At 41.0% G+C, this 72089-nt stretch overlaps 1 protein-coding gene across 4 annotated transcripts; it reads left to right on the top strand.

Annotated features, from left to right (window-relative positions):
• Window positions 1-36193: 36193 nt before the first annotated feature.
• LOC147609652 (uncharacterized) lies at window positions 36194-69573 on the top strand. Of its 4 annotated transcripts, none has more exons than XM_086787892.1 (5): window positions 36194-36658; window positions 36902-37035; window positions 63434-63531; window positions 68852-68959; window positions 69152-69573. In XM_086787892.1, the coding sequence occupies exons 1-5, from the start codon at window positions 36496-36498 to the stop codon at window positions 69333-69335; spliced, it is 687 nt and encodes a 228-aa protein (XP_086644018.1). In that variant the 5' UTR covers window positions 36194-36495; the 3' UTR covers window positions 69336-69573. The 4 variants fall into 4 exon arrangements, with proteins under 4 accessions (XP_086644018.1, XP_086644016.1, XP_086644017.1 ...); XM_086787890.1 differs by having other exon boundaries at window positions 36836-37035; XM_086787891.1 differs by having other exon boundaries at window positions 36196-36658; window positions 36899-37035.
• The last annotated feature ends 2516 nt before the right edge of the window (window positions 69574-72089 follow it).

Here is a 72089-nt window from a genome sequence, read left to right as displayed (position 1 = left end):
ATGCCTTCCACACTCCCCAACTTGTAGCCTTATGGTGAATACTATATTAATAATACAATTAAAATCCATGTGAGCATGAAGGCCCACTTTTATTTTCCACATCACTAGCCTATCTACCATACCAAAGCATACTTGTGGAATTTACAATGTGTGCATCCTAAATCAAGTAAAACCATTATATTTGAAGATAGAATGCTGTTATCAGGGTAGGTGCCAAGCCGCCGCATCACCACGCCGTTATTCCATTGTGGGCGCCGCAATCTTCTTGGAGGGGACAAGCTTCCACCTTATTACCATTAAGAAACCATCAAAATATGTACAAAATTAAAAATGAAAAATATCAATTTTTCGTGTCACGCTACCATTTCACACTATAGCTACATGCTATTGGATTGGAGTTATACCTCTTGATGGTATGGGACATCAAGGTAAAGGTATGATGTATTTCATTATATTTCATGTGTGCATCCCTTGGGCTCAGGGTGGTCGGGTAGATGAGTTTATGCCTGATTTATGCATGTTTATGCATAACAATCATCTAGAGAGATCTTAGGATTTTAATAGTGCTATCAAAGCAATCTCTACTTAATTGTTATTTTTTCTTTCATATTATAATTTTTAGCTTTTTTGAAGTAAATTTTAATACTTAATAAATAAAAATATTATTTTGTTGATTTGTGTTGATAATTTGCACGTGGATCATCGATATGGCAATTGGAATGCATGTTACTACTATTCAATGGACGAATCGATGTTGTAGGGAAATTTCGTGAGTTTAATGCTAGTTTTTTCTGTTTTTTGTGGTTTAAAATAAGCATCAATAGAAATTTTTATGAAACTACCACATATTTTATTGTGGGTATTTTTGGTAGAATGGATTCCTAAATTTCTAGTTTTTTAAAGGAAATTTTTTCTAATTTTTTAAAAATATTTTGAGCATTTTTATGGTTAAAAATATATTTTTAATGCATTTTTATGGATTTTCCATGGATATTCTATCCATTTTCTGCCAATTTTCTACTGAAATGTAGTAGGGGCAGCATGTTGATGCATGGAATGCTCTCCCGTGTGCATGGGATCCTCTTCGTCTCTCAAATCTGAATTTCTCTTCTATTTTTTTCTCGCCCGTGAGAACGCCTCTTAAGGCACAATTTTATTAAACACTAATCATAATTAATTTTTAATTATGATTAAGCTTTATCTAATTAAATTCTTTAATCTTTAATCCTCCTCTCTATTAATAGAGAAGGAGGGGGTGGAGAGAGAACTGAATGAAGAAGGAGAGGAGAGAGGAGAGAGCTACAAGCTCTCTCTCTCTCTTTTTTGGCGCACACACGGGCAGGGAGGGAGGGGGGGTTTCGCTGATGGGCAAAAATTGCCACCTCCCCCCCCAAAATCGTTTTTTAAAGGTTTTTAAAAACCTTACTTAAAAGCTTTTATTTAAATTTTATTTTTTAAAAGAGTATTATTAAAAAACCTTTTTAAAAGCTTTTGAAAGCTTTTAAAAAAAGCTTGGAAAAAAGCCAAAAAAAATAAAATTTGAGATGAAAATTCTCTGAAAGTTTTTCAATTTATTTTCTTGAAAACTCTTGGCTTTTCGCATTCCCGGAAAACCTTTTGGCTTTCTGAATTCCAGCAAATCTTTTGACCTTTCGGATTCCGGAAACTTTTGACCTTTCAAATTCTGTTTTTTTTGTCTTTTCATTTTCCCGAAACTGTTGGCTTTCCGTATTCTGGGAAGACCATTGGGATTCCAAAAATTTTTGACCGTTCGTATTCTAATGCATTTGGGGTAAATTAAATGAGAAAGAAACATTATAGAGCCAGGGCCTGTGACCATTCAAATTCCTTTAAAAATATATTTTTTGACTCAAAAAATTAGAAAATCCATTAAAATTGTAAATTTTCATTGGATTTGAGAATTGTCGGGCGAAATTCGAAATTTCATGAATGATGGGATTCTTAGGAGAAATTAGGAATATTCTAGAAATTATTTTTAGAAATCCTAGAAATTGGTATTTTTTAATATATCAATGGTATTTTAGCAAATTAAATTGTTAAATTTTTTTAGAAAAATATAGGTTTGGAATGCCAAAAGATAGGTTTGGTGGAATTCAAAATTATTGTATTTTGAGGCCCTATAAAATTAGAAAAAATTAAGAAAAAATCATGATAAATTTTTTTCTTGAGAATTTAATATTTTTGAGGGTTATTTAATGTTGAAGTACGTTTGTACCTTGTATTAGTGGTTATTTCTATTTGGATTAATTCTAAATGATGTTTTCATCTTGGAAGGTAGCATTTGCCTTCATTTTTTGCATGTAATTTTAGAATATATTTCTTACGCTCTTGTACATATTCCAACTTGGATACCTAGTTGCTTATGTATCTAGGTGAGTTATTTTTCTATGCCAACCTTAGTGTGTTTTTTGGGTAGTTATCATTAGAAAGGCACCAATAATTCAAATTCTTTTCTCATGAAGCACTCGAAAAGAGTTATTCCTTTATGTAGTCTCAGGAATATAGAGACAGGTTTTAGTATGTAAAAGTCTAGGATAAGGCCATCTTATTCCTTTTATACAAGATTTTATTCATATTTCCTAGACGGCATACTAGAGAGTTTCAAATTGGTAAGCTATGTATGGGTGGTATCATGGTGGTATGGGACGCTAGCGATCCCTCACAGATATTATCTTATAGGATAATTTGGGCTCAGGATTGTTGCTTTACTTACATCACTTAGCATGTTGACCTCAACATTCAAAGACAATCTCATTTTCTTAATTCATTTTAAGTTATTATGTGGGCATTCTCTAGATAAACTTCTTTTATCTATAGCCTGCATGTATTGATGAGTGTAATCTCATCGGCATTTTCACTTATTGAGATCTCTTTCTTTAGAGTTCAACGAGTTTATCTTGTTGTGTTCGGATTAAGGAAATTTGGCTTTTTCCTTTGTTGGCATTTCTTTCTCTAGTTCCGTCCTTTAGGTGATTTATACAGTCAACCTGATGGTTTACGGATGGACATATGTGATTCATTGAGACGTTGATGACTCTCTATGTTGATATGGGTAACTCGGGACACCGATAATTCCATGAGCAGATGTGGGATACATCGGGCTACCAATGGATACCTGGTTCTTGCTATTATAATGCCATGTTTTCCTACTTTATTTCGAATGGTTTATAATGAGGAAACTAAGTATGAATTCCTCTGATCATCCATGAGCAGATGTGGGATACATCGGGCTACCAATGGATACCTGGTTCCTGCTATTATAATGCCATGTTTTCCTACTTTATTTCGAATGGTTTATAATGAGCAAACTAAGTATGAATTTCTCTGATCATCCATAGTCTGATGGGTAAACAGAGCGTATGAATCAGATTGTAGCAGATATGCTTCCTGCATATGTCTCTAGAAAAGTATCAAATTGGAAAAAATATCTTCCAATGATGGAATTTGCCTATAATAGTTTTAAACATACGGACATCGAGCTTGATGCATTGAGGGATTTCTTGCTGTGTGATATGCAGGAAATGCTGACCAAAGCTCGGGGTTCTATCAGGAGTGCTTAGGATAGGGCACGGCTCTATGCTTATAGAGGACACTCAACTTGGTCTTTTGAACCAGGAGTGTTGGTTTATTTAAAAGTTCATAAAGATTCTCAGACTTTGTCACAAGGAAAATGGTCGAATTATCTCCTAGATATTGTGGTCCATTTCGATTTATACATCGGATTGGCATGGTTGCATATGAACTTAAACTACCTCCACATGTTAGAGTTCATCGAGTCTTTTATATCAATAGATTGAAAGGGAAACTGGGAGGTGAGGATAATACAGTTACTCCTCAAGAACTCGTTGAAGTCGAAGAATTATCCTATGTTCCACATCCCCAGAGCCAAAAACAGTGAATTTATTGATAATTCATTAGTTTTTGACCATTTTCTCTTCAAAAGAATTGGTGGCCACTCTTGTTGCAAACAAGAGTAGATCCCTCAAACCATCAAGCCAAAGGAAAGCTCACAAAAATTCATGTAAGCTAGAAATCCTACTTTTTCTTTATTCCATTTAATAGTTTTCTAATTTTTATTTTCTTTAAAATAAAAAATGATGTTATGCCTTGTTGTGGAAAGGCTTTCCCCCTCTCTTCATTCTTGAATTCAGCCTTTCTTTATCCTAGATATATAATCAAATTGTTAGATTAAACTTTTCATATTGTTTCTCTTTAAAAAGTGGAATTTAATTAGTTTAAAATGCTTTAATAATTTCTAAGTAACTTGAGAATGAAAAAAAAATAAAAAAAGTGGAATTTAATTAGTTTAGAATGCTTTAAACCATGTGGGATAATTTCTAAGTAACTTGAGAATGAAAAAAAATTTAAAAAATGGTCAGCCATACAAAGGAGTAATCCCCACCGTTTGTGTAATCCCCCCCACCGTTTGTGTATTCTAAAAGTGTTATTTTCATTCTAGGCATAGAAAAATGCATATTAAGAAATATTTTTATTATAAAAATATTATTTTTATTAGAATTAATTTCTATGCATAGAAAGATGCATATTACAATATTTTTATTATAAAAGCGTTATTTTCATTAGAATTAATTTCTATGCATAGAAAGATGCATATTGGATGTTTTTTATTATAAAAGTGTGATTTAATTGTAAAAGCGTTATTTTCAATAGAATTGACTTCTATGCATAGAAAGATGCATATTGGATATTTTTTTATTGTAAAAGTGTGATTTTTAGAATTAATTTCTATGCATAGAAAGATGCATATTGGAAATATTTTTATTGTAAAAGTGTTATTTTCATTAGAATTAATTTCTATGCATAGAAAGATGCATATTGGATATTTTTTTATTATAAAAGTGTGATTTCCATTAGAATTAATTTCTATGCATAGAAAGATGCATATTGGAAATATTTTTATTGTAAAAGCATTATTTTCATTAGAATTAACTTCTACGCATAGAAAGATGCATATTGGATATTTTTCTAATTATAAAAGTGTGATTTCTATTAGAATTAATTTCTATGCATAGAAAGATGCATATTGGAAATATTTTTATTGTAAAAGCGTTATTTTCATTAGAATTAATTTCTATGCATAGAAAGATGCATATTGGAAATATTTTTATTGTAAAAGCGTTATTTGCATTAGAATTAATTTCTATGCATCTTTCTATGCATAGAAAGATGCATATTGGATATTTTTATTATAAAAGTGTGATTTCCATTAGAATTAATTTCTATGCATAGAAAGATGCATATTGGAAATATTTTTATAATGTTATTTTCATTAGAATTAATTTGTATGCATAGAAAGATGCATATTGGAAATATTTTTATAATGTTATTTTCATTAGAATTAATTTGTATGCATAGAAAGATGCATATTGGAAATATTTTTATTGTAAAAGCGTTATTTTCATTAGAATTAATTTCTATGCATAGAAAGATGCATATTGGATTTTTTTTATTATAAAAGTGTGATTTTTATTAGAATTAATTTTTATGCATAGAAAGATGCATAAAGGAATTTATTTTTATTTCAAAAGAGTTATTCTCATTGATTTTGATTTTATGCATAAAACGATGCATAAAGGAATTTATTTTTAATTCAAAAGAGTTATTCTCATTGATTTTGATTTTATGCATAAAGGAATTTATTTTTATTTCAAAAGAGTTATTCTCATTGATTTTGATTTGATGCATAGAAAGATGCATAAAGAAATTTATTTTTATTTCGAAAGTATTATTTTCCTTAAAATTGAATTTATACATAAATAGATGTATAAAAGGATTTTTTTTAAAAGTGTTATTCCCACAGAAGTTGATTTTTATAAAAGAATGAATGGGATGGATAGGTGTGATGTGAACCAGATAAATGTGAATGAATGGATGGATGGATAGGTGTGATGTGAACCAGATAAATGTGAATGAATGGATGGATGGATGTGATGTGAATAGATGTGATGAGATGTCATGTAAATTAGGATGTGAATGAATGATATGGGATGGATGTGGATGTATGTATGTGAAAGGATTGATGTGGATGTATGTGAAAGGATAGATGTGGATGTGTATGTGTATGTGATAAGTATGAATGTGAATGTATGTGAAAGGATAGATGTGGATGTGTATGTGATAAGTATGGATGTGGATGTATGTGGAAGAATATATGTGGGGATGTGAATGTGATGGATATGAACGAGAATAGAGGCGATGAGATGTGATGTAAATTGGATAGATATAAATGATAAAGGATGTGAATTGGATAGATATAAATGATAAAGGATGTGAATGAATGATATGGGATGTGAATGAATATGTTAGCATGTGAATCAGGATGTGAATGAATGATAAGGGATGTGAATGAATGTGATAACCTGTGAATCGGGATGTGAATGAATGATAAGGGATATGAATGAATGTGATGGCATGTAAATTAGGATGAGAATAAATGGTATGGGATGTGAATGGACGTGATAAGATGCGATGTAAACTGATTAGATGTTAATGAATATGATGAGATGAGATGTATGGGTAAATAAGTGGATGAGATTAGATGTTAATGAATGTGATGAGATGAGATGTATGGGTAAATGCGAGTGGATGAGATCTGATGAGGTTAATTGAGAAAAGAAGTGTTAAGATGGAAAATGATGTGATGAGAATGGGAATGCTTATGAAATGAATGTGGATTAAGTAATGTAGATTGATGTGGAAAGACGAGAGATTCGTTATAGAAATTGTATGTACGACCTGTTTTTAAATGATTGTTTTATGTCAAGAATGCTGGGGAAGCATTTTGACCGTCTTGTGAATGAGGCCGTGGAGACCTAGCTGATAAAGTTGCAACAGTTGACGTAGAGTCAACGAAGGACGTCACACGTAGCAAGGTCAGTCGAGGTCTTGATCAACCTCGGTTCGATTTAAATGGTGAGCTTCCGGTACGGTGGCTATGAGTGAAGCATTAGGTCACCTGTCTACGAAGGATCCTAAAGGGTGCTGGCCATACGGTGCTCGGGCTCTAGGTCGTCAACGTACCCACACGTGCGTCGTGGAAGATATTAGAACAAGGAGTAAGAGTTGTTTTCTGAATTCAGGTAGTAGGCATCTAGTTGATTGACCCTGCTGGTCCTCAACGGATGAGTCCATGGCTCTTTTATATGGATCCGTTGGTTGATCTTGCTAATCTTCAACAGAGATTCCATTTTGTTATGTGAATATATTGCCGGTTACTCTATGAGCTAGGAACTATTGAAAAGGCCCCTGAGTGGACAGGTGGTGAGAGTTCTGGTTGCCAATAATGCCATAGGTACACCGATGAAGGAATGATTGGAAATAAGGATTCAACTAGGGTTTTTGACGATTATGATCAGTGACACAATGGTTTCATTAAAAGATTATTTTTAGAAGATGCTGATTTTAGTGAAAAAGGCAATTTCATATTGGGTGTGTAAGTGATGTGACTAGTTTTAAGTTTGCATGAATTTTCGGCTAGGGGGCCTGGGAACTCTTTTCCTTGGTACCCGGACAAAACCTAACCAATTTCCTAATTGGATCCCATCACTACAATGGTTGGGTGTGGTTGGCTAACCCATGGAACTGGATGGGGTTAGGCTGGACTGATGGATCCCTAAAATGAGACTAATTTCTATTGGTACGATAGATGAAGTAAATCCCGAATAAAAATTATTCTATGGAAAAGAATCAATAGCTATGCCTCTCAAAATGAGAAAAATAGCATTGGTCTCTATGATCCAAGTGCAATCTTTCCCTTGATCTGATTAGGGGACTTACGGGTTTGGTCAGATCAATTCAGTTAGTTAAGGCTTCTGACTACTTAGAGAAAAGTTATCTTGGAGGAATCGCCCGTGCTTTCCGGGCAAGGGAAATTTTTTTGAGTTCGGTTTTGGAAGAACCGATGGATTAGTCTCTTGTCTGGATATCTGTGGGTGAGGCCCTGAGTGTGGGACTTTGCCTTGCACAAGAAGTGCTACTTCCGCTGCTAGCACCCTAGAATTCGTTGCACAGTGGGGTCAGGGATCTTACACAACTGGTATCAAAGCCATTTGGCTAAAGTGGATCAGCCGAGAATCCAAGAATATCATAAATTTATGAAGTAGCAGTAAAAGGTTGGAATTGTGTGATGACACTCTTACAAATTGATTTTCATAATGAAATTCTTAATTTGATAATTGGGTCTTCAAATGAAGTACTGCAATTGTATGGAATCCTTGACTTGCTTGAGGCCTAGACATGATGGTATTTACCTTATAATTCCAAGGACCGTGACTACCTATATATACCGAGGGTATAACTATAGCTCTTTACTGGCAGTATATACGAGTAAATCTAAGATCTTGAAATTATAAGCTAAAATGCTATCCAAATGATGAATTTGAATGTGGTTGATATGATTTTAAAATACTGGTTGAGATTTGATGAGTTGAATTGGATTCTGATTGAAAAATGATGATTCTTGAATTTTTGGTTGAAAAGCGATAAACTGAGCAAAACCACAATGAGGATGAATGGGACCAGTCCCTGTGTTGATGTTTGTAACTGGAATGACGATAATGACTTCAGCAAATCACTATGAGATTAGTGGATTGTGCTGATAGATTGCTACTGTTAACTCTTGACCCAATGGATCAAGTTAAGGGATGACAAATTAAAAATCTATAAAATTGAAATCACCCCATGGAGGACTGTTCAAATGGAAATTATCCAAAAGATCAAAAGATCCTTATAAAACCATGGATAAAAGCATAGAAGCTCCTCAAATCCATGAAAACCATAGTCATCAAAAAATCAATGCATGCCATCTACCTAATGGTCATTAATCATGCCAAAAGAAGCATTAAAATTGGTGGCCAACTCATCAATCCGGAGTATATGAACGTGGTGTTGTTTAAACAAAACTCCAAGTGAAAAAGTGAAACACATGCATGTAGCACAAAAACAAAAACCCCTAGACACAAGTGATCTAGGCAGAACCTGATGAGTCATATAAAACTTGGAAAACATCCAATAAAATCCACCAAAACAAACCGATCAACTGACCCATGATAGAATTTATCTTAGGCTTAGAAAATTAAGCATAGACCACAATTAAATAAGTGCAAAATAAATTATTATGGAAAAGTGTCAAAGGTGAAACACACTTTGAACGCAGATTATAGCCATTAAAAAAATTTTAAGGAACATGTCCAAAAAGAATGGCTAAATAATGGTAAAAAGGTTTTTATTCCTAGAAGATGATTCCAACCTTCCTCCGCCTAAGAGATATCAGGGAAACCCAGGATATGGGAAGCTCTAGAATGGAAGAAATATCCTTTTTCCGAAACTCAATCCCCTGGATTTCAACTTCAGAAGTTCCACCCTTGAACAAGAGAGTGAAATGCTATATCTGTCAAGGATTTGGACATCGCAGCATGGATTGCCCATGGATTTTCCAACTTCTTTTGGATCAACGTTTTCAGGGCAGGAAAATCAAGGATCAAGATTCCAGACTCCAGCCCCTTCCATCCAGAGTAATCAGGGTTCTATCTGCCAAAATCAGGGAAATCCCAAAGGTAGACCCTCTATCCAACTTGCAGTTCAATCCAAAGTAATGCAGACCTCCACCTTAGAATAGAGGAAGTCAAAGAGAGTTGTTTCCAAATCGGCCGTCCACTTCCAAGGCAGTAACGCTGGAAGTGATTGAAGAAGAAGAAGAAGATGATGAAAGAGATCAAATGATTTGTATGCATAAAAGATATCTTTTATATTAAAAGTGTGATTTTCATCATAAATGATTTTTATGCATAAATGGATGCATAAAAGAAATTCTTTTATATTAAAAGAGTGATTTTCATCATAAATGATTTGTATGCATAAACATATGCATAAAAGATTTTTTTAATTAAAAGTGTGATTTTAATCATAAATGGATTTTATGCATAAATTAGATGCATAAGAGAAATTATTTTATTCTAAAAGTGTAATTCCTACTAAATTGGATTCATACTTGGAAAGATGCATAAAGAAATTATTTTAATTCGGAAGTGTTATTCTCATCAATTTTGATTTTATGCATAAAAAGATGCATAAAGAAATCTATTTTTATTTCAAAAGAGTTATTTTCATCAATTTTGATTTTATGCATAAATAAATGCATAAAGAATTTTATTTTTAATTCAAAAGAGTTATTTTCATCAATTTTGATTTTATGCATAGAAAGATGCATAAAGAAATCTATTTTTATTTCAAAAGAGTTATTTTCATCAATTTTTATTTTATGCATAAATAAATGCATAAAGAATTTTATTTTTAATTCAAAAGAGTTATTTTCATCAATTTTGATTTTATGCATAGAAAAATGCATAAAGAAATCTATTTCTATTTCAAAAGAGTTATTTTCATCAATTTTGATTTTATGCATATATAAATGCATAAAGAATTTGATTTTTAATTCAAAAGAGTTATTTTCATCAATTTAGATTTTGTGCATAGAAAGATGGATAAAGATTTATTTTTATTTCGAAAGTATTATTTTCATTGAAATTGAATTTATGCATAGATAGATGCATAAAAGATTTATTTTTATTTTGAAAGTGTTATTCTCATTAAAATGGAATTTATGCATAGTAAAATGCATAAAAGATTTTTTTTATTTTGAAAGTGTTATTCTCATTAAAATAGAATTTATGCATAGTAAAATGCATAAAAGGTTTATTTTTAATTCGAAAGTGTTATTTTTCTTAAAATTGAATTTATGCCTAAATAGATGCATAAAAGGATTTTTATTAAAGTGTTATTCCTACTAAAGTTGTCTTTATGCCTAATTAGATGCGCAAAGAATCTTTAGAATTCTCTTACATTCTATAAATGGATGTGATGAGATATGATAGGAATCAGATAGATGTAAACGGATGGATGGATGGAAGTGATATGAATTAGATAAATGAAAATGGATGAATGGATGTGATTAGAATTCTCTTACATTCTATAAATAGATGTGATGAGATATGATAGGAATCAGATAGATGTAAATGGATGAATGGATAGAAGTGATATGAATCAGATAAATGAAAATGGATGAATGGATGTGATGTCCTATGAATTAGGATGTGAATGAATGGTATAGGATGTGAAGGAATATGAATCGTGATATGAATGAATGATAAGGTATGTGAATGAATGACAGCATGTGAATCGGATGTGAATGGATGATGTGAGAATGATGTAGGTTAATGTAGATTGATGTATGGATGATGTGGTTTGATGTGTGAATGATGTAGGTTAATGTAGATTGATGTATGGATGTGAATGTGGATGTGGATGTGGATGTGAAAATGGATGTATGGATGTGGATGTGGATGTGGATGTGGATGTATGAATGTGAATGGAGATGTGTGCATGTATGAATGTAGATGTGGATATGGATGTATGAATGTGAATGGGGATGTGGATGTATGGATGTGGATGTGGATGTGGATGTAAAAATGGATGTATGGATGTGGATGTGGATGTGGATGTGGATGTGAAAATGGATGTATGGATGTGGATGTGGATGTATGGATGTGGATGTGGATATGGATGTATGAATGTGGATGTGAAAATGGATGTATGGATGTGGATGTGGATGTGGAAATAGATGTATGGATGTGGATGTGGATGTGGATGTATGAATGTGGATGTGGATGTGGATGTGGATGTGGATGTGGATGTATGAATATGGATGTATGAATATGGATGTGGTGTGGATGTGGATGTGGATGTATGAATATGGATGTGGATATGGATGTGTATGTATGAATGCGGATGTGGATGTGGATATGGATGTGTATGTATGAATGCGGATGTGGAAGTGGATATATGGATGTGGATGTGTATGTAGAATAATGAATGCGAATGTGTATGTGAAATGATGTGACGTCGATATGAGTGAATGGATGAGATGTGATGACATGTGAATTGGGATGTGAATAAATGATATGTGATGTAAATGAATCTGAGGTGATAAGACGGAAAATGATGTGATTGGATGACAATGAGTGCACATATGAATGGAATGTGGAATAAGTAATGTGGACTGATGAGGGATAATGTGGAAAGATGAGAGTTCATTATAGAAACTGTATTTGTGACCTGTTTGTAAATGACTGTTTTATGTCAAGAATGCTAGGGAAGCATTTTGACCGTCTTGTGATTAAGGTTGTGGAGACCTAACTCATAAAGTTGCAACAGCTGACGGAGAGTCAATGGAGGACGTCTCGCGTAGCATGGTCGGCCGAGGTCTTGACCAGCCTCGGTTCGATTTAAATGGTGAGCTTCCGGTACGGTGGATGAGGGACCAAGGAAGTGGCCTATGAGTGAAGCGCTAGGTGACCTGCGAAGGATCCTAAAGGGTGTTGACCAGACGGTGCTTAGGCTTTGGGTCGCCGAAGATACCCACTCGGGTGTTGTGGAAGATATTGAATCAAGGAGTAAGAGTTGTTTTCTGAAACCGGGCATGGATTTGGTTGATTGACCTTGCTAGTCCTCAACGGATGAGTCCATGACTCTTTTATATGGATCTGTTGGTTGATCTTGCTAATCTTCCACGGAGATTCTATTTTGTTATGTGAATATATTGCCGGTTACTATGAGCTAAGGGCCCCTGTGTGAACAAGTGGTGAGCGTTCTGGTTGCCAATGATGCCATAAGTACACTGATGAAGGAATGATTGGAAATAAGGATTCAACCAGAGATTTTGAGGATTGTGATCAGTGACACAATGGTTTCATTAAAGGATTGTTTTAAAGATAGCTGATGCTGAGAAAAAGGCAATTTCATATTGGGTATATAAGTGGTGTGACTAGTTTTATGTTTGCATGAACATCCGGCTAGGGGGCCTAGGAACTCTTTTCCCTGGTACCCGAGACAAAACCTAACCCAATTCCTAATTGGATCCCATCACTACAGTGGTTGGCTAACCCATGGGACTGGATGGGGTTAGGCTGGACTGATGGATCCATAAATCGAGACTCAATTTTTGTTTAATTCGATAGATGAAATAAATTCCGGACAAAAATTGTTCTATGGAAAAGAATCAATGGTTGTGCCTTTCAATAAGGAAAAAAGTGTTGGTCTCTATGATTCAAGTACAGTCTTTTTCCCTGATTTGACTATGGGACTTACGGGTTCGGTCAGATGAGCTCAGTTAGTTAAGGCTTTTGACTACGTTAGGGAAAAATTATCCTGGTGGAATCGCCCGTGCTTTCCGGGCAAAGGAAGTTTTTCCCGGTTCGGTTTTGGAAAAATCGATGGATTAGTCTCTTGTCCAGATATCCGTGGGGGGCGAGACCCCGAGTGTGGGACCCTGCCCCATGCAAGAAGTGCTACTTTTGCTGCTAGCACCCCTGAATTTGTTGCGCGGTGGGGATAGGGATCTTACAGTTAAGGCTTTTGACTACTTAGAGAAAAGTTATCATGGAGGAATCGCCCGTGCTTTCCGGGCAAGGGAAGTTTTTTTGAGTTCGGTTTTGGAAGAACCGATGGATTAGTCTCTTGTCTGGATATCCTTGGGCGAGGCCCCCAAGTGTGGGACCCTGTCCCATGCAAGAAGTGCTACTTCCGCTGCTAGCACCCCAGAATTCGTTGCGCAGTGGGGTCAGGGATCTTACAACTAGTAAGTCTTTTCAAACCCACCACTATGTTGAGTTATGTGTAGGCTTGCCTGGAATATAGCTTCCTATCCTTATCTGGTTTTCCTTGTCTCTTGCTTTTTGCCTATCTGTTTTGCTTTGTTACCCATGAAGCTTTGTTTATCTCATAGTATCCTTGAGCTTGAACTTGGGCCTTGGGAACCCACTGTTTTTTGCCTGGATACTTTTGTTGCCTTTGCTTTGGTTCTCTTAAAGAGGGAAGACCTTTCGATGTGGATGCTTTTTCTGTTAAGCCTTCTGTTTTTCATGGCATTGGAGATTCCATCTTGCATGTCATTGCCTATTTCCCTTTTTCAATGGACTCCATAATGGCATGGTGATGTGGTGTCTTTGCCATCATTGAGTTATACTTCTCGTTTTGCCCATTAGATGCGGTAGTTACTGGGCGCAAATCTAGGTTCGTCCAAGAAGCATTTCCTTTTCCATTATTTCTGCAGGAATTACAAACACCTTCCCAACCAAGGGATTATTTCTGATAGAGATGTTTACATTCAAAATCCCTATTATATGCGTAACAGATGGATGCACACTTTGAACCTTGGCATTAGTTGCCTCTAGGGAGGGTTTGTTTCAGGGTACCCGTGTCTCATAGGAAATCAAATTATGATGACTCCTTTTTGTAGAGACCTTTACACTGAGTCATGAAGGTTCAATATCTAAGTCATCCTTGTCAAGCAAGGTGAGTGAAGCCATGTTGACATGTAGTGTTTTCCCTTGGAGTCTTTGTTTTGCTTTGGCTTCCCTCGCCTTGGATTCCTCCTGAGCTTGTTTGATCTTTTCCTTGACTAGCTCCTCTTTTAAAAAAGGATATGCTCTTGTGTGAGCATTTCCTGGGTCAGGGGTCCATAATATTTCTTGAGTTTGCTTCTATTGATATGCCCTTCCATTTCTACCCCTTTGATAGTTTCAATGCGGACTGACCCTTGAGGGGTGATTTTAGACATTCTAAAAGGCCCCAACCCTCTGTATTTTAGTTTCTTTTTCTTAGTTCTTCTCACACCATACATGAGGACAAGGTCCCCCGTTTCCAATTCTTTATGTTTCAAGTTATGGTCAAACTAGTGTTTTCTCCGTAGTTTTTTGACCATAAGCTCATGCGAGGCAATCAGTTGGGTTTCATCAAGCTTTTCCAAGTCAACCAACCTTTTGGCTAATGCATTTTTAGAGATCCTATCTTGTACGACAATTCACAAGATGGGAACTAAAAATTCCATAGGCATTATTGCATCAATGCCATAAGCTACACAGAAGGGAGTGTATCCCATCACTACTTTATATGATATGCGATAGGCCCATAGTGTTGCAGTCAGCTTGTGTTCCCAATCCGTGCAACTAGCTTCCAAGGTTTTAGTCAAGATAGCACATAATATTTTGTTTGTGATCTCGTCTTATCCATTTGCTTGGGGGTAATAAGGTGATGATTTACGGTGTACTACAAGGAATCTTGTAAGTAATTGTTGAATCACCTCATTAATGAAATGTGAACCTCGATCACCATCACTGACTAATTCAAGTGGGCAGCCAAACTTGAAAATGATCTATTCATATAAGAACTTGGCCGTAGTTTGTTAGCCGTAGTTCGAGCATCAGCTCTTTTAGAGGCTCTCGCCATCTACCCACTTAGTGAAATAATATGTAGCCATGATCACATAACGGGCTTGTGATGGATGCGTTGCTGGACTAATGGATCCAACAAAATCAATACCCCATTCCTCAAAGGGTTGTCTCACAATCACAGGGGTGAGCAGCATCCTATCCTTTTGTTGTGAAATAGCAAATCATTTTGTTGTGGAATAGCAAATCGTTAACATTCCTCGCATCTCTTTACAAATTCTATGGCATCCCCAAATAACGTAGGCCACCACGATCCTGCCTGAAGTACTTTGCCGGCCGTAACTTCTCCTATAAAATGTCCTCCAGCTATTCCTACATGTGCTTCTTCTAAGATTGCAACAAACTCATCTTCTCGTACACATCTCCTAAGGATATCATTCTTGCCTATCTTATATAATTCTCCAACAATCAATTGATAAGGTGCGGCCAACTTAATAAGCCGACACATCTTATCTTTATTCAAGGGTTGTGGGAACCCATGAGCTAGATAGTCGGATATTTCCTCACTCCACTCAAGCACCATGTCAAGTTTGAATAAACAAGAATTTGGAAGGTCATCTCATCAATTCCTGTTACCGATTATCCATTAGAAGTTCTATACATATGGTCCGCCAAAACATGTTGTGTTCCTTTTCTCACCGCTCGTGACCGTAAAGTCGAATTCCAAGAGTAGAAGCAACCATCGCGTGATTCTTCTTGTGGTGCAAGGCTTGTTTACCACATATAATAGAGCCTAATGGTCCAAAAAGAATACAAATTTATTGGCCAGCATATAATGTCTGTATTTCTTTACACCATAAACCATGGCTAACCCTTCACGCTCCATGGTGGGGGTGGTGTAGTTTATCTTTGCATCATTCAGTTGACAACTAGCAAAGCAAGCTGGGTAATCCAATCTAAATTCCCCAGCTTGTGCCAATATGCATCCTATATATAGTGAAGTTTGATGCATGTGGAAGACAAGATCCTAGTTGGGTGGTCTCAGGATTGGTACACGAGCTAGTGCATTCTTCAACTTACTATATGTCTCTTGGCATTCCTTAGTCCATTCAAAGACAATGAGTAGTTTATACAATCGCCTAGTAATTTTAGCATAAAATATGATGAAGCATCAATAATACACAACATGGCTCATAAACCGTTGTACACCTTTGTAGTTGGTTGGTAGGGGCAATTCCAAGATCAATTTTACCTTTCTCTCATCAGTGGAAATGGCATTAATAGACACAATGTGCCCCAATATTACATCATGCTTGACCCAAAATTGACACTTTAAAGGGTTTAAGGATATACGATATAATAGACACCTTTCTGTTGAAAGAACGGTAGAGGGGGAGGAGACACACACACAAGAGCAAACCCTAATGTATATTGCAAACCCTAACCAAAGAGGGAAGCCATCTCCACTCTCACACAAAGCATAATGCCATAATCCATAATACACACAACACACTATGAGTTGTGTCCACACACATCTAACCCTAGCTAATGTCCACACACTATGACCAACTGGACACGCGGTCATTTATGTCTCACACATGCTGCTACCTAACATGCCAGCACATAGCATAGCTGGCTCACACTGACATCGAGCTTGAATCTCAACAGCCCCTCTCAAGCTCATGATGTACTGCCGATGAAGATGTAGATGAGCTTGGGATATCAAAGCTCTCAACACTCCCCCTCAAGCTCATCCCATGTACTCCCAGCATAGTACGAAAGTACTCAAACTTCTCCCTGCTAAGTGGCTTTGTAAAGATGTCTGCCACCTGCTCATCAGTCTTCACATACTGTAGATCAACTGTACCATCATCCAGTACCTTCTCTCTGACAAAATGATAATGGACCTCTATGTGTTTGGTCCTCGCATGAAACACTGGATTCTTTGCCAACTGTATACTGCTGATGTTGTCACAATGAATGACAACTTTGCCATCAAGAGGCTCACCCAAATCTGCCAAGAGATTCTTTAACCATACTGCCTCACAAGTAGCAATGGCTGCACCCCTATATTCAGCCTCTGTACTAGATAAAGCAACTGTAGGTTGCTTCTTGCTACTCCAACTCACAACGGCACTTCCAAGTGTAAAAGCATAACCACTAGTAGACCTCCTGTCATATGAGCTACCTGCCCAATCAGCATCTGTGTAGCCATGTATATCCAAGCTTTTACCACTCTCATAAAGTAGACCATAATGTACAGTGGTCTTCACATATCTCATAATGCGTCTCACTGCATCCAAATGAGGTTTCCTGGGGCTCTGCATAAACTGGCTTACTAGCCCCACAGCATAACTCAAATCCGAGCGTGTGATAGTCATGTAAATGAGACTACCAACCATCTTTCTGTACATAGATGGATCATCCAACTCCTCGCTATAATCAGCCCGCAACTTCACATTTTGCTTCAAAGGTGTACTCATAGGCTTACACCCTGTCACGCCATATTTTGCCAATATATCCAATGCATATTGGCGCTGTACTAACCATGTACCTGCATGATCTTTGACCACTTCAATTCCAAGAAAGTATCTCAACTCACCAAGGTCTTTCATATCAAATTGCCCACTCAAAGCTTTCTTGACATGCATCACATCTGCACCATGATCACCTGTGATAATCAAGTCATCCACATAGATGACGAGTAAAACAATCCCATGCTCTATCTTCTTCACATAGAGTGAAGAATCTGCTGTAGAAATCTGAAAACCAAGTGAGATAAGATATCTGCTCATCTTATCACTCCAAGCACGAGGTGCTTGCTTCAGACCATACAATGCCTTTTTCAATCTGCATACGTGAGTGGGATATCTTGGGTGTACATACCCTTCTGGCTGTGCCATATACACTTCCTCTTGTAGGTCTCCATTTAGAAATGCATTTTTGACATCCATTTGATGCATTTCCCAACCATTAGCTGCAGCCATAGCAATGATTGCTCTCACTGTGCCCATCTTAGCCACTGGACTAAAGGTTTCATCATAGTCCAAACCTTGGGTTTGTGCATAACCCTTTGCTACCAATCTTGCTTTATGTCTCTCAATAGAACCATCAGATTTGCACTTCACTTTGTAAACCCATTTACATCCAATAACATTCTTGTCCTTTGGTAATGCAACCAAGTCCCATGTGTCATTATGGACCAATGCGTCCATCTCAACATCCATTGCTTTCTCCCATACATGCTCTCCAATAGCCTCTGTATAGCATGTAGGTTCCACATGCTTCACCATAGATGTCATATATGCATAATGCATAGCAAAATCTCGATATATCAATCTGTCAACTGGATATCTGACTCTCTAGGATCTCCACAATGCATGCGGGTCACTCTGTACACCTGTAACTCTAGCATGTGGTGGCACATATCTGCCCTGCCTAGCACCAGGTGTGCGTAAAACAGGTATGCCAAGCTCCTCATCCAAACTCTCTGAACTAGATGACTCATAACCTGTAATTCCAATTCCTTCGACTTTCTTTTTGCCTTTATCCATAGCACTACTCCCAGTGCTCACACTCTCATGCCTCAAACGTCCTGACCATGGACGTACAGTACTACTCTCAGCCTCTGCCTGCTGGCCCAGACATAGAAGTAGAACTAGAACTTGCTTGTGGCAAGTTCACAGGCACATCAGTCTCAAGTGACTCAATGACACCCTCATCTTTTGTGCTTTGTACCAACTAGCAAGCTCATCAAACACCACATCTCGTGAGATGACCACTTGTCTAGTTTGTGGGTTGTAACATTTGTATGCCTTTCGATCCTGTGCATATCCAACAAATACACATTTCTTTGCCTTAGGATCCAACTTCCTTCTTCTTTCATCAGGCACATGTACATAAGCTATGCATCCAAAAACTTTGAGGTGTCCAATGTCTGGCCTATAACCTGTAAGCCGCATCTCTGGCGTGCTTCCATGAATGGCTGTTGTAGGTGTTTTGTTCAGTATATACACTGCAGTAGCACATGCTTCTGCCCAATAGTAATCTGGCATGCTCTTTTCATTGAACATCGCCCTAGCCACTTCATATATGACTCTATTCTTTCTCTCAGCCACACCATTCTGCTGAGGTGTATACCTGCAAGTCAATTGTCTTCTTATTCCATGCTTCCTCAAGAAATGCTCAAAAGCTTTTGAGGTGTACTCACCACCTCCATTTGTCCTCAAACATTTAATCCAACAGCCATATTGCTTTTCTGCAAAAGCTTTGAAATCCATGAACTTTTCTAACACTTCACTCTTCTCTCTGAGAAAGTATATCCATGTCATCCTGTTGAAATCATCTATGAATGTCACATAGTATAGACTGCTTTTGATAGATGGATTTTGTGCAGGACCCCATACATCACTGTGTACTATCTCAAGTGGCATGCTACTCATATTTCCTTCTCTAGGAAACTGCAACCTTGCCTGATTTCCAAACTGACAGGCTTCACAAACATGCATATGCCCATCATACTTAAATCTAGGCAATCCACTGACAATGCCTCTTGTCTGCATGTTCTTCAATCTTTGTATATTGACATGTCCAATCCTCTTTTGCCACATATCAATGTCCTGTACCACATTTCTGCTTTTAGAGAACATGGCTGATTTTAACTCAGGAATTCCACCATCCAGACTTAAATAATCTGCCTTCTTTCTTGCCTTTAGCAATGACTCTACATCCAGACTTAAACAATCTGCCTTCTTTCTTGCCTTTAGCAATGACTCTACATCCATGTTTGAAGTCCTCAATAAAGCAACCATGCTCGTTGAAACGAACCTGTAATCCATGTTCCACCATTTGACCAATTGAGGCCAAGCTCTTTGTGATAGAAGGCACGTACAATACATCTGACATAGATTTTGTTTGACCATTGTGCATCACCAATGGTACACTTTCAACATGTGTAATGACATGCTAGGTATCATCACATGTCTCCACATAGCCTTTCACATCCATAGGCTTCATATGCTCAAACCATTCACCATGACAAGTCATATGGTTTGATGCTCCTGAGTCCATATACCATGTGTTATCATTCTCAGCATTCGTCATCATCGATCCCACAACATGTTTCATGGCAAACAAATGATTTGCAGTGCCATCATTACTGCTTGATGCATAGTTTCCACCATGTTGTGCATAATTTCCACCATAATGACCACCACGCAGTGCCATCATTACTGCTTGATGCATAGTTTCCACCATGTTGTGCATAATTTCCACCATAATGACCACCACGTTGTGCTCTACCCCCTCTCAAATCATTCTGTTTGCGGAAACAATCTCTCGCCATATGACCAAATTTGCCACAGTAATGGCATTCATCTTGCATAGAATTTTGTTGGCCTTGCCAACGTCCTCTACCACGGGGGTTACCTCTGCCTCTCTGAGGTGCATATCCACGACCACCTCTAGCACCATATGAAGGCTGAAAATTCTGCTGTGGTGACCTGTCCTGCCATCCACGACCATTACCACTACGTCCATGTGATGCGAATCTCCCCCTGCCTCTAAAACCTCTCTGAGAATAGAAAGCCTGATTCCTGCCATTATCATCATGGCTAGTAGATGCATCCAGAAATGAATCACTGAGTTTGATTTCCTCAACAAGCAAGAGTGAAACCAACTCATCAAAATCTGGTAAACCTGTACTCCTCACTGAGATGGATGTATCAAAAGATTTATATTCCTTGCCAAGACCACGCAAGGTAATATCCACCAAATCATCATCAGGCATGGGGGCATTTATTGTTGCCAATGCATTTGCAAACTTCTTTATTTCTTGCACATAATCATGGATGCTCCTTTTATTCTGCTTCACATTATGTATCTGTTGTCGCAATTGAGACTTGCGAGCACTCGTGTCTGTATCAAACATCTTTACCAAAGTATCCCATGCATCTTTGGGATTCTCAACATCCTGTATGTGTATGAGCATAGCATCAGAAATACATATAGACAAATAATGCAGCACTTTGAATGCTCTCTCTGACCATTGCTTGTGAGCTATAACCTGCTGCTGCTGTGTAGGTTGTCGGGGTAGCTCAGGCTCTGGCTTAGCACTTGTAATGAGATTCCAAAATCCTTTTCCTTTCAAGAAACTTTTTATCCTGTACTTCCATGCCTAGAAGTTCTTCCTATTCAGCTTTTCACCAACAATCTGTACTGGATTAGCCGACATATTTGCTCAATGTGCACCTTCCGCACTCGTCCAAATTTGTAACCAAGTCTTCCTCAGCTCAACCACACTCCAATGAGTGTTCTAGGTACTCCAAAGTGGTCAACAAACTCCAAATTTGATGTAAAAAATCAACCTGTATGCATCCAAAATGAATTGGCTCACGCAGTCCGAGATACCCTGCTTTGATGCGCCTTCCAAGGCTCCAAATCACAATGTAGTGGTGCAATCAAGTATGGACAACTTGCATTGACACCTAAACAATCTCAATGTAGAGTATCAACACCATCTGACATGTGTACATATTAATTTTTGAAAACCCCTTTCTCTGTTTTGGGAAAAACCAGAAAAACCAGAAAAACTAGTAGTAAAATGGCTCTAATTTCTTCATTATTTGTCCAAATGGAGCAAAAAAGCATTCAATAGCTTAGCAATGATGTCCACTAACTCCATGTAAGAGGAATTTGTCCAATTGTTTAAGCCCAAAGATTAATTGCTCAATTAAAATTGCTCTATTTCTCTGCAACCAGTGGATAGCCTGTTTAATCAGCTCATTCCCAGCTCAATTAAGCATAATTGATCAAACCAACCATGTAGCCCTCTTCTCCAATGTGTATATCAACCAATTGCTAAAGCAATTGTGGAAGTTATCAACCAACCAAGTAGGAATTGATCTCCTCGTACCAAAATGATCAATTTTCTGCCCTGTTTCTCTGTTGGAGCTGCGCCGCCTGCTCTACAAGGATTTGTGAGTGTTTGAGTTGGTAATTGGTGAGGTAATTAAGTCCCCAACACACTTGGGTATGTGCACAACCAGTAAATGCTTGGATTTTTGCCAAAAACACGCTCCAAATGCATGAAATCTTCACCTCCTTTTCTCTGTTTTGTGAGAGCTCAAAAACCAGAAATTTCCATACATTCATATGCATCCAAATTGCTCCAAAATGAGTTTATTTCTTGCATAGGAGTTGCCAATACATTCCTCTTTGTCAAATACATGTGTCTTTTGCCAGAATCACTTCTATTTCACCATACATCAGTGTTTCCAAGCTTTAATGGAAAGCTTCCAAAAACCCAAAAATTTTCTTTGCTTTGATTTGCTCTAACTTGCTTTGTTTTTGCCTGAATCACCTGCAATCCGCTCAAGGATGTTTAGAAGACCTTACCCGGTAGGCCAAGCTCTCAGATCTGATAGTATTCGGTGTGCTCCAAGCTTCACAGCTCCAATGGCAAGCTTCACAGCTTCTTCTCCCTCTTCTCTCACTCACTCATAAACCCTAATAAACAGCACAAGGCTCTGATACCATGTTGAAAGAATGGTAGAGGGGGAGGAGACACACACACAAGAGCAAACCCTAATGTATATTGCAAACCCTAACCAAAGAGGGAAGCCATCTCCACTCTCACACAAAGCATAATGCCATAATCCATAATACACACAACACACTATGAGTTGTGTCCACACACATCTAACCCTAGCTAATGTCCACACACTATGACCAGCTGGACACGCGGTCATTTATGTCTCACACATGCTGCTACCTAACATGCCAGCACATAGCATAGCTGGCTCACACTGACATCGAGCTTGAATCTCAACACTTTCAAATACCTTCCTCAAGCAAGCCAAGTGCTCACTCCAGCATGAGTGTGGACACAGATTGTCAATGAATACTCTAGCCATTTTTGCAAGTAGTCCTTGTTGAAGGCCGTGCTACACATTAGTTGTTGGGGCATTGGTGAGGCTAAAAGGCATAACCTTATAAGCATATTTCCCCCACATCATATTAAAGGCCATCTTGTGTTGGTCTTCTTGTGCTATGGACACCTGATTATAGCTTGAAAAGCTGTCTAAGAAGTTGTAGGCTTCTTCACATGCTACACGTTGTAATACATGTTCTGTGTATGGCAGTGGGGGTAGTGGTCTTTCTTGGTGGTTGCATTGACCTTTTTCAATATAGACTCTTAATTTTCCATTTTTCTTTGGCATAGTAACGATTGGTGAAAGCTAATTTGTGTGCTTGATTTCATAGATGAAATCTGTAACAACAATGAGTTTATCAATTTCCTTCTTTACAATTGCCGCATATTTCAGATTCATCTGATACGGTTTTTGCCTACATGGTCTCAATCCTTCCATGATCAAAATAGTGTGTTGAACCATCTCGAGTGGTACACCCTTCATTTCCATGCATTTCCAAGCAAAATAGTCCTTGAATTCTTTTAAGAGAGCAATGAACTCTTCTTCTTCAACTGTAGTTAAGTCTTTCGAAATGTAGATAGGTTTGGTGTCCTCCCCTAGCTCTACAATATCAACCTCCTTAACTTCAATTGGACCGGTAAGACATGGATTGGCCATCTTCCTTTAATCTTTTAGCCGTCAATTGGACCACCTTTTGTTCATCAATGGCATATGTTTTGAAATGGTCCGACATCGAGAGCAGGTCTGACTTGTTGTCCTCCTCATCTTTTGTCCGAGCCATCGCCTTCTTTGCCTTATGCTCAGCTTTAGCCAGAGCTTTATTTCATTTTCTACATCCTACCTTAGTGAGTTTTAGCGTTTTCGGCTCTTGTGGCATAGCCTTTTTCTCTCATTTTCCTTCCAAGGTTATCTTAACTCCTCACCCCAATTCTTAGAAAACTCCTCGTGCACCTTAGTGACCTCGGATATCTTAGCCATTGGGAATTTGTGGGTTTACTTCGTAGTAGGGAATTTTGTCAAGCAATATACTTCTTTTGTTTATGCCATCTCTTGAGGCGTTGTGTGTTGTTGCGGCCTTGCAACCCAAACCCCTCTATGTTGGAGGCTTCATCCTTTGTTTCCTCTTCTATTGGTTGCACATCTACCATGTGCACTGAGGTGATAGGAATGTTCCCCTGATTCAACGTACTGGTTTCCTCTGGGGGGGCAACACATCTATAATGACAAGCATGTGCATCTAGCTTTTTCACTAAAATCCAGAGGTGGAAGCGACACATACATTTTGGCCTCTTCCTCTTCCCATGAATTCTCCTTAATTGGTTGGCAGACTAGTAAGGATGTGGTTTGCTCTGTGGTCACTGAATCATTTTCAAACAAGTGCCCTTCCATGGGGTGTGCCTTCCATGTATGTAGATCAATTTTCAAAATCTGCGAATCCTTTCGAACAGACACTTGATCTAACACCCAATCATGCACCAATTTGGCTTCCCTGATGAAGGGTATGCCCAAGATAATGTCATAGGATTCCAGTTGTTGGTGCAGAAAGTCCATTACAATAAATGTATGATGGTAGCGGAATGAAAAGACCTTAAGCCTAATGTTTTTCAATAGCCCCATTAATCTTGAGGATGTTCCATCTACCATCTTGGCGATTCAATCTTCTCTTTCCAATTGTGGTTTTCCCCAATTTTTCCACCATCGTTTGGTAAAAATTCTCACACCCACACCTCCATCTAGGATAGCCAGTGCTTAGTATCCGTTGTTGTGTATTGGAATTGTGGCATTCATATTAGCACTCTCATAATACCAACCCAATTGGTTGATAGGTATTTTGATGAATCTGGGTGTTCCTTCTTCCTCATGCACTAGGTTTTTCTCTGCCAGAGGTGGCTGGCTCCCCTCTGTAGTGGACATTGGGTCCAATTTTTCTTTTTTCCCAGTCCTTAACATCTTCCCACAATGTCGACGTATTGTTCTAACTACTTCAAATAATGGAACAATCACACTTTCAGATGTATTATATATGTACCAGCAGGGATCAAGAAGAACTTGTTATCTGTCTCTGCCATTACTAAGGTTGGTTTAGTGGTTCAGTTTGTGGATGATAGATGTATTGGTCATGCTCGCAGAGTGACATGAACACAATTGTTGTTTCTAGTAATTTATCTCTTGGAATTTATAGGCCAGATGTATATGAAAGATAAAGGCATGTTGTATGTACAATTTCTGCCACAAAGGCAATGGGGATGATGCTAAGTTGTGGCATGCACACTTTGGTCACTTGAACTTTGGCAATTTGCTACGTTTACATAATTATGACATGGTGTCTGAGCTACCACATCTTGAATCCCCTATAAAACATGTTTGTGAGGGCTGTATTCTTAAGAAAATGCAGCGGGAACCATTTTCCAAAGATGGTTCAGTTAGAGCTATCCAAAAATTGCAGCTTATACACAGTGATGTATGTGGTCCTATAAGGATACCATCTATTGGGGACTATCTCTATTTTGTCACATTTATTGATAATTATTCCAGACATACCTGGGTATATCCATTGAGACAAAAATCAGAGGTTTTTTATGTGCTTTAAGCACTTTACTGCTATGGTTGAAAATGCTTCTACATGTACGATTGGTACCCTGCGTACTGATCAAGGGGGGGAATATATGTCTAACGAGTTTCATGTACACATGGCTGATCATGGGATAAAACACCAATGTAGTGTGCCCTATACACCTCAGCAAAACGGTGTAGCTGAATGCAAAAACAAGTCTCATGGAGATGGCATGTTGTATCATCAAAAGTTAGGAGTTACCTCATGTTGTATCATCAAAAGTTAGGAGTTACCTCATGGTTTCTAGCTAGAAGCAGGCATGTGTGCAACATATTTTTGGAATAGGTGTCCTACAAAGGCTTTGTATACAATTACACCTTTGAAGCTTGGAATGGAGCCCTTTGTGGCTCTCTTACGCATTTTTGGTTGTCTTGCTTATGCACTTGTGCTTGAGAAAATTTGTAGAGCAAGCTTGACGATAAGGCTGTTAAATGTTTTTTTGTGGGTTACAGCTTGGAAAGTAAGGTTACCATCTCTATCATCCCACTCTACCAAGTGGATTCTTGTGATGAGTACAGATGTATTTGTGGAAGATGCAATTCAGCCCTTGCTTTTATGTAAAAAATAGTAAAATGTATGTTTACATGACATATTTGACACTCTCCTCCCATTGTTCAATGTAGGACACATTGATGTAGGGTATTTGGGTAATCAAAAGAATGCTAAAAATCAGCCCCCCACACAGGCTACAAATCAACATGTTTTTCAGCCCACAGATGCAGTTTGATGAGGAAAGAAGGGAAATTAAGGAGTTCAAAAGTATGCCAAAACGTTGTTGCAAACACTACGTGACAACAAAGTGGCCACTTCTTTTCTTAGCAGAATACATGGAGGTTTTCATCACGCATCTCATGTTAATGCAAGTCATGCTCTTATTAACGGTTTATGTAATGAAGAGAAACCTGTCTCCTTTGATGAAGCAAAGGAAACTAAAAATTGGATGAGTGCTATGCAATCTGAGCATGATTCGATACTAAAAAATGATACATGAGATTTGGTAGACTTGCCTCTAGGCAAGAAGGCCATTGGTATGAAATGGGTTTACAAGCTCAAACATAGAGCAGATAGTAATGTTGTGAGTGATACAAAGCTAGGCTTGTTACAAAGGGTTATGTGTAAGAGAAAGGCATTGACTATAGAAAACCTTTGCACCCACATGTCGTATGACTACCATGCGAAGTATCATGCATTAGCAGCACATAAAGGTTGGAATGCACGCCAATTGGATATCAAAACCACTTTCTTGAATGGAGATTTGCATGAGGATGTCTATGTATCTCAAACTCATGGTTTTGTTTAAAAAAAGTTAAGAATCAAAAGTTTCAGATTGATGAAAGCTTTATATGGTCTTAAGCAGGTTCCCAGAGCATGGTACGAAAAGATACATGCATACTTGGCTGCACACAATTTTTGCAATATCCCAACTAACATTACACTCTATATTAAGAGAACTAAGGATGTTTTGTTGTTCATCGTTTTATATGTTGATGACATGCTGCTCACAGGTCCTAATGATGATGACATGCTGCTCACATGCCCTAATGATGATCATATTTTACCTTTTATAGTAGCTGAGTTAGACAAGTCTTTTGATATGTCAAATCTTGGCATTGAGTTTCGATAGCAATGGAGCCAAGTTTACGACTAAGTCTTGAAGATGCAAGTAACCCTTTTGATGTTGGATTGTATCAAGAAGTTATTGGATGCCTTATCTTTTTGTGTAATGCCAGGCTTGACATTCAGTATGTGGTCTCAATATTGAGCAGATTTATACATAGCCCAAGCACAAAGCATTGGTAGTCTATCGAATGGGTGTTCCGTTACCTAAAGGGCACCAAGCACTTTGGGTTATTTTATCCCAAGGGGGGTAGATCATAGCTGCATGCATTTACAAACTCAAACTAGGTAGGATGTTAGGACACACAACAACTGTCCACCACAGGAGTGGTTTTTGCTTTCGCCTTGGTGATTCATATATATCATGGCTCAGTAAAAGAAACTCACTATGGCCACTTCTAGCTATGAATCTGAGTATAGGATAGTGTTTACAGCTACGGTTAAGTGTGTTTGGTTCAGGTGCCTTATTACTGATTTGGGTGTTAGTGAGTCCTCAGCCACTACCATTTGTCAAAGCGCTATGGCAGTTGTGAGGAATCCAATTTTTCATGCTCGCACATAGCACATTGAGGTGCACTATCATTATGTCAGGGAGAAATGCTATGCGAGGAAAACTAGCTTGGCTTATGTGCCAACACAGGACAACTTGGTAGATTTGTTCACAAAGGCTCTTGCACAAGAGAACTTTGAAGCTTTTTACAAAGCTTTAAACTTACTTCCCTTTGGAACTAGTCTGGGCTCCCTATCACAGTCAAAAAACCCTAGCACATCTCTATACTTCTAGTGCCAGCTCACCTCTTGTTCACATCATCACTCCAAGGGGGATTTGTAGCCATATTTGGTAGTGATGTGTGTGAACACACTAGGACCACCGGGACACTTTTTCCCTCTTAGGTTTTTTCCCCCATGCTAGTATACACCCATCTTGGGTTATACTTATCATCTTTGTACATCACACATTCATTATCTATCGATCATCTCATTGTGTGCTCCCTTGAGCTTCTCCACTGTGTGAGTGTGTGAATTCATGCAACCCTATTTCTAACAATTTTAGGTTTACTTTGGATGGGAAAACTCTCCCATAGTTCCGTCCTCTTTCCTATCTGTTGCCGATAAATCCTAACTCCAAGCTTTCTTGAGAAGATTCTACTCACATCTTTGAGGACAATACACAGTATCAGAGGCTTGTGGGTTCTCTTATTCACTTCACCTATACCATACTTGACATTTCTTACAGTGTCAGTATTCTCAGTCAGTTCTCTTCCAGTCCTTGACATTCTCATTGTTGGTAGGTGCTCTCAGGGTTCTTCAATATTTATTTGGTACCTTGGACTATGGTCTCTCTTTTAGGGAATGCATTGAGCTTGTTAGATACTCTGATGTTGATTGGGTAACAGGTGGCCAGGATACCAAGCGGTCCACTTTTGGTTATTGCTTCACTTTAGGTTCTGGCCTCATTTCTTGGTGATCCAAGAAGTATGATACAATCTCAATTTCTTCTAATGAGGCTTAGTTCCAAGCCTATTTGGATACTTGTTCCTATGAGCTATTATGGTTGATGTAGATGCTGAGTAATCTTGATGTCCTTTCAAACTCCCTTGTTTGCATTCTTATAGACAACAAAAGTGCCTTGGCATTGGCTTGAACTTTAGCTTTTCATGGCAAGACCAAACACATTGAGGTCTATCTTCACTTTGTTTGTGAGCTGGTCATTGGTCGCGCTACTGATGGCATCATTTCTCTAGAGTATTGTCCCTCTCAAGACAACCTAGTTGACCTCTTCACTAAACCTCTTCCTTGAGATTTTATTGATTAGCTCTTGACCTATATGGGAGTTGGTCCACCATACTAGAGCTGAGAGGAGGTGTTGGACTATTTTCATCTCCAGCTTTTATCCCATTTATTGCACCCTTTATTGCATATTTATTTGATAGATTTTACTCACTCGTGGATAATTTTTCCCATATTTTTAGGCACTTTTCCCTAGTCTCATAGGTATTTTTCACAAGTCATGGGTTTCTTCTACTAGCTGGCTGACTTGGGTATTTGTGCTATATATAAGAACAAGCTTTTTTCCATTCAATTCATTTTTCTCAAGTAATGTGGCGGCTGCTCTCTCTCCTCTACTTTTTGCTTGCTACCCTCAACCATTCTCTCACTGTCGTGGGGTATGGATTACCTTAGGTGTTTTCAAACAATGAATTCTCATAACAAGATAACAAAGGCCTTCCAAATCAATCCAATCTAGGGCTAGGGGGGGACAAAGAATGATCCCAAGTCTCACCATAGATGTAGTACAAAATGTGATGCGGTTGCCAAGGGTAGACCATGCCTGGGTAAAACACAATGCATCAAAGGTAGAGAGAGCAGCTATGTTTGTTAGCCAGACCAAAATCACCATCCCTGATGTATCAGAGGTAGAGAGAGTAGCTATGTTTGTTAGCCAGACCAAAATCACCAAGCCTCATTAGACAAATATGCGATGCCAAGGGTAGACCTTGCCGAGGTAAACACAATGCATCAGAGGTAGAGAGAGCAGCTATGTTTGTTAGCTAGACCAAAATCACCATGCTTGGGTAAAGCACAATGCACCAGAGGTAGAGAGATCAGCTATGTTTGTTAGCCAGACCAAAATCACCAAGCCTCATTAGACAGATGTGTGATAGTAGTACCTTATTAAGCCCCATTAGACAAATGTGGGGTTGTAATGCTTGACAAAGCCATATATACTTCTCCTTTTATAAGCCTAATAGATTTACCAAAGTTGACTCTAGGGTGCTGATATAACTCTATAGAGCTTATAGAGACAATGATGCCAAGACACTATCCAGAATTTTATAAAGCATGTTTACTCGGAGATAGATAAGCTGCTGACATTGGGAGGCCAATACCTCGGTGGTGCAAGGCTTCTACTTACTAGAATCATTTATTCTAGCATCAAATCCCTCCCACAATTGCCAAAGCCCATGGAGAGGCTAGCTAAAAATCCCTACAGAAAAGAAGAAAACTCACAAGGCCCACTCCCCCATCCACGAAAAAGCCAAGAGAGGAAGAGACCCCCAAATCACTACAGAAAGGGTCGCGGGAGCCAAAGGCTAAAAACAAAAGCTAGTGCTCATGGGAATTGACCTAGTGATGGTCTCAGAGTCTAATACTAACTTAGAAAGGACACTCTCTCTAGAGCCATAAGGGAAGGGCAAGGAGAAATAACATCTAGTGTAGACAATTATGCCTCATAGGCAGCCACCAACATGAGGACAGAAATGTCGAGGCACATAGTGTCATCTTCCTAAAAATATGTAAGTATAGCACGTGAGTTCAAATGAAGGGGTTTTTTAATTTTAAAACTTACGATAAATTTACAGAAATACATTTACAAAAGGGGTTTTTTAAATCGATTTTGAAATAAAACCCATAAGTTTATAAAGGAAAAGGGGTTATTTTATTCACAGGTAAGGGGTTTTTAAAATACCCCTTGAATGCACGTGATACATAGGTTTTCTTAGTAGTGCACCCCTATAGAGAATGTGTAGCAAAAGTGCTAATCTTATAATAGCACATCAAGCAGTGCTGCACAGCTCTCACGAATGCATATGCTACAAGCTCAAAGGCTTGTAGAGATTGTGTAGCAAAAAGACAATCTTACAATAGCACATCAAGCAGCTAGAGGATGAAAAATATAAGCTTGTGGGGTCATGGGATGCCTTGCGCAAGGACATGGAAAGGGATCAATCAGAAGTGAACTTATAGCATGCGGCCAAGCTTGACAAACTTTCCTTCTAGCTCCTTGCAAACTAGTCCCTCCTCACTAAGAAGGACAAGGACATATACACATTACAAAAGGAAAGGGAGTCAACCCTCAATACATTGGCCGAGGGAAAAATATACAAAGAGAAAGAAATAGAAATAGGTTAAAGGGGTTTTCTTAAAAAATTCAAGATTAAAAAAGTTTTCTTATTGAGATTCCCAAAGAAGATCTATTTTAAATAAGTGTTAAGAAAGAAGATCTATAATAGGGAAGTGTTTTGAAAAAAACAACAGACCTTCATTTTTTAATTTTTTGACTTGAATTTGCTCTTTGTATTTAATGCAAACATTATTCCCATGTAGGTCGTGATGGTTTCATAATCTCTTTATATATAACGTTAAGTGAGCTTATACCTAGCTTTCTATTGAGCCTTGAGTAATAAAATAGATAGAGCATCCTCCAAAAAATATGGGAAGAATTTGTGTTTTCTCTTAGCATATGGCCTTCCCTAGTTTCATAAATGATATAATGAAAGAATATGCATGCATTTCTTCCTCTAGATCACTGCCCCAACACCACATCATATGGAGACAAGATTTTAAAAACAAGGCGGGTGCTACTAGGAACCAAATCGATAGAGAAAGCAAAAATGTAGAATTATTGAAGTTTTAGCTTTTCCCTATCTGATCTAATCATAATAATGGTACAAGATTAAAAGAAAATAAAAATTTATTTTTTGAAACTTCAACGCCAAGTAGCTATGCAAACAATAATAAAGAGGATAATAATGTGTGATAAAGTTTATGAATATAATGAATTAATGAAACTTGTTATACATATGCTCATTGCATTGAGTCATAAAAGGACAATCAACATGGTGAAAGCATAGCTTTCAAATAAGATTGAATTAGTGAAAGTGGCTTGTGTGTGTAGGTTATACATATGCTCATTACTTTGAATCATAAGGACAATCAACATGGTGAAAGCATAGCTTTCACATAAGATTGAATTAGTGATAGCGGCTTATGTGTAGGATGATACCATTGAAGTCAATGCATGTGCATCCATAACAATTGATGGCATGGGTTAGGCACATGCTCTATAAAAGTCACATGAACGATTCATTAACATAGCTTGAGCCACAAGAATGGCTCAAAGGAATATTTACGTATTCTTTAAAAAACAAGAAGTAGATGATAACAAAAAACCATGAAACTACTATGTGATTAGCAAATGTCTATACATGTTAAAACATTTGGCCAGAATTCATGTTATTAATAAAAATATAAAATGTAAAGAATGTAGAATTTAATAATCAAAACTCTATAAAATTTAATAAAATTTTACTAGCTTGACTTTGAGGTGAAGATTTTTTTTTAAAAGTGTCATAATTGAGGAAGAGTATGGTTTATAGGCATATGAAAGTATGTTCAATGTGCATGGGATCATCAAATTGATTCATGTTCTTTTAAAGTAATAGTTAAAAATGTAAGAACAACTATTAGTACAATTAATACACATCATCAATATCCAGAGAGCTTTAGAAAAAAGCTAGGATCTATATTTCTCCTATATCTATATGTTGATAAAAAAATCTTTAGAAGGGTTTGTTTCAAGACCATATATAAAATACATGAAATTGTCTTTTGCCAACAGCACCACTATTAAAAGAGACAAAGTGATCATGTGCCCAATTGCAAGGTTGGACGAGCCAATGTTGATAGATTGTATTTTTATTTTTTGTGGGAGAGATAATCTAGGTTGGAGATATCATGAAACCTAAAATATTAAATTTAGTTAAGTAGGCCCATAACTAATATCTTTATTAGTTGACTTCCTACTTTTCAAACTCTAAGTGGAATACACTAAAGGATATTCTAAAATGTATAGGTCCAGCAAAGAAGGGTTTTGTGTGCACCTCAAGTATAGGTCTCAAGTATAATGTACTCTTGAGTTTTTATAATTATTTTTTGTAATGAAGCGGTGGGCACATAAGTATGGACACATGAGGCCAAGGGCCAAGCATAAGTTGTATTGGGCCAAGGAGCCAAGTGTAAGTGAGGGACATAGGCTTATGGGCCAAAGGCCAAGTAGGATGGACATTGATAAGTATGTGTGAAAAGGGGGCCATGGTATATAGGCCAATGTGAACTGCTAATCATAATTACCTCATACTAATCCAAATTACAAGCTTTCATGGCAATCTTGCCCTTCTTCTTGCTCATGGGGATGGTGCTCTAGTACACCCATGTTTTCACCCCATGCCTTGAGTGATCAATGCTAGTTCATCGCATATTTTTTCCTTAAACAAGAAAATGGAAAAGAATATGTACATTTGTTTCTTGTCCTGTTGCATGCATGTTGTACTTAGTGTGTTGTACTTAGTGTAGTAGAAAAAACGACGTGGTGCTTTTTGAGAGGCATTAACATACAAGTACTAAAAAATACTACCCTCCTAGACTATATGACGTGGTGCTTTTTGAGAGGCATTAACATACAAGTACTAAAAATACTACCCTCCTAGACTATATGACATGGATCTTTTAACACCATAGCAAATACAGTCAACAAAAAAATAGGGGTAAATTTTTATCGCTTATTTTTAATACCATAGGGAATATAACGGACAAGGGAAAAGTAAGGGTTATTTTTAGCCTAGTTGCTATTTGATAAGGTCCTCCCAAAAGTGATACACTTTTTGCATGAACAGTTGTAGCAGAAAAAAAAATCACCCAACATCTATATACTTTCATATACCTCAAAAAAATGTATTCACCAACCCATCTATATTTATACCATGATAATAAGCTCTTATTTTTTACCCTAATAAATGACCACATAGAAAAAGAAACTTGCCACACTTAGAAAAGATGAAAAGATTTAATTAGTTGGTATTTTCAAAAAGTACAGTATTACCAAAAAATACCAAATGTCTATGCACCTTTTCCACCACACACCTAGTGGAGGGGTTAACAAATGGATGGGTGCCAATATACCTGTCCAAGTCTATCCCCAATTCAATAGTATGCCTAGTAACTTGATAGGTATCTGCCAACAATTATCCACTCCTACTCCCAATTTAACAAGAATTTTAAAAAAAAACTTTAAGTTGTTATCTTCCTTTTTACATTTGCTTTAACTTAAAAAAGAATCTTGCAAATTGCTTCTTAACAAATTTTCAAACCAAAATTCATGGCCTTGTGTAGGTCTATCTTCGGTGGGACCTCAGTCAAATGCATCATTAACATGGTAGGAGCTTTGAAGATCCCAAAAGAGATGGTAAGTCCAATCCACATTATTTATCCCATGTGTAATCCTTGCATGTAAAAACTTGTCCGTAAGGAAAGAAGATTTTCGCCAACGAGGTAAAAGGGAGGAGAAGCCTTCCCTTGAGGAAAATTATACACGTCATCATCAATTTTGTAACTTAAATTCTTAGAATATTCAACGCAAAGAAGCATGCTTCTTTGCGTTTAAAGCCACTTTAAGTCTAATCACTCACCTATTCACTCACCTATTCGGAAAAAATCATAGCTCCACAGAGACAAGGCCGATCAAAATTTTGTCACCACAGATATTTTTTAAATATACCAAAGAAAATTCCTATGGAGTTAGAATTTTCATACTTGGTGTCACCTCCACAAACTCTCTAGCAGCCCCATCGTGAGCAAACATTAAATATCAGAATCCGGCAACCTAGGTAGTATTACATGCAAATTCAATCTGGGTCAATAAGATGCGCCTCCTCTCAAGAAACTTCCTGCGTATCAGGCCTTGGACCTTAAGGGTTAGCGATTTTATGAGGGGGGAGCATAGCTAGTCTTGCAACAGAGAGTGTCTTCTTCTTGTTTGATTTGCAGGAGGGACTGCCAGCCCGCTTTTCTGATTAACATTCGGCTAGGCACTATAATCCCATGCATAATCCACATCGGCCACCAGCACCCTACGTATATCACCCATCAATAGAGCCCTACAATGAGTAAAAAATAAAAAACGACTAATTAGGTGGTGTGAGGATATTCAACTTTTTAGCGAAAATATCATCAAAAGGTCGTCATTCAACTACCAATCCATGGCTCCTCTTGGTGACTGCAAAATTGATCGCTTGTTTGCCAAGCCTAGAGTAAATCAATCACTCCTCTTCCGCTGTTGACTGCAAATTAAGGAGCAGCCTCCGAGCGCCTGTATATTACGCTCAGCCTGTGACCGCGTGGGGCCAAAATTGAAAACACAGGTGCGATTTCTGTCTACATTTAGCAGTTATGGAGGATTTGGCCTTGGGAGAGCCGGTGAGGACGTTGAAGAGGGAGAGCTTGACGAAGGCGGAGGAGAAGGTGGGAGAGGAAGTTTAATACCATGAAGGTGGGATTTTCCTCGCAGAAATCCGCAAACCTCACCGCCGGGCTGCCACCACTGGCCTTCTTCTTCGCCACAGCCTTCGCGGCCTTCTTCTTCACCACCGCCTCCGCAGTAGGACCTCTGCCCCTGCGCCTGGCCATAACAAGATTCAGCAAGGCTTAATGCAACCGCCCCCTGCGAGCCATCTCGCACATTATTCAGCAGTTGCAACCGTTGGAAATAATAGACTGAATATCTACCCGCAGCAAGCGAGCGAGCGAGAGAGATATGGAGAGCCGCCCCTTCAACCTGCAATCTAAACTTGAAACGTCCTTGTTTTTTCATTTATCAACCTTAGTCGGACCAATCCATTTCTCAACCTTATTAAAAGTCACTTTCATTAATTAATGGATTTTCCTTTTTTTACTCATTGCAGGCCCCTATTTGGAAGCTGCCACTAAAATTCAAGGCAAAACAAACATTTCAACCAGTTTTTGTATACCCTAAGCCTGCATGCTTCTTGGACGTTGGATATACATGCATGGCGACTAGCCGGCTGCCGCCCAAATCCTTCCAGAAGACCACGTGGACGACCACGTGCATTACTGAAAAAAACCTTTCGTGGATTTAATTAAACGTCAACGAAGGCACCTTCGTAGAGGTTCCCGTTCCGAACGAAAATGAAAATATATACGATCACCTTCGTCGCGACCGCTTCCGCTCTTGCACTACGCGCACTGAGAAAGGGCCGCTCTCAGTGCCGCTCATTCCGTTCTTTTAAAATTTACATAGTACAGTATCCACGACAGATGGAGATTAAACATGCACGTAGTAGAGAAATATACACAGAGGTTATGAAAGAGAGAGAGAGTAGATACACAGAGGTTTTCATGTGTGTATGAGAGAGAGAGAGAGAGAGAGAGAGAGAAGCTTTCGTTTCAAGATTCCAAGGCATTGAACCCATAGAAGGCCCTCTTCTGTATGGCGGCGACCGATATACCTCACTCCAACAAGGTGCTGGTTGTAGCGAGGGCTGGTCACAAAAGGCTCGATTGGACTGCCCTCGTTTATGCTTTCAAACAAGTGGTGCAGCCCGGCGACAGGCTTGTAGTCCTGGGCATCATCGATCGCATTCCCACCCTCTGTACGTATGCCGCAATAGCTTGATCACATGCTTTTCATTTATGTGTATCGCATCAGAATACTGGCTTATAACAGGTTACAATTAATCATCTACATAAGTTGATGCTTCTGCAAAAGCACTGGCTTCATCTAGCATATGTTTCTAGCAGTTTGATTGAGAACTGCATTCAATTGTCAGATTGTTGGGTACTCTATAAGCAGTTGAGTTTTTCCAAACACCTGAACGAGTGCCGGTTTCCAGTAGGGTGCAAAAAGGCGACCACTGAACACGAATTCAATTCCACCAACAAGATTGCCTTGGCCAGTTTAACGTCGCATGTTTCCAAGGAGTTTGAATCCGAGCTTTTTCCACTTGCCGAGCTTTGTGACAAGAGACAGGTCTCTCTCTCTCTCTCTCTCTCTCTCGTGCGAATTCTAACAAGCTTGCAATAGTGATGTGTGGTAATTATTTTCTTTACTGAATGCTACAAAGCAAGGCTGAAAGGTGAATGTTTCAGGAACCTCACTGTGCCCTTAACAGAAGGAGAAAGAAAAGTTGACCAGATCTGTTATTGAAGCACAATAGAAGAGAGTTGGGAGGGTGTGCCCTAGGGATAGCAGGGTGTATGCAGATAGATGTGGTGTCCATGGTCGTTTCTGCACACATGCATGACAGTCAAAAGAAAAGGGGGAAACCTCTTTAGTCATCTGCTTGCAAGATTTTAGAGAATCTTCTAAACGAGAACTGTGATAGTTCAGACTGGGCCTCCACTGAATGCAGCAGAGGGCGTTTCATACTTAGATATAGCAGAAAAGGCGTTTCATACTTAGATATAGCAGAAAACTCTATGAGTTATCCTTGATAGGGCTTTCTAGGTCATGTAAATGGGAGCTTGCCTATTGCTCATGACTATCCCTATTCCTCGTGATTATGCTGCAAAATGGAGAATCTTTGATCTCTGAGGTAGAACGTGTTTGCTTTGTAATGGAACCAATATGAAAGTTGACCAAAGGACATCAAGGTGGTGGAACTTTATGGAACTTGATTGAAACCATGAGGTTTAGATTCAAGAAGCCAGATAGTGCAAGTTACCTGATCCATTAGAAAGGCAGGTCGGATGGTCATAACATTTGACAAGTTTCTCAAAATTTTCCATAAGATGCAGACTTGCAGTGAACTCTAAAGGGGATACATTTTTTTAAACATAAATGGGATTAAGCAAGAGGCAAAAGCCTTTTTATATTGAGGTTTAAGGACACTAATGTGGGAGAAGAGTGCTTTTAAAGGAAGTTGGTAATATACGCAATAGCGGAGGCTGTGGAGCCAAGTCAAGTTGTAACCAATCTAGTGGAAATGCCATGAAGTGATCGCATTTGGTCATTTTATAACTTGACAGAAGTTCATTTTCTTGCAAAAAAGAAAGTCAATGTAAGAGAGGTTAGAATTGAGTGGTGCATGAAGGCTTGATTTTTGATGGGCACCCTTGCCCTTCAAACTGACGGGTTTGGCGAAATATAGCAAATTTTGTTTAATTTAGTGTAATTTTTAAACATGTGCTCTTTACTACCACAAGAAAAGCATTTCCCCTCTTTGGCATATTGCTCCCTTTGCTCAGGGGTCAAGCCAAATTTGTTCTCTTTTTAGGTCGCTGTCCACCTTTTTGCAGGTTTGGGATAGCTCTCTCTTTGCCCTTGGAACCTCCCTGATCTTGCTTAATTTTAAGTACCAATGGCTCCATAGCAAGAGCAAATGCTATGAGTTGCTGAAGGGTGACATAGGAGCACAGCTAGCAGGGACATGGATTCCGTTGTTATTGTATGGCTGAGAGTTTGCTCCGCATTAGGAGGCAAAAATTGGACATAAAATCTGTCCTTAAACTCTTTCCAAGTGCAAATGGGATCTTTGGTGGTCTTTTCAGTGATCCACCAATGGGCAGCTGTCCCCTTCAAGAACATGCTTGCATGATGAATTTTGGACTTCTCGGTGAAGTCCTCATCACTAAAAGCAATGTCAAATTGTGCCACAAAAGCTAGCACCTTAGAGGCATCATACTCTCCATGAAAGGCATCAAATTTCACGGACTTGTCCCCTACCTTGAACTCCTTGAGCTTCTTGGGATGTGGCACATGTTCTTCTCTTTTTCTCTTCCCCTTATCCAACGGGGCAGCCCTCTCTGCATGGGCTTCATGGGCAATCAAAGATGTTTCAAGAGGCACAGTGGCATGTGCATTATGAACTTGTGGCCCCGTTGCATGTGACCTCCTCAAATGATGCAATGTCTCACCACACGAGACAACTCAATGGGCAAAGTCTTTCGGCTTGCATGCCAACCACTCTCTCCATGATATACCTTCTTTGAATCCACAAGGCCATCATGTCACCCACTAGATCCAACATTCACATACTTGTTGCCTCCTGTCCCATGAGGAGTAGATGCATGGCGAGAAGTGGCTGATACCTCTTCCTTGTGTATAAAAGACCTTAACCGTTGAGATGCTGGGTCCCCTGCTTCAAACGAGGTGGATTCTTGTCAAATCCCCATAGGATCTCCTCGTAGAACGCTCCTGGTACAAGACTCGAAACCTGCAAACAAACCAAACAAACATGATGGGGGTGCAGGCCTGACTCACTTCCCAACCTTGACAGCTGTGGGCAAGTCCACAAGTCTTGGCTGTCCCCACCGAGCCACGAGTTGAGCTGACTAGTTGGACGTATCGACCAATCTCTACCTCGTGACGTCGAAACTACCCTTGTGGGCCTCGAGACTATGCTGCCGACCTTTTCTGCATGAAGCAGGTGCACGTCTGCACTAGATCCAGGCTCCTGACCATGGAGCTCTCACACAGACACGCGAGACTATATGACTAATGACTAACCTTGGCCACCCTTTTATAGGCTCTTGGCCGGTCATCGGGCGTCCACACTTGGGCACCCGCCCGTCCATACTTGGGTGCCCGCCCGAGTCTATCCCTAACTCAGCTCGCCAATCAGCCTACGTAGCTCCAAGCTTCCCGAAACCTCGAAGCTAGTCTTGTGTGCGTGTAGCACACGGTAGATACCCACTGTGCACATAACATACTCCCCTTCCTCTAAACGCTCACTCCTGAGCTCACTAAAAAGCTAGGATAATCTCTCTGAAGAGTAGTCAATGTCTCCCATGTAGCGTCCTCCTCAACACGATCCTTCCACTTGATCTTGTATTCCGTGATAAGCGTATTACGCAATCTTCTTTCATGAAATCCAAGAATCTTTTCAGGTTCATGTGGAACAAATGTCATGTCCTTGACATCTATGATTTCTTGAGGAGTAACTAACTGGTCTGTTCCACCCAGTACTTTCTTAAGTCTACTGACATGAAATATAGGATGAACTTTCACACGAGAAGGCAAATCCAATTCAGATGCGACTGAACCAATCCGTCGTGTAATATGAAATGATCCACAGTATCTAGGGGATAATTTCGGAGATCGACCTGTCCGTAAAGTCTCGGAATCTTTTGGAACTCGTAAATACACCATCGTTCCGTCAGAGAACTCTCTAGGTGAACGATGTCTATTAGAATAAAATATGTCTCGGTCTTGAGCACTTCTAATATTCCTTCGCAACTTGAAACATTTCTTGCATATCTTGTAAAAATTACGTACTGCATCATGCTGAAGTCCTGAGAATCCCACTGTAACAGGTGATCTAGGTTGAAAACCATACATAAGCATGAAAGGACTAAAACCTGTACTCGTATGCTTAGTACTGTTATATGCAAATTCTAACATAGGAAGATAATCCTCCCATGAACTTTGCCTTTTGGATACATATGCTCGAAGCATATCCTCCAAAATCTTATTCACTCTTTCAGTCTGGCCATCAGATTGAGGATGATCTGAGGAACTCAAATTCAAAGTTGTTTCCAACTTCTCAAAAACAAGTTTCCAAAAATCACTTGTAAACTTAGAGTCCCTATCACTGACTATGTCCTACGGTAACCCGTACAGTCTAAACAATTGCTCGATAAACTGTCTTGCTAATTGCGTAGCTGTAATGGTCTTCCGGGTCAGTAAAAATCTAGCCATTTTTGTCAAGCAATCTACCACAACCCAAATAGAATTGTGGCCTTGATGTGTTCTTGGTAATCCGGTAATAAAATCCATGAAAATACTTTTCCATTTATTACTTGGGATTCGCAAAGGATGCAACAACCCAGCCTGTCTAAAGCGTTCAGCTTTATTTGCTTAAGAAACTTGACACTTGAGAACATAATCTTCTACATACCCTTTCATCTTTGGCCAATAAAAAGTGTGTTTTACTAACGATAATGTCCTGTGTATCCCAGGGTGTCCAGCAGAAGGGGCGTCGTGACACTCCTTAAGAATCTTAGACCTAATGTCCGGGATCTGTGGTACACAAATTTTGTCATTACGGAATAGTAAACCATTCCGAATCATCCACTGACCTCCTGCAGCCTGAATGGTAGGCTGCTCAATCATTGAGTCTTGGTCAATCAATGAGCTCCCGTCCTGGATCTTCTGCCAAAATGGACCAAAATAACTATCAGTCCTGCAAAGCCCTCTCAATGACTGAAATAAATCAGTAGAAATCTTGGTGAACGACAAAGGATTCACCTCTCTAATTCGACTAAGCGCATCTACGACACTATTCATGGACCCTTTTCTATAACGAATCTCAAAATCAAAATCTTGCATTAATTCAGTCCATCAAGCTTTCCTTCCTCTCAAATCATCCGCATCACACACATACTTGATTGACTGATAAACACTCAATACCACAAACTTGAAGCCATATAAATAATGTCTCCAAACCTTGAGAGCGTGAATCACAGCATAAAGCTCCAAGCATGGGACACCTTGGTGAAGCTGTATAAAACTAACACCAAGGAACAAAAAATTAGTTGAAGAATGAGCTTCATACTGCGGAGAAGAAAAATATGTCAGCAAATGATTATGCCTTGAAGATCAAGGGCGTTGTGGAATCCTTCTCAAGGGTTGGCCAACGAAATTGAGTGTCATCTAACTTTTTACTTTCAAAAACAACAAGTCTACTATCTTGAAATAGAGCAGCTCTGATGACATAGTCACTGGCATCAGTTTCAAGAACATAAGGCCGGGTAATGCTAAGATAGGTGCTTCCTTGACTTTATCTTTCAAAAGTCTAAAGGCCATATCCAGATCCTTATTCCAAGTGATAGGCTGATTTGACTTACGTCCACGAATAAGTCGGTCATCGGTAGTGTGAGCTGAGAGTACTCCCGCACGGATTTCCGAAGAAAAACAACAAAACCGAGAAAAGAACGAAGTTGTTTCACTCTTCGCGGTATAGGCCAGGCCAGAACCTTCTGAACTTGGTCATAGTCAATGCTCAATCCATCTCTAGTGATCTTGTGTCCCAAGTAAATAATGTCTGTCATGAAAAACTCACATTTACTTAATTTAGCATATAGTCGATTCTGTCTTAAAAGAGTTAAGACAATTGTGAGGTGTCTAACGTGATTCTCAAGAGTACTATATATCAAAATATCATCCAGGAACACAACCACAAATTTTTCCAAATGTTCACGAAAAAGATCGTTCATCATTTGCTGGAAAGTGCCTGGAGCATTGGTTAACCCAAAAGGTAATACGAGAAACTCGTAATGGCCATACCTAGTCCGAAAGGCGGTTCTTTTGACATGCCTTTCATGAATGCGTATCTGGTGATAGCCAGTACGTAAATCTATCTTCGTGAAATATTTCGCTCCGGCTAACCGGTCAATCAGGTCGTCTGATCTAGGGAGAGGATAACGGTTCTTAATTGTCAACTTGTTCAATCTCTTGTAATCTATACACATTCTCCAGGTGTTGTCCTTCTTTCTCCTAAGCAACACAGGTGCATCCCAAGGTGATTTACTTGGACGGATATGGCCCATCCTCAAATAATCTTCGAGTTGGTTGGCCAACTCATCTTCCTCAGCTTGGCTCATCCTGTAAGGTGGATTACTAACAGGGTGAGCACCAAGGATCAGGTCAATATGATGATCTACTTCCCTTTCAGGTGGTAAGCCCGATGGCAGTTCCTTAGGAAATACATCTTGAAACGAATCAAGTATCTTATGTAATTCTTTGCTTTCAAATACACTTAATTCATTAACATCCATAGAAGGTATGAGAAATGAAGAAAGTGGAATCAATACACAATGGAAAGCAGTATACAAAGAAGAATCCATTATATTACCAAAATCAATTGTATTTACAAGAGATCCCTGAGAGGGATGTAAAGATACTATACTGGGTGTTCGTATGTTCAAAAGAAAAAATATGACTAGACCAATCTATCTAGACTTGGAAGAGTCTTAGACCACTCAATCCCTAATAACAAGTCTACATGTTCTAGGTGCATAATATAGCATTCCAGAGTATCTTTGTAGTCCTGAATCCAGATTGGTAGCGTCTCCACCTTTCGATCCCATACTTGCCGACCCGCAGGGAGGTGTACCTCATAGGTATGATCATTGGGTGTTGTGTCAAGACCCAATTTCTGCACAATTTTGTAATTAACAAAATTGTGTGAGTTGCCCAGGGTCTAGAAGAATGTTGATTCTATGGCCATTCACTTCTCCACCATAAACTCGGAGAAGATCATGCAAGCCAAAAACTTAAGAGTTGAACAGACAATCAGAACATGTACGAGGGCGAGAAAGTACAGTAAAAACTGACGTACCTGTCAAAGACAACTGGTTAGCTGCCTTTGGCTTGGGTCCTACGTTGGTCTTTGCACCCTTTTGCTTCGGGCACTTGTTACGCATATGTCCTTTTTCTTCGCAGATGAAGCAACGTCCCTCCTTCTTGAGCTTCAAAGTCTTAAGGAGACGTTTTTTCTTCGTTGGGGTCAAAGTCGAATTCTTCGAAGGTTGGTCCGAAGACTTTCCTTCTGTCGTGCTAGTATCGGTGCGGATAACTTCCTTTTGTGCTTGTTTCCCTACTCGGTAACGGGTTTAGACTTGGAAGACACGATTGTATCATCATAGATACAAGCGGAATGAATTGCCTCGTCCAAAGTTTTGCATTTGTTGTTTTTAACCTGTAAACGGTATGAGTCGGGTAAACCGGCTACGAAGAAACCCAAAAGAGTTGTGGAATCCATCTTCGTAGCTTTCATCTGCAAGTCCCTAAATTTCTGGAGATAGACCTCATAAGTGAGGTTCTGCGAGGTCATGGTCAAAGTAGTAAACCGAGCAACAACATCATAGTCATCCTCTTTCTTGAGGAATTCTTTCTTGAAGACGTCTTCGAACTATGCCCAAGGCGTTGGTTTAGGGTTGAGTTCTTTCCACCAAAGCAAAGCTTTGCCTGGGAGGAAACTTGCTGCTAATTGGATCTTTTTTCCATCGTCATATGGATGAAACTGAAAATGGACTTGCCACTTATGTAGCCAAGTGTCCACTATCTCCTTGGTACGCTGCTTTTGCTCGCCCCCAAACTGTTCCGGAGTAATATTGGGGCCTAAAGCAGATGCCAAGGTATCCATACCCAAAAGAGTAGATAGGGTAGTGGTCAACAAAGAGATAGAGTTCTGTAAAGCCTGCATCTACGCGGCGATTTGTGCTTGACATTCCGAGGAAGAAGCGTATAGAGCAACTTTAAACTCTTGGAAATCTGATTTTGAAACAAAATCGTTGAAAAGATCGGCATTGGTGGCTTCTGTAGCCGGCAGGTCTTCACGTTGGAGAATGGGCTCCAACTCGGATTCTTGGGTCGACATCTTGAAGAGGGCAAGAGGAGAGAAAATATTTATCTTGCTGCACAAGGAGAGTGCTAGAGAGCTTGAGAGCTTGAGAGATGTGTGGCAAGAAGCCCGCTTAAGGGGAATATATAGCATAGTCACAAGGGAACGCCGTTCCAAGCTCTTGGAACGGGGGAACGCGTTCCATAGAGATAGCCGTTCCCGTTCCCGTTCCAAAATGGCACCGCAGACCATGTAAGAAATATAAGTGAACTATGTATCATGTAGAACACATCTATGCATTATCATGGCCACTACTGAGATGGTTTGAGGTTTTTTCTTTACTATGCCTCTTTCCAAAGCATTTACAGATATATAAAGTAAATTTATAAACACATTTATGCAATGATGTGGCGTTCCCGATTCCGTTCCCTTTTATTCAAGCTTTTCGTTCCCGTTCCAAACAGTCATCCGTTCCCCAAAACGTTCCCGTTCCCTTGTGACTATGATATATAGGCTTCCCCAAAAGCTAACATAGCTTTTGCTTTTGTGTTTTTTTTTGGGGGGTATATATATATATATATATATATATATTGGTAAAAAACACTTACAAAGCAATAAGTGGGTTTTTTAAACCCTTTCTAAGGTTCAAAAAAAAAAGGCAAAGAAAAGCAAAGCATGGCGTGGTGTTTTTTTTAAAAAAATTTTGAAAACTAAAAAAAACTCCACCCGGCACTGGTGTTTGCTTTTCGCCTTTTTTTTTTCCTCTGCCTCTTGCCTGGAATTAGCACCCACTTGCTTGCGTGGACCACCTGCGCACGTGGTTAGCCTCCTGCACTCAGCTGGCGCCTGTGTGTGTACATGGCCGTAACCGCCTGTGCATGTACCTACACGTGTACCTGGCCGCCTGGCGCCTAGCTGCACATACAACCCGTATGCAAGTCCCTCCTGCCCACGTTCACCATCCTGTCTGCCTGCCTGCCTACGTGTACTATCTTGCCTGCGTGCACCGACTGAAGTGCCGCCTGCGTACGCATGCAAGCACAAGCGGCTGGTGTCTTCACTTAGGTGGGCTGCGCAACTACTCAGGTGCCAACCAGTGAACAGCCAGCGATACCTCTCTCTCTCTCTCTCTCTCTCTCTCTCTCTCTCTCTCTCTTACATACAACCGATACGCTTTTTCTTATTTTCTCTCTTAAACTCTTTATACAGTTAAAAACATATCTAGCCTTCTTCTTTGCAAAGCAAACAACCCATAATCCCTAACATGGGTTCCAACGATGCAAAATAACATGCTGAAATTGAAAAAACAGTAGTATGAATAGAAAAACAGCAAGCTTCTCGAACTCATACCTTTTCTTCGACCTCTTTTTCTCTACCTACTGACTTGCTCATTCACGAGGCTTGCTCTGATACCACTGTTAAATCCCCATAGGATCTCCTCGTAGAATGCTCGTGGTACAAGACTCGAAACCTGCAAACAAACCAAACAAACATGACGGGGGTGCAGGCCTGACTCACCTCCCAACCTTGACAGCCGTGGGCAAGCCCACAAGTCTTGGCTGTCCCCACCGAGCCACGAGCTGAGCTAACTAGTTGGACGTACTGACCAATATCTACCTCGTGACGTCCCATACTGCCACGAAGCTACCCTTGCGGGCCTCGAGACTGCTGCCGGCCTTGGTTGCATGAAGCAAGTGCACGTCTGCACTAGATCCAAGCTCCTGACCATAGAGCTCTCACAAAGACACGCGAGACTCTATATGACTAATGACTAACCTTACCACCCTTTTATAGGCTCTTGGCTGGTCATCGGGCGTCCACACTTGGGCGCCCGCCCATCCATACTTGGGTCCCCGCCCGTTAGTCTATCCTTAACTCAGCTCGCCAATCAGCCTACCTAGCTCCAAGCTTCCCCAAACCTCGAAGCTAGTCTTGTGTGCGTGTAGCACACGGTAGATACCCACTGTGCACATGACAATTCTTGAATACTAGCTCTCCATCCTCTCCACCCTTGAGATCACCCTTGCGGATGAGATAGGAGAGTGCCCAACTCCCTTGGCTTCTTAACCACTTCACGAGCCATGGACTCAAAGGTCATATCCACCATAGGATCAGCTTTCCTTGCTTCAATGACACTTTGTACATGGGGGTATTCATGTAGAAATTTCAGCTCTTGCTCCTTTGCCTGCAAAAGCTTCTTCATGTGCTCCAGTTCAGCCCTCAAGGCATTGGGCTCATCCTCATGCATAGGCTCTTTTGCACTGGGATGACTGTCCCATGAATGCACTGTCATAATCTCTCTCAAGAGACTTGTGCCTCTAAGCAATGCATCAGAATCAAGTGAAGCACTTGATTGACCTCTAGGATCTAGCACCTCCAAAGGATTATGTCCATTGAGTCAAGTGTCCGTACTTGCTTCCGATCTCAAAACTCCGTGTCTTTTGTTGAGAAAGAGAGATGACCGAGCTCTGATACCAATGTAACTACTCCCTACTGGACGCCTACAAATCGGATGACAAAATACACATTTAGAGCAGTTAACTAAATACCATCAATGGACATTATTAGCAACATTAACACTGAAAATGACCAATACCACTTGACACCAGCACTGGGGCCAGAAAGAGTCCCCCCCCCCCACGCAATACATTTGTATTTCTTGCAATATTTATATGTACAGTGTCACGGGCCAATAGGGAGTAAATACAACAAATTGGATACTTGTCGATGAAGTCTGGACAGTCGAAGAAGACCCAAATCACAAGCACACTCCCCCCTTCACTGGGTGCACACCTGCCTTTCACTGGTCTTCCAGGACTGTGCTACAACAACAGGCACGTCCGTAATAGCGCAGGCAAAGGGGTACACCGTGGAGGGAACATTACCTGGTTCTCCCAGATAAGCTTTGCTCCCAGATCCCCTAGTGTGTCTAACCTTCACTGGCTCTCAGAAGTTCTGAGGGCGCGGTTAGCACTACCACTCAGGGAAAAACTAACCACACTAGGAAAGCTTCCTGAGCATGACTAGCATAAACATGCTTTATTTCTGCTCTGCACAAAACTTAGAGAAATCTTTGAACTTAATTTAACAAAATTTAAGTTTACACAAATATGAATAATGTCCTGGTCTTCCTATGGAGTGACAATCCTATAGGTAAGACGCCATCCTGGCCATACACGGGTGGCACCAACAGGCTCCTATCCATACAGCACGAAGCAGGTCACACACAGATGGCACAAAACTGGTTCCCGTCCATATGACGCAGTATTGGTCACACGGGTGGCACAAATCTACCTCCCATCCATGTGACACCAAAAGACTGGCCCTTTCACATGGGACACCGGCCTGGCTCCATGTGCACATGGCACAAATCTAGCCGCTCTATGGAGTGACAGTCCCATAGAAGTGGCTCCAGAAATGGAGATGAACCAAATGGTGACAAAAGGGGTCAAGATGGATACTGACAAGGTCAAGGCTATTATGGAATGGCCAGAGTTGACTAGTGTGCATGCAGTTCGAAGTTTCCTTACCTTATGCTCTTATTACAGGAAGTTCATCAAGTGGTTTGTAGTGGTGGCTAGTCCACTGCATGATTTGACAAAGAAAGCCGTGGGATTTTGGTGGACCAAAGCTGAAAAAGAATCCTTTGAAGCATTGAAATTTTACGCTAGCAAAGGACTCGTGTTGATTATTCTAGATTTGTCAAAGCCTTTTTGTGGTTGAATGTGATGTCTTAGGAGATTGCATTGGAGCAGTTTTGAACCAAGAGGGCCATGCTGTGGTCTATGAAAGTCAAAGACTTCAAGGAGCCGAAAAGACCGCACCCACGTATGAGAAAGAGATGATGCCTATCATTCATGCATTGAAGATTTGGAAGTATTATCTTATGGGTGTTGAGTTTGTTATCAAGATAGATCATCAAAGTATTAGGTACTTTGTCTCAACCTAAGATGTCAGAAAAGCTATGCGTGTATTGCTATGGATTTTATCTTTGGATTACCAAAGTCCGGAAATGGAAATGATGGTATATGGACTATTATTGATAGATTCAGTATGCAAGCCCGCGTCATTCCAATAAAGAAGACCATTCGCACAGAGCATATGCCGAGATTATTCATTCAACAGATTTTCAAGCACCGTGGATTGCCTAAGTCCATTGTGGGGGATAGAGATCCTAGAACTACAAGTTTCTTTTGGAGATCTCTTTTCTACAATATGGGGACAAAGTTGAATTTCTCTTAGGCTTATCATCCTCAAACTGATGGACAAAGTGAGATCGCCAACCTCACTATCTTGCATATGTTAAAGTGTTATGCTCTCGAAGCAAAAGATCAATGGGAGAAGTATTTGTCTTTTGTTGAGTATGCTTACAACAACACCAGCCATTAATCTACATGCAAAGCTTCTTTTGAGATTATCTATGGCAAACCATTGTTGTTGCCCGTGCTTAGAACCAAGGAAGAGATCTTCCATGCGGATGAGTTTATTCGAGACTTGGATATAGCTTTTGCACAAGTTCGAAAGGCTATTGAGACATCTCAAGCCAAGCAAAAGAAAGCTGCGGACAAGCATAGAAGGAAGGTCTCATTTGGTTTAGATTATGGAGATGATGAGACGTCACACGGGTCTTGTTGAGATTTAAGAAAGCAAGACTTAGCAAGTCTAAAGCCAAGGAGCACAAGGACCCAAAGCTTGCTCCTAGGTATTATGGACCTTTTCGGATTACAAGGAAGATCAATGATGTATGTTATCGGTTAGACCTTCCAGATCATCGGAGGATACATAATGCCTTCCATGTGAGTTTACTGAAACCATATACAAGACCACCCCCAGAGGAACCCGTATTGAAGGATCCACCAGAGGTGGAAGAGAAAGAAGAGATTTTGCAACCAAAACACATTGTGTTTCATTCTGTGAGAAAAAGAGGAAAGGCAGTGGTTAGGAAGTTCCTCTTGAAATTCAAGAATTATTCGCCATTGTGCTAGAGGAGTACTTCAAGGACTATCCAAAGATACTTCGAGCTTATGAGGAAGTGGTTGGTCCAGATGTATTTGAAGTACAGAAATAGACGTCTTGGGAACAAGACAGATTCAAGAGGAAGGAATTGTACCTCTTGCTATCTTCATTGTATATGTATACTGGAATGTAATTGATCATTATTTTGCTCATGTAATGGTTAGTTGGACGTGCTTTAGTTTGGGTCAGTTGCATACCAAATGACCCAAGGAGCGAGATTTGTATTTGGGTGGCAGTGATGCCAGATGACCCATTGGGCGGCCTTTGTGCTTGGATTTCACAGTCATAGTGACTAGATGGCCCAGATTATTGTGTTGAATTTGATAGTCAACCAGTCGGTGCGACCACATGGCCCAAATGACTATTTGACAGTCGGATGGTCCAAGAGACCAGATGACCCAGACGACTCTATTCATAAACACACGGGCGGTCATACTAACCAGATGGCCCAGACGACTCTATTCATAAACACACGGGCGGTTATACTAACCAGATGCCCAGATGAGTGGTTATGATTGACTGAGCGGTTTCCTTAAGGAGCCAAATAGCTCAGGAGCGGTTTTCGATGAGACCAGATGCTCAACCATGATAGGAGAATCTATATACAGGAGGATCTTTACATATGCATTGCATATTGATGTACCAAGAGAAAAGTAAAAAGTCAAACTGAGGTGACCACGAGCCATAGCATCACTCGCAAGAGGGGATTGAGCAAGACCGAAAAGCAAAAGCTGCTTTTTCAAAAAGCAACTCTAGGGCCAAAAAGCAAGGCCATAAAGCTGGACAAGCAAACCACAAAAGCACTTAGGAAAAAGCTGGCCTTATTTGAAAAGTATTTTATTGTAAAAGTGAAAAAAGTAAAACAAAAGCAAAGTAAAAAGTAAAACAAAAGCATGGCTAGCTTTTAGGAAAAATCCCGACCCCCCCTCTTTCAAGTATAAAACAAGCATGAACCTCTCTTCATCATCATTATCATAAAAGCATGGAGTTTATTTCATCGCTGCTTACTACTGTTCCGAACGCCACTGCCGAATGCCTATGCCACATCATCATGAGTTGGACGTACACTGTACGGATCCGTACAGTCGTATGGAACTATGCCGTACTGTTGTTCTGTTGCCACGCTGATGTTCTGCTATCTGTGTTATGCTGCCGCATTGGCTAATGGGGCTATCACCCTACTACTGTTATACGTTGTCTGGCAGTTGCCGTCTTGCCACGTGGACCTGATCTGGTTCTTACACCTTTGTACATGTCACCATTTGGTCCATCTCCATTTTTGGAGCCACTTCTATGGGATTGTCACTCCATAGAGCGGCCAGATTTGTACCATGTTCACATGTGGCCAGGCTAGTGTCCCATGTGAAAGGGTCAGTCATCTTGTGTCAGATGGACGGGAACCAGGTTTGTGCCACCCGTGTGTGACCAATATTGTGCCATATGGACGGGAGCCTGTTTGCTGCCACCCATTTATGACCAGGATTGCGTCTTACCCATGGGACTGTCACTCCATGGTAGGACTAATATTTGTGCTGAGCTGTCTATGGGATTGTCACTCCATAGGAAGGCCCGAGCTGTCTATGGGATTGTCACTCCATAGGAAGGCCCGTGCCAAGATTTGTGTTTTGCCTATGGGACTGTCACTGCATAGGAAGACGAGGATTTCACATTTCTGTCGCGCCAGTTTTGTGTCCGACAAGAAATTCTTGCACAAGTTTCATGAAAGGAAGATTTCATCCATTACATGGGCACATGCATTCATGTTTGCATACATAAACTTGTTTTTGCATGACTTATTTTCGTGTGTTTGCTTGCTATGACGTGCCAGTACATTGGACAAGGACGCCCCCAATGTACCGTGGGTGTGCTGCTTGTTGACGAGTTGATGTGGCATGTGAACAGGTGGTAAGTATTGCCTTTTTGGCCTTTCTCAAATATAAAATCTATTAAGTAGTGTAAACCTTAATATTTATAAGGTTGGGGGTTCACGCATATTTAAAATAATGGCCGGACACCTTTCAATGTGGGTGCCCAAGGATTAATAATTAACTAAGGCTTAATAATATTTAAAACAAAGATTGCATGGGAAGAGTTCTCTCCAACACGTGGATAGTGAAGGGGGTGGTTGATGGAAAAAGGAGGCGACCACTCTATGGAGAGGGGGAATGGTTTTCACCACCCACCCTTGTACCTGCCGCCTGCCTCCAGCCCGCCTGGCTGCTGCTGCCTGTACCCGCCTCCAGCCCGCTTGGCTGTTGCTGCCCTTGAACTCGCCTAGGTGCTACTGCCCTGTATCCGCCTACAACACCTACTGTTGCTGCCCTTGCACCCGGTTGCTGCTGCAACTCTATACCCGCCTCTAGCACTAGTTTGTTGTAGCTCTGTATCCGCCTCCAGCACCAAGTTGCTGCTGCACTGTATCTGCCTCTGTACCGACTACCTGCTGGCTACCCTATACCCACTTGGTGGTTGCTCCAGTACCCGCCTGTGGTTGGTGGCTGCTTTTGCCAGTACCAACCTGTGGTTGTTGCTGCCCTTGTGTTCGTCATCAGTACACGCCGACTACAACTGTCTACACCGACCAGGACTGCATTAAAGGGAGGGACAGTCTCCTCATCTTACATCCCAATTTGAATCTTTATCAGGTACTTGTTTGTAAATGTTGTTTTTCCAAGTCTTGTGTAGGCAAGCATCACCACCAGTTTCCTTCACCATGGAAAACCACTGGGATGGTGATTTTTCCCCATGAGTACCTTGACCGCACCCTCACATTCAGAGGAGCCAGTGAAGGTCAATGGGGTTTGAGGAAAACTGGAAGCAAAGCTTACTTGGGAGCACTAGGTATCACTCCATCCGCGGTGTACGAGCGTGCCTATTGGTGCACGGTTCCGGAAGACCAGTGAGGGACGGGTGTTCACCCAGTGAAGCTAGGAGACTACCTATGATTTGGTCTACTCCGACAACCAATTCTTCATTGACAGAAATCTTACTGTTTTCAATTGTATTCACTCTATGTTATGGAGAAATCTGGCTTTGGGGCCCTTGAATACTTGTACATATAAATACTCCAAGAAATACAAACTGTATTGAGGAGGGGACGGCCCTTTTTGGCCCCAATGATGGTGTCAAGTGTTCTTTGTCATTTCCAGAATGTTGCAAGTATTGTTCCATTGTTTGTATTAGTTAAGTGATCTAAAAATGTGTATTTTATCTTCCGATTTGTAGGGCTCCTGTAGGGAGTGGTTACATTGGTATTAGAGCCCGGTCGTCTCTCTTTCTCAAGAGGAGACATGGTGTTTTGAGATCGGAAGCAAACACAGACACTTGACTCAATGGACAGCCAAGGCAACCCTTCGGAAGTGCCAAATTCGAGAGGTCAATCAAGTGTCTCTCGCAATTCCGATGCATTGCATGGAAGGCACAAGCCTCTTGAGAGAGTTTATCACAGTGCTTTGATGGGACAGCCATCCTATGGAAAAGAGCCTATGCATGAAGATGAGCCCAATGCATTGAGGGCTGAATTGGAGCACATGAAGAAGCTTTTGCAGGCAAAGAAGCAAAAGTTGAAATTTTTGCATGAAGATCCCCATGTACAAAGTGTTATTGAAGCAAGGAAAGCCGATGCTATGGTGGATATGACCTTTGAGTCTATGGCTCGTGAAGTGGGTAAGAAGCCAAGGGAGTTGGCACTCTTCTATCTCATCCGAAAGGGTGATCTCAACGAAGGAGAGGATGGGGAGTTAATGTTTAATAATCCGCCTTGTTTGAAGCATGGAGACCCAGCATCTCAATGGTTGAGGTCTTTTGTGCACAAGGAAGAGGTATCACTCACTTCTAGCCATGCATCTACTCCTCATGGGACAGGAGGAAACAAATATGTGCATGTTGGAGATAGTGAGGGACATGATGGCCTTGTGGATTCAAAGCATGTTTATCATGGAGAGAGTGGTCGGCATGCAATGTCTCATGGTGAGACATTGCATCATTCAGGGAGGTCACATGCTTCTGTGCCACAGATTCGTAGAGCATATGACACTGTGCCTCGTGAAACATCTTTGGTTGCTCTTGAAGCTCCGCTAGAGAGGGCTGCTCCATTGGATAGGGAAAAGAGAAAGAGGGTAGAACATGAGTCACATTCCAAAAAGCTCAAAGAGTTTAAGACAGGTGATAAATCTATCAAGTTTGATGCCTTTCATGGAGAGTATGATGCCTCCAAAGTTTTTGCTTTCGTGGCATAGTTTGACATTGCTTTTAGTGATGAGGACTTCACTGAAAGGTCTAAAAATCGTTATGCAAGCATGTTCTTGAAGGGGACAGCTGCCCATTGGTGGATCATTGAAAAGACCACCAAAGATACCATTTGTACTTGGAAAGAGTTCAAGGACAGAATTTATGTCCAATTTTTGCCTCCAAATGCGAGCAAACTCTCACACAAAAGTGGGATAGACTTGAGCAAAAAGACAATGAGAGTGTGTAACAATACGTAAACAAATTTTGGAAAGTCTTGCTTGAGGTTACTTCCTTTATGCAACTCTCCGAAGATGAAAAGAAAAGGAAGTTTCACTCTGAGCTGCAACCAGCTTACCGTTCGGGCATCGAATTGCACCCGAAACACACCCTTCAGCAACTCATAGCATCTTCTCTTGCTATGGAGCAATTGCTGCTTAAAATTAAGCAAGATCATGGAGGTTCTAAGGGCAAAGAGAGGGTTATCCCAAACCTGCAAAAAGGTGGACAGCCACCTAAAAAGAACTTTCGGAAAGCGCAAAAGGGAGGTAAAGCTGAAAATACCCCATCCAAGGACATTGGACCAAATAAGAACAAGTTTGGCTTGACTCCCGAGCAAAGGGAGCAATATGCAAAAGAGGAAAAATGTTTTTCTTGTGGTAGTAAAGAGCACATGTTTAGGCAATGGCAAATGCCCTACCCTGCAAGCAAAAGCAAGAGGATAAACCACCCAAGGCTAATGTGCATGCCATTCCCGATGTACAAGGTAGCACTGAGCATGATGGCAAAGAGAGGGTGGTATGCACAGCTTGGGAGAAAATCAAGGATCAGCCTGCCTTGTTTATCATTGATGATTGTGCGATGGATAACTTCATCTCTACACAGATGGCAGCCGCCTTGGGCATAGAGATTAGGGACATGGGACCCAAGATTGAGGCAGAGACTGCTTTTGTCGGCAAAGAGGTGTAGGTGACTCCTCTCATTGGGAAGTTGCGCATACATATACAGGGCTATTTAAATCATGAGCATTTCTTGATTGCTCCTCTGAATGGATGTGATGTATTGCGTGGTAAGCCTTGACATCATAGACTTGATGCCCCGCAAAGAATATAAAACCAACAGGATCACTTTTATGCATAAGGACTGCATGCATGTCATTGATGTTGCCAAAGCAAGGGATTCCATTCCACTTGTATCTCACATTCAAATTAATAAGGCAATGAAAAAGAGTCTTTCCGCGTACTTGGTTTTTGTTTGTGATAAAATTAAACAAACTAATGTGAATGTGAATGTATTGACTCAAGAAAGGTTGAATTTTCTTAATGCATATAAAGATTGTTTTGCCGAAACATTGCCAGGAGAACTACCTCCTGAGAGACCCGAGGATCATCGCATAGATCTTGTGCCAGGTAGTTCTCCACCTAATAAACCCACATATCGTGTGAGTGCCACACAAGAAGAGAAATCATGAAGCAGGTTAATGAGCTTTTGGAGAAGGGTTTGGTTCAGCCAAGCTCCTCACCCTTTTGTTCTCATGTGCTTCTTGTGCAAAAAAAGAATGGATCATTCCGCATGTATGTGGATTATCGAGCTCTAAACAAGCTCACCATCAAGAACCGGTTTCCAATCCCACGCATAGATGACATTTTGGATAAGCTTGATGGCTTGGCTTGTTTCAACCGTATAGACTTAAAGAGTGGCTATCAATAGATTCGTGTGGTACCCCAGGATGTCCATAAAACCGCATTCATGAGAGCTTTTAGATTGTATGAGTTTTTGGTAATGCCTTTTGGCCTTACCAATGCCCCGGCAACATTCAACCATATGATGGACATGATATTTCAACCCCATTGTAAATTCACAGGTGTTATCTTTGATGATATCTTGGTTTTCTCCAAGAATGAGGAGCATAAGACTCATTTGGCTATAGTGTTTGAATAGTTGCGAAAGCATAAACTCTTCATATATGCTAAGAAAAGTGAGTTCTTTCTCTTAGAGATACACTAATTGGGGCACATTGTATCCAAAGGTGGTGTAAGAATGGATTCTGCTAAAATTGAAACCATTCGGAATTAGCCAGAGTTGCAAAATGTACATGAAGTGCATAGCTTTCTTGGATTATGTTCATACTATGGCAATTTATAAGGCATTTTGCCAAGCTTGCCTTGCCATTACATGATCTTACAAAGAAGAAAGCCACCTTCAAATGGACTTCGAATGAGCAAGATGCCTTCTTGCAACTCAAAAATGCTATCATTTGTGGGCCCGTGTTGATTGTTCCCGACTTACAAAAGCCATTCACGGTGGAAGGTGATGCATGTGGGAATTGTATAGGAGCTCTCCTATATCAAGAGAGTCATGCAGTTGCTTATGAGAGCCGTGGATTGCATGATGTAGAGATCCATATGGACATTTATGAAAAAGAGCTCTTGGCTATAATTCATGCCATAAAAATTATGGAAGCATTATCTTCTTGGGGCTGAATTTGTAGTCAAGACAAATCATCAAAGCTTGAGGTACTTTCTATCTCAAACAAAGCTCTCGGAGAAGCAAATGAGAATGGCAAACTTTATTTCTATGTTCCATTTTTAGATCATACATACTCCAGGAAAGAAGAATGTAGTGGCAGATGCCTTGTCCAAGAGGCCATATGTGGCTGCCATTTCAGTGGCCTCACATGGGGACTTGACTGCCATGCGTGATTTATATCATTTGGATGCTGATTTTTCCCATATATGGATTGATTTGATGGCTGGTCACTCGCATGCCTCTTATGTGATCAAAGAGGGTTATCTTATGAAGGATAACTGCTTATGTGTGGTGAAGGTTATACGTCCAAAGGTTACGGAGGAATTTTACGCCCCACCTTATGCTGGTCATAGAGGTATTTTACCTGCGACACGCATGATAGAAAGATATTTCTTTTGGCCAAACATGCGTAAAGACATTGAGGTTTATGTACGCGCATGTATTACTTGCCCAAAAGTGAAATTTGATAGGCAAAAGCCTCCAGGTTTACTTCAGCCTTTGCCTATTCCCTCGCAGCCATGGGAAAGCATTACTATGGACTTACCTAGATCCCCACATGCGAATGATGCTATTTGGACCATAGTTAACAGGTTTAGCAAGCAAGTTCACTTCTTGCCCATCAAGAAAACCATTAAAGCTAATCATATGGTGAAGCTTTTCCTTGCTCACATATTTAAGCATCATGTTATGCCTAAGTCCATTGTTGGGGATAGAGATCCCAGGACTACGAACCTCTTTTGGAGGGCTCTATTTGACAACATGGGCACTAAGCTTAAGTTCTCAACTGCTTATCACCCCCAAACAGATGGTCAAAGTGAGGCTGCAAATTCTACTGTGTTGGATTTGTTAAAGTGTTATGTGGCAGATCAAAAGAGTGCCTGGGAGAAGTATATTCCACTTGTAGAGTTTGCCTACATAACACGGTACATGCCTCCACGGGAAAGACCCCGTTTGAGATTATTTATGGTAGAGTGATCTTGCCACCCATCCTTCGTACAAAGGATGAGATTTTTGCAGCCGATGAGTATATGCGTGACTTGGATTTAGCCTTTGCTTACGTGCGGACGGTCATTCCACGCTCTCAAGACAAGCATAAGAGGACTGTCGACAAGCATAGAAGGGATATGCAAGTCAAGGAAGGTGATTGGGTATTTCTGAAATTTGAGAAAGCTAGGCTTTGGAAGAGGCCAGGACGAGAGAGATTATATCCCAAGCTTTCTACTCGATATTATGGATCCTTCAAAGTGATTGAAAAGATCAATGAAGTGCCCTACAGGCTTGCTTTATTGAAAGATTCACAATGCTTTTCATGTGAGTCTTTTGCGGTAGTATATGGGGCCAAATCTAAGCAAGCCTGTCACAGAAGATCCGCTCGAGATTGATGAGCTTGAGGAGATACTCCAGCCATAGCAGATTGTATTTCACAAGGAGAGAAAGCTACCACATGGGAAGCTTTCCAGGAGATACCTTGTGAAGTTTAAAAATTATTTGCCCATTCATGCAAAGTGGATAGATGAGGATTACTTCGTTGATTACTCACAGCTTTAGCAGGCATATCTTGAGGCTTTTCAGTTGAGGTCAACTGTTTAGAAGACGGGGGGAATGTCACCATTTGGTCCACCCCCATTTTTGGAGCCACTGCTATGGGACTATCACTCCATAGAGCGGCCAGATTTGACCATGTTCGCATGTGGCCAGGCTAGTGTCCCATGTGAAAGAGTCAGTCATCTTGTGTCACATGGACGGGAACCAGTCTTGTGCCACCCGTGTGTAACCAGTATTGTGTCATATGGATGAGAGTCTGTTTGCTACCATCCGTGTATGACTAGGATTGCGTCTTACCCATGGGACTGTCACTCCATGGTAGGACTGATATTTGTGCCGAGCTTTGTCTATGGGATTGTCACTACATAAGAAGGCTCGTGCCAGGATTTGTGGCTCGTGCCAGGATTTGTGTTTTGCCTATGGGACTGTCACTGCATAGGAAGACCAAGATTTCACATTTCTGTCGCGCCAGTTTTGTGCCCGACAAGAAATTCTTGTACAAGTTTCATGAAATGGAGATTTCGTCCATTACATGTGCACATGCATTCATGTTTGCATGCATAAACTTGTTTTCGCATGACTTGTTTTCATGTGTTGCTATGACATGCTAGTACATTGGACAAGGACGCCCCCAGTGTACCGTGGGTGTGCTGTTTGTTGACGAGTTGATATGGCATGTGAACAGGTGGTAAGTATTGCCTTTTTGGCCTTTCTCAAATGTAAAATCTATTAAGTATTGTAAACCTTTATATTTATAAGGTTGGGTGTTCACGCATATTTAAAATAATGGCTGGATACCTTTCAATGTGGGTGTCCAAGGATTAATAATTAATTAAGGCTTAATAATATTTAAAACAAAGATTGCATGGGAAGAGTTCTCTCCAACACGTGGATGATGAAGGGGGTGGTTGATGGAAAAAGGAGGCGACTACTTAATGGAGAGGGTGAATGGTTTTCACCACCCGCCCTTGTACCTGCCGGCCGCCTCCAGCCCGCGCCTGGCTGTTGCTGCCCTTGAACTTGCTTGGGTGCTGCTGCCCTTGAACTCGCCTGGGTGCTGCTGCCCTGTATCTGCCTACAGCACCTGCTACTGCTGCTGCCTTTACACCCGGCTATTGCTGCAACTCTGTACCCGCCTCCAGCACCAGGTTGTTGCAGCTCTGTACCCGCCTCCAGCACCAGGTTGCAGCTGCACTGTACCCGCCTCTATACTGGCTACCTGCTGCTACCCTGTACCTGTCTACTGTACCCGCTTGGTGGCTCCTGCAGTACGTGCCTGTGGTGGCTGCTTCTGCCAGTACCAACCTGTGGCTGTTGCTGCCCTTGTGTTCATCATCAATACACGCCGACTACGGCTGTCTGCACCGACCAGGATTACATTAAAGGGGGTGACAGTTGTTGGAAATAAGTGCACACTAGGTGTACTATTTCTCTAGTCTAGTTTCAGTCTTTGTGTCTTGAGTCTAGTGCCATGTGGCACCTCTACATTTATCCCATAAGTGAGTCTACTCAATCTTGTACTTCTCACCTATAAATTGTAGGTGTCACATCAATGAATAAATCAATCTTGTGTCTTGTCTACACTCATCTCAAGGTAACTCTTTGTCTTTCATTTGTTCTTGTTTCATTTCTAGTTTTGTTCTTGCTTTCATATTTTTTACATGGTATCAGAGCAGGCTGCTCCTGCCCTGTGTTGCCCGCCATAGCTTCAGCCCACCATCTCCCTAGCTGCGCTCAGCTCTTAGGACCAGCCTATTCACATTCTGAATAGTTGCCCGCCGGCCTGAACTGTCTGTCTGCTCCTTTTTTTGCTGTCCACCCTGCGCCGGCCTGTTTCCCAGTAGCTGCTGCGCACTCCTGCGCCGGCCTGTTTTCCAAGTTGCTGCTGCTGGCGCTTCATCCTCTACAGTTTGCGCATCACTCCATACCTGCAGCTACTGTCGGCCTCCCTCTCTGGATGAGCAGCACTTGTACTGTTTATTCACAGGAGCTGTATTACATCTCTGCACAGCAGCCTATGTCTATCTGCTGGAGGCGGTGTTTCTTCATCTACAGGCTACGCATCATCTAAAGGCAGTTCAGTTCTGCCATCGCTTCCTCTTGAAGAATCCACAAGGTACTGTGCATTGTCTCCTTCAGTTTGCTGGTCAGTCCTTTTCTTATCCTCATATCTGCAAACTGCTAGTTCCTCATGCTTCGATGGGCTGTCACATGCTATGGCCTTGACAAGTGGTGAGAGAGCCGGCTTCTAAAAACAGTTTGGATCTCTTCTTTCATTCATTTCTGCAATCTTGTAAGGGAATAGACACTGCCCTTGCATTTTAGCAAGAGGTAAGACCTTCCCACATGGCCTCTTCTACTCATTCTCTCATGTCTATCGACAAATTCAATGGCTCCAACTTTCATACTTGGCAAATCAAAATCAAGTGCCATCTTATGAAAGAAGGTCTTTGGGACGTTGTTCACCATGCTGCTCCCGAAGATTCCGACATTGAGCAAGTTATCACTTATGCTCCCACTGCCAAGAATGACAAAGCCTATGCTATCATCCTGCTCGGTCTTGGAGATGATTACATTCATCACATCTCCGACATACAGTCTGCTTCTCGAGCATGGATCACTTTGGATACCCTTTTTGGACCCCGCTCTAAAAACTCTAAGATTGCACTTATGATCTCATTCTTTGATCTATATATGCAGGAGGGAGCTACTATAGCCTCTCATGTCAATTATTTTCGCAGTCTTATGGTTCAGCTTGCATCAGTGAAGTCACCCATCTCCGAAGATATTGCTATTGCTGTGCTTCTCAAAAGCTTACCTGACACCTATGCTACTCTTGTCACTACCTTCAAGTATCACAATAATCCTACTCTTGAAGGTATCATCAATGCTCTCCAAGAAGAGGAAAGAACAAAACAACAAAAGGTAACTGACACTGCATTTTTAGCAAAGAAAGGAGGTTCTAAAGTAAGAAAGCCTTGCACCCATTGTGGGAAAACTAATCATCTGGAGAAGGACTGCTTCAAGGCTCATCCATGCACCATTTGTGGCCGTGATAATCACCAGGAGAAGGACTGCTACTCTAAAACCTCTACATCAGCTCCTGCATCTACCTCAGTCCATGTTGCTGCAGCATCTACATCAGCAAATCTTGCTGTTCATTCCTCACATGATGAGGAGTGGGCTTTCTGATTACTTCACCTTTTCTTGTCTACCACTTTGACCACCGATGATGTAGGTCAAGGGGTTCTAGTGTCTTACTCATTATGCTTTTTGACCTCTCTCTTGTCCCTACCCAAGAGGCAGAGTTTGCCCTTGAGGAGGGGATGTCTTCAAGGTCCATCTGTTTGTCTACAGTCAGTCTTCTGTCTATCTAGTCTTGTCTGTCTGTCTATCTGTCTATCAATCTGACTGTGTCTTGTTTTAGATCCATCTTGTCCCTATCCTTGTGGACCCATATGAGGATATCACTTGAGGAGGGGTGTCTCAGGATCTTTTGTCTCTCATGTCTTGTCTCTCAGTCTATCAGTCTTTATGTGTGTCTTCTAGTCTTGTCCATCTTGTCTTCTAGCTTGTCTCTCAATCCTTGTCTAGTCTGTCTGTCTTGGTCTTATCTTTTGTCATGTTATAGTCTTGTCTTTTGTCTTCCTCCTAGTGTCCACTTAAGGAGGGTGTTGGAAATAAGTGCACACTAGGTGTACTATTTCTCTAGTCTAGTTTCAGTCTTTGTGTCTTGAGTCTAGTGCCATGTGGCACCTCTACATTTATCCCATAAGTGAGTCTACTCAATCTTGTACTTCTCACCTATAAATTGTAGGTGTCACATCAATGAATAAATCAATCTTGTGTCTTGTCTACCCTCATCTCAAGGTAACTCTTTGTCTTTCATTTGTTCTTGTTTCATTTCTAGTTTTGTTCTTGCTTTCATATTTTTTACAACAGTCTTCTCATCTTACATCCCAATTTGAATCTTTATTAGGTACTTGTTTTTTGTATTTCAAATTCAAATAATATTAAATGTAAATGTTGTTTTTCCAAGTCTTGTGTAGGCAAGCATCACCACCAGTTTCCTTCATCATGGAAGGCCACTGGGATGGTGATTTTTCCCCGTGACTACCCTGACCACGCCCTCACATTCATAGAAGCCAGTGAAGGTCAATGGGGTTTGAGGGAAACTGGGAGCAGCAGGTATCACTCCCTCTGTGATGCCTCACCCTGCCAGGTGTTAGTACGAGCGTGCCTGTTGGTGCATGGTCCCGGAAGACCAGTGAGGGACGGGTGTTCACCCAATGAAGGTGGGAGACTGCTTGTGGTTTGGTGTACTCCGACAACCAATTCTTCATCGATAGAAATCTTACTGTTTTCAGTTGTATTCACTCCATGTTATGGAGAAATCTGGCCTTGGGGCCCTTGAACACTCGTACATATAAATACTCCAAGAAATACAAACTGTATTGAGGGGGGGCTGGCCCTTTCTAGCCCCAATGATGATGTCAAGTGTTCTTTGTCATTTCCAGTTTTAATGTTGCAAGTATTATCCCATTGTTTGTATTAGTTAAGTGATCTAAAAATGTGTATTTTATCTTCCGATTTGTAGGCCTCTTGTAGGGAGGCGGTTATAGTACGGCCTAAGACAACTGCTATTCGACCTTTTTGGGCTATTTTCTACTCCAGACTTTGGCGTCTAATCTGCTGCTGATCATCATAAACTTCATCATCTATACTTATCACTTGTGTACCTCGTCTGCAAGCTTGGGGTACATTGGATTTGGTACTTGCCCGGTGAGAGATCTTGTGGGCCATTCCCGTGGTTGCTCGGCAACGGGAAAGCTGCAGGCCGTGGAGAAGGGAACCATGTGGGGCTGATTGATGTTCTAGGTGGAACGGGAGGCATTGATATCTTTAGCTAAGTTGAGGTTGAGGTAAGAGCTATCGGTTCTGGCATGAGTGCCGTCGCCCATCTGGTCTCGAGAAGCAACGATGCTGGATTCCGGAGTCTTCCCCTCCGCTTTCCCCCTCTTCCTCTGCCTCTCCCTTGCCGCAGCTACCACTTTCAAGTCCAAAGGCTCCTACCGAATCGCCTCTGGGGCACCTCCAACAACGTGATGGACTTGCACAACCATGTAGTGTCGGAGAAGGCGACCGGGAAGGCTGCAAGGAGGCTGCTTCAGCAGCTAGGAGAGGCTGCCATTTTGCTAGTGGCAAAGGTGAAGCCCAAAATCAGACACTTGCTTGTCAAAATTAGACGCTGTGAAACTTCAAAATCAAAGAATACAGATTTGAAATTTAAATTTACCTTTCAAGTTTGGGCCAAGAAATACCATCTCTCTTCTCACTTTCTCTCAACGTGCTTCCCACGTCTCCTCCAAATTAAAATTCTACCCCAACCTCCTCTAACCTCCTCTTCTCGAACCTCCAAATTCTTGCCACGTGGCTGCTTTGTGAAACTCTTCCTTTTCATAATATAGAGAGATGGCTTGATAAGCACACAGTCCCTGACACTTGTAGTTAGCTGAGCTGTTGTGGTATGGCATATAAGTAAGTTTAATAGGCTATGTACTTTTCCCACCATCAGTAACTTCATGAGGTGTTTTCTCTGTTGATATTTGACATGCTGTTTCCATGATGAGCACTATGAAGTACCGATAGCATTTAAACACCAATTATCAATATAAAGGAAAAAAATGTTGATAACTAACAGCCCACAGTTATGCAATCAAACAATGACCATTAGTGACTGCTCATTGACTATTATGCATGTGACAGATCTTGCTGGAATTTATAATTGACTCGGGCGAATCTATTATCGAGGTCTTGCTACATCAGGCCACTGAACTTCAGCCTAGATGCGTAATTCTTGACAGGTTAGTTCCAAAGCAACGTAAACATTCTTGTATAACAATGGATTATGGAGGAAACATATGACAAACACATATTTAATGTCCACATACGTCAGTTCCATAGCCAATTGAAAGACAATAGGGCAATAATATGAACAATGTCGTACAGAGGATGAATACCAAAGAGAGATCTTCTCACAAACAGAAACTGAAGGGTATTATCTTTTTACATGAATAGATGGCTACTTTTCCGCCCCTTCCCTCAACACTGCCCCTTTAAATAAATCCTTCCATTAATAAAGAAAATGTACATATTATAAAATAGATACAATCTTTCTAATGAGGTGAACCATGGCTGGTTGCTTTCTAAGGGAGGTTATATATGCCGGGGGAGGAAGGGCCCAACCAGGGGCACATAGTGCCAAGTGATGCAATCAACAGAAAGGGGACTGGGCTCCAGATGCACAAAAAACTTCCCTCTATTCTTGCATAGCTGTGGAGTTTCCTTGAAGATGCTTCCATGGAGAATGTGAATGAGGTCGGTCCATATGGAAGAAAGGGGGAGGTGTGGCAAGTCTCTCTGGCAACCTGCTAAAACTGCCAAACTGCGAGGATACTGATCATCTCTGAGAAAGAGTCATGTGGCATGAAAGTGGTCCACTATGTCATGGGGCACTAGTGGCTGGCATCAGCGCTAGAATTTGAAGAAGGTTGTACCCTTCCAAGAGGGGTTTATCCTTCAGAAGAAGGGTACAAAAATTAAAGGCCAAAAAAAAATAGTGGTATGCCCTTCCAATAATGAAGGTTTAACATGAGCCCTTGAAGATTGGTAGAGGTTAAGTTCCTCCTTATCCCTGGCATGGCAGCCAGGGTCCCCCTTGCTTAGGAGTGCTGCATGCATTGTGTACACCAAGGCTCCCCTCCAGGCTCAAGCCCTTGGAGCAATGAGCTTAGAAACACACCTCTCAAAGATGGTACAGGTTTTGGTGCATCGCAAGCTTTTGGTAATCCTTGTGATGTCCATGTTTGGAAATATCCTGGCTTGTCTCGTGGAGGTCAGAAGATCGGCAACCTGCGCCAGTTATTTACACGACTAATGCAAATGTGAATATCTGTACCTCCAGCACAATTAACCCTTCGCAGCAATATATGTCAAGTTACACACGGAAGATTTTCCATCGGTGACTGTCTGAGATGTTGGGTAGATGCTTCTCTGTGATCATCTGGAAGACACTTAAAATTCTTCCAGTCAAGTACTGCCTGGCCACTGGACATACCCTGCTGTACCTTGGGGTCTACTTGATAGAGCTACACACGGAAGATGAGAGAGAGGGGGAGAGAGTGAGAGAGAGAGAGATTGCATGATTCCAACAGTGAGCCTTTATATAGGGATCCAACATGATGGCCCACTTGCATCAAGACCCAGGACACATGAGATGTACTTATTCTAACACCCCCTCTCTGCAGCTCATAGTGTGCAACTGTGTGTAGAAGTCAAGTTGATGAAGATGCTACCATGGACACTTAAGCACTGCAGATACTGGATACACCTCGAAAAATGCACCTGCTAACCTGTCTCCTCGAAACACAATGCCACCCTGAAGCAAAGAAATCTGCTAGGCTCCGAATTCCCACACCAGTGTGCCTTGAAAAGCACAAATTATGAGCTTGCGGACACACCGCGCCCATCATCCCCCAACAGTGGACTTTGAACACATCACATCCCAAAACCTCAAACAATGAACTCGGAACATCAGTCCATAGTTTCTGCTACACCAAGCAATGAATTTGAAACACATTCAATCCATAGCTACCAAAGCTGACCTATCCTACCAAATTTTTGTTTTTTTGTTTTTTTGTTCAAGCTTGACTTATGGTTCCAATGCACCAGAAATAAGGAGGTGGTGACAGCCCCCTCTCCCGCCCACAAGCCTCCTTACATGCTAGCTGCACGTAGAGGGAAACATGTCCTAATGGGTAGAGAAAGAAGCACACTGTCCAGGTCCTCCTGAGTTGGGAGGGCCCTGGGAGCATGGTAGCCATGGAGTTTCGAAACGGGTTTTAGAGGTTTCAGTCCATGCATGAAACACCGTCTGAGAGGTCTTGTAAAAAACTCAAAGATAAATGCGTATCTCTATACATAGACTCTAAATATTTATATATATATATACCTAGATGAATCCAGGAACATGCCCAAATTCACCTTATAAGAAAGTGCAAGTTATAAACTCATGGTAGTCATCTAAATATTGATGCAAATTGCACAAGATGTCAAATTAACACATCAGATGAGTTGTAGATGTGATATATGACCATCTTCAAAATTGAACTGAATAAATCACAGCTACACATAAGTTGTAACACAAGTCATTCTCTATAAGAAATCATGACATGAACATTCAAACACATAAGTTGTAACACAAGTCATTCTCTATAAGAAATCATGACATGAACATTCAAACACATTTTCATAAGACAAAAACACATGTTCATGAATCATGATTCATAGATGAAAACAGGAGAGGTTCCAATTGTCGCTCAATCAACATGTTCCTTTTCCCAAGTGGACTTGAGAGAAGTACGGGACCAATTCATAGATGAAACCTTAATACTTCAAGAAACCCACTAACATTTTAAAAAAAGAGTTTTAAAAAAGCCTTCAAAGAAACGCGAGTTTCAAACATGAAACATTTCAGAAACATTTCCCCAAGATCTTTCATGGAAGAAACACGTTTCTTGGCAACTATGCCTGGGAGCACTGGAAATAAAAGAATCGAAGTCACTTTCTTGTTCTTTGTCCTTGCCCCTCTTCTTTGATGAAGACTTGTCCTTGACCTTGGCTTTGTCCTTCTTGGGGAGGCTTAGGGAGGGGGGTAAGAAACAGAGGGAGGAGATGAGGGGGAGGGGGCACCTGCATGGCGAGATCAAGCTAGCGGCGCTCCTGGGGAGGCAAGGACGCTAGGGCGGTGGAATGCCTGCCAACAGCTAGGGCTCTCCTCCTGTGGAGCCTAGGAGGGAGATTGGACAAGAACCTCTATCCTGGCCTCCAAACCTGATTTCCTTGCTCTCGCATGTTATGCCTGCTGAGGCCTCATGCGGGGGTCGGGGGGCATCCTTTGTGGGCCTATGGCCAAGGGCAAGACCGAGCACTAGTCTAGGAGACCGGCATGCTCATTGAAGAATCAAGTCCGGGAGAGCAATAACCTCCAGGAGATCCTTGGGGGAAGCAATGCAGACTCTGATGGACGGGATGCCCACTATCCTGGCCACCACTTATGTGGTTGTTTGCAGGGACTCCAAAACGTGCCCTATCCATCATCCAATCGATCAAATCAATGGGTAATATTACTTTCGGAGGCCGGGGAAGCCAGAGACACTTTGGGGGGGGGGGGGGGGGGGTCGAAAACGTGCCGCCATGTCGTAAAGAACGCATGTGTAGAGTCCTTCCCTGAATCTCCCTAAACACAGCTGAAAACCAAGGTTAGTCCTTAACCAAATCATGAAGTAACATGCTAGCTCGCCTCCCAACCATAGGATCAGTACTTTGATCCACCCCCGAGCCAAGGCTAGGGCTCGAGCTCATTTCCATAGGTCCGTGTCTAACTCTAGTTTCCCATACCACCAAAGCCCGCTCATAGTCCTTCGACACACTAACCTACATACTTGCCATGCGCACGGCATGAGCATGTCTGCTCTCTTGGTCCAAGCCAGACTATTAGTGGTGCATCCGCACAACTATGTCTCAATGATAACTCAAGCATCACTTATATAGTGATAACTATGCAATAAATAGCTAACTCACGATAAAAGGCCATTAAGCTTGTTTTATCAATTTAAGAACCCTAGCCAAGTATCAGCTTGTTAATCCATAAAATTACCAAGCCCAAGCCATACCGGTGATTTTGTTGGGCTTGCTGATGAGGCTGCCAGGGCAAAATCCTGGATCTGTCCGCATGCCTACGATCTTGCAGAGCAATGAAGAGGCAGGAGGGAAGATACTGTCGAAACTAAGAGCTGGAGGTCATCCTCGGAAAATAGGCAAGGGACGGAAGCCTCAGCTGGCGATGATGGAGCGGCTTGCATGGAGTTTCCTGAAGGGTGAAGACCAGAAGCGCCTACTCTTGCCGGTGAAGAACAAACCCGGAGCTAATCACCTGTGCACAAAGGGAGACGGGTGACTGACGAGTGGGAGGCTGGAAAGAAGCGCAGGAAAGGGAGGCTGCAGAGAGGCGATAGGTGGCACATATGGAAAGAACAGGGAGACTGAAGGAGGGAGGCTCGAATGGGGTGCACAGATGGAGGAGAGGGGAAGCCCAAGTGGGGGTGAGGGCGGCAGCAAAGAGGAAGGAGGAGGGGGGAGTTCTCGGTGCTTCTGGGACCATGTTTCATCTGCAAACCAATGACCGTCCAGACCTCCAGACATTAGGTGGTGCAGCACAAAGAGCGAAGCCCCTGTCCTGCCGTCGTCGTCGACAATCACCCAGTTGCCCCCCCTGCAGACGCCCAGCATCACCCAGGCGCTCATGAGAGCTCAGCAGATGTGCCCCAGCAGTTGATGGAGCAGGACCAGGACTGGCAGCCACCACGGCAAGGCCAACACCAGTATCAACATCAGCGCCACCATGACTATGGACACGGTACTCGAGGAGGGCCCTCATCCCACAGAGAACCGTTATGAGCTATTATCTTAGGAGACTTCCATAGAGCCGCCCTAGGATTTGGACTCACCAAACCTGACACCCTAGGTGACTGTGCAGGGCCCGGGTCCACACCCACCTTCCCCTCCCTCTGATGCGCCTTGCCCCCTCCCTCCAGACCGATCCTTGGAGTCGGCTTCGCCATGAGGAGCCCCCCTCTTCTTGCCAGCCTCCTCTCCCACCACCCTCTCCTCATTCCAGTCCTTCTTCAGGTCATACTGAGCAAGAGGTTCTGCGGGTGTTGTCCGCCTTGGCCCAGCAAACCTCATCGGCCTCTCGATTAAGTGACCCGTCACCCGCTTGTGATCCCCTCTGAGCTTCTTGGACTGGTGGGGAGGCATATGACCTAGCCCCAGGCACCTGTTGCCCTAGTTCTTTCAGTGACTTAGGTTGTTGATAGATTCATGTGAAATCAACCATGTACAAAGTCCAAATTTTATTATCTTTTGCAGCAAAGAAGCTGTGCAATTCACTTTGACTTTATTGCATCTTGTTGCAGGTGCTATAAGAATAACAGCTTTGCCGACAGTCACTTTTTTTTTTAAAAAAATGTACTTCCTATGAAAGAATTCTGTTCCATATAAACCCCATTCAAAAAAGAGAGAAAATGAATGGTATGAGGTAATGCTTTGCTTTACATCGTGCAGGGATTTAAAGAGTCAGAAAGGCTACTATGCACACAGCTTAGCATGTGATGTGCTTCTTATGAAGAAGGATGGGAGAGCATGCAAACTTATGAAGAGTGCTACCTCAAGGCATGTTGATAAAATCAACATAATGCTAGGATTATTTACACAATTTTATTGGGGTACTGGTGCTGCATGAAGTGCACGCACAATAGAAGTATTGGCAAACTGGACTCAATAGGATGGTTAGCTATGCATGCTGCTACCTTCTTAAGCATCTCCCTCATGTAGAGTTTGAGATCGTTAACGGTTTATTGTCAGGTCAAGTTATTGGCAACCGTTGGAGAAATCCACCTCCCGCTCAGGTACAAATGAAGAACCAGATGAATCCTTGCTTGGTGGCGTAAAGAAGGGTTTCAAATCCTGGTTCTTTCAGATCCTCCTTATGTGCACTTGTGGCCAGCAAAAGCTGGCACAAAAGGATGATATGGCTTGGACGCAGTAAGAGCTAATGGAAACCTAATGAGAGCGCAAGAGAGTGATATACTTTATACTTAAATGGAAAATTGCATTGCTCCATAGCTGCTCTGCAACCTCCATTACATTTGCTAAAGGTGCCTCCCATGTTTTGTGTAGGTTGATAAAATGTCTTTGTAATGGACATTTTAATTGTACTTTGTTGTAAATTAAATTCCATGTTTGTAAAGGTTGATAAAATATTTTTATCCAATTGATTTTGGTTCTTTGCCTCCACACCACACCATTTGGCACTCTCTCAACCATTTCATTAGAGTTATCTCATATAAATATAGGTGCACACCTTGAAAATTACATTTTGTTTCTCTTTTTGTTAATTGAGTATCGCTGATGGTGTGTTTGCACACCCTTACAAGGTTGATTGAAATTTTTTAAATGTTGTCTTTCTCCACCTAGCCCAAAAACATCCCTCACTAAAGACTACTAGCAGAGGAGCTTGCTTTCCAACCTTAGTCCTCCAGGTCTAGGTGGCTTCCATCATGCCAGAGAAAATAAAAATGCAATTCATGAATCATTTTTCATCAAATGTACAACCTTAGTCCTCCAGGTCTAGGTGGCTTCCATCATGCCAAATAAAATAAAAATGCAATTCATGAATCATTTTTCATCAAATGTACAACCGTTATTTTAAGTATTTCAAGTCGCCTGGATAATAATTCATACCATTTTATCTCAAAATAATAGGATGGTTTTTTTAACTATTGATTCTTACCATGCACAAACGAAGGAAAGAATCTCCTACAAATGTTGAAGCAAGGCAAACACAAGGTAACAATCAGCTAATCTTTTGCATACACAAATCGTTGGACTGGTCTATAGATTCGCTGAGAGATGGACGGGTGGCCTTAAATGGTTTTCAACATGTTATGTTTGGATGAAAGGAGGGGACGGTTAATAATGTGTACATGTTTTAGATAGTGTAAGATGAGGAGCTTCCCTTGTGAATAGAAGATCAGTGGGAGAGCCATCTCATGAAGTCAAAGCTTGGTGTTACATATATACCTTGTATGTACATACATACATATTTATATGTGTGCGCGTGTGCTCTTGTGCATTTGTAATCTATATATATATACTTAGATGAATCCAGGAACATGCCCAAATTCAGCTTTTAGGAACGTGGATGTTATATACTCATGGTAGTCAACCCACGACTATATAACTATCAACTCCATTATGCATAGTATGGACTAGATACTACGACATCCCCACTAACGTCATCAGTGCCCAATAGTGGGTGTAGAACTTTGTATCAAGATAACACACGCACTCCACACACACACACACATAAGAGCATATATTTACACAGCCCTTCGTACTGAGTTTTGTCAAACCTCCGGAGATGCAGGGCAGACTCAGTCATAATGAAGCTTAGCACTAAGGGAAGTAGTAAATAGAAAGAATTAGTACAGCAGATAAGTAGTTGATAGGGCAAATGCACCGCTAAAGATAGAAAGAATAAGCACAATATCAACTGGCCACAACTCGGACGAAAACTTCACAATGTGAAATCTGCATGTCCGCTAATACGGCTGAATTATATACCTCGATGAATCCAGGAACATGCCCAAATTCACCTTTTAGGAACGTGCATGTTATATACTCATGGTAGTCAACCCACAAGACTATATAACTATCAACTCCATTATGCATAGTTTCGACTAGATACTACGACATCCCCACTAACGTCATCAGTGCCCAATAGTGGGTGTAGAACTATGTATCAAGATATGCTCTCTCTCTCTCTCTCTCTCACACACACACACACACACACACACATAATAGCATATATTCACACAAAGCCCTTCGTACTGAGTTTCTGTCAAACCTCCAGAGATGCCGGGCAGACTCAGCCATAATGAAGCCTAGCACTAAGGGAAGTACCAAATAGAAAGAATTAGTACAGCAGATAAGTAGCTGATAGGGCAAATGCACCGCTAACGATAGAAAGAATAAGCACAATATCAATTGGCCGCAACTTGGACGAAAACTTCACAATGTGAAATCTGCATATACATACATATGTATGTATACATACGTATGCAATCTATATATGTATTTAATCTATCTATATATATATGTATTTAATCTATATGCATTGCCTCTCTAGCGAGCCAAGGGCTGCATATCCCCTCATGAATCTAGCGTTGGCCGCCTTCCGCATCGAGAACTGAGAGAGAGAGAGAGAGAGAGAGAGAGAGAGAGAGATGTATATGTGTGTGTGTGTGTGTGTGTGTGTGTGTGTGTGTGTGTGTGTGTGTATATGTGTGTGTATATATATATATATATATATATTACATACATAAATGCACCTGTATGTATGTAGGTAGGTACTACATACATCTCTCTCTCTCTCTCTCTCTCTCTCTCTCTCTCTCTCTCTCTCTCTCTCTCTCTCTCTCTCTCTCTCTCAGTTCTCGATGCGGAAGGCGGCCGACGCTAGATTCATGAGGGGATATGCAGCCCTTGGCTCGCTAGAGAGGCAATGCTCACAGATACAATTTCAGGAGCTGAGGACAAAGCTGTGGCTATTTGATACTCTAGTTACACCTGCACTACTGTATGGTGCCCCCATATGGGGTCCTAGCTTATACCACAGGAGGAGACATAGGAGAGATCCGGCCGAGACAGATACAGAGGAGGTATATGATGGGTGGAAGCCGATGGAGAGGCCCCTAGTGGCGATGATCTCATGCATGATTAGGAGTAAACCATCAGTGCC

The sequence above is a fragment of the Cibotium barometz genome, chromosome 51 (genome assembly GCF_041138505.1).
Source record: "Cibotium barometz isolate CiBa-2024 chromosome 51, ASM4113850v1, whole genome shotgun sequence".
NCBI classification, from domain to species: domain Eukaryota; kingdom Viridiplantae; phylum Streptophyta; class Polypodiopsida; order Cyatheales; family Cibotiaceae; genus Cibotium; species Cibotium barometz.
The sequence above is the reverse complement of the archived record's forward strand: the minus strand, read 5'-3'. Positions and strand labels throughout refer to the sequence as shown.

Coding starts and splice junctions, on each gene's coding strand:
- LOC147609652 (XM_086787890.1), top strand. CDS start 36,496: ATGGCGGCGACCGATATACCTCACTCCAACAAGGTGCTGGTTGTAGCG. Junction 36,659..36,835: donor CGATCGCATTCCCACCCTCT/GTACGTATGCCG, acceptor TTCAATTGTCAG/ATTGTTGGGTACTCTATAAG. Junction 68,960..69,151: donor ATGAAGAGTGCTACCTCAAG/GCATGTTGATAA, acceptor GTTTATTGTCAG/GTCAAGTTATTGGCAACCGT.